At 35.3% G+C, this 72089-nt stretch overlaps 3 protein-coding genes across 4 annotated transcripts; 1 reads left to right on the top strand and 2 right to left on the bottom strand.

Annotated features, from left to right (window-relative positions):
* The first annotated feature begins 3458 nt into the window (after positions 1–3458).
* Positions 3459–6676, top strand: LOC111891678 (protein KINESIN LIGHT CHAIN-RELATED 3). 2 transcript variants are annotated; one of them, XM_023887748.3, is made up of 3 exons: positions 3459–3751; positions 4333–6143; positions 6236–6676. In XM_023887748.3, the coding sequence occupies exons 2-3, from the start codon at positions 4339–4341 to the stop codon at positions 6468–6470; spliced, it is 2040 nt and encodes a 679-aa protein (XP_023743516.1). In that variant the 5' UTR covers positions 3459–3751; positions 4333–4338; the 3' UTR covers positions 6471–6676. The 2 variants fall into 2 exon arrangements, with proteins under 2 accessions (XP_023743516.1, XP_023743515.1); XM_023887747.3 differs by having other exon boundaries at positions 4297–6143.
* Positions 6677–38026: 31350 nt separating this feature from the next.
* LOC111891669 (serine/threonine/tyrosine-protein kinase HT1) lies at positions 38027–41476 on the bottom strand. The gene is made up of 3 exons (XM_023887727.3): positions 40531–41476; positions 38761–39216; positions 38027–38476 (listed from the first exon to the last, which is right to left on the bottom strand). The coding sequence occupies exons 1-3, from the start codon at positions 40915–40917 to the stop codon at positions 38243–38245; spliced, it is 1077 nt and encodes a 358-aa protein (XP_023743495.1). The 5' UTR covers positions 40918–41476; the 3' UTR covers positions 38027–38242.
* A 23394-nt stretch (positions 41477–64870) lies between these two features.
* LOC111891676 (E3 ubiquitin-protein ligase SIS3) lies at positions 64871–67304 on the bottom strand. The gene is made up of 10 exons (XM_023887740.3): positions 66956–67304; positions 66814–66852; positions 66662–66728; positions 66491–66564; positions 66273–66411; positions 66096–66188; positions 65950–66015; positions 65706–65828; positions 65455–65568; positions 64871–65354 (listed from the first exon to the last, which is right to left on the bottom strand). The coding sequence occupies exons 1-10, from the start codon at positions 66982–66984 to the stop codon at positions 65004–65006; spliced, it is 1095 nt and encodes a 364-aa protein (XP_023743508.1). The 5' UTR covers positions 66985–67304; the 3' UTR covers positions 64871–65003.
* Positions 67305–72089: the final 4785 nt, after the last annotated feature.

The following is a 72089-nucleotide window of genomic DNA, read 5'->3' as shown; positions in this document are numbered from 1 at the left end:
ATGGAAGGTGGATGCTGGAGGTAGATGGTGTCGATAGGAGGTGGTCGGTGGTGGTGGGAACGAATGGTGTTGGCCGGAGAATATGATTTAAGGAATCAAGTTGATTTTAAGGATCGATTTTTTTTCATATCGGTATTAAAATAACTAAGAAGCAGAAGAGCGGTGAAAAAATTGATTCCATATTATGGGGATGTTATTTTAATGGTGTATCTTTTTTATTTGATGGCTGAAATTTTGATCATAAAATCTCAAATAATTAAGGAACACAATATATATATATATATATATACATATATATATATATATATATATATATATATATATATATATATATATGCTTAGATTATTTTGTTTTTAGTAACTATTGTATGCTATAATGCACCATTAGATGAATAGAATCAACAATCATGATCTGATGGTGTATGATATTACCATAGGGTAGCATGTATCATATAATCATACGAATTTCAGCAAAATGGTATTTTGGTTAGTTAACCTATTTTAAAAAAGGAAATTTTCAGATTTTAAGGGATCATTAATTCCCTTATTTTTTAAAAATCTGAATTTTTTAAATTAATTCTAATTAAATTTTAATATTATTTTTAATAATAATTGATTTTATTCTGTCAGAATGACAAAAAGTCAACAATAAACTAGTAAATATATTTGCGGTCTTATTCTTGCGAAATATTGTTTCATTCAAGATACTTTTTATATTAAACATGCTTAAAGAATCATACAACATATTATCAAGAATAACATTTTCTAAAGAATACATATTACATTTATTTTTAAAGATTAAAACTAAAAATGGTTAAAAAAGAAAAAAAAACATCAAAATCTAACAAAAACACCAATCCATTCCAAAATAATATTATTGTTAAGAAACACTTTATACATTTGAGCATAATACATTTTGCAAGAATACACTCTAGTTCTCCATGTTTTTTTCTCCTTTTCCACATCAATGACAGTCTCTTCACAACCTAAATCCAAAAAAAAAAAAAAAACATAAACAACTTTCAAATATTAAAAAATTCGGAGCATTCTAAAAGAATAACAACTATAAATTCTGATAGAGTGCAATAGACATCACACAATTGTAATTTATTCTAACAACATGCACTACTAGTTATTCTGTTAGAATGTACTATCCCTATTGTAATAACATGCATTACTCGTAATTCTGCTAGAATGCATATAAACAAATATATTTGTTTATATAAATAAATTCTGACAGAATACACACACGTTTTAACTTATATTCTATCAGAATTTACAACATCCTTTTTTATAAAATAAAAACACCAAAATAACATAACTACACATATTAACATCAATTCTAAAAAAATATTTCATTTCTATTTGTTGCTTAAACTTCAATTCCTTAAAAAGTCTAACAAAATATTATCTACTTTACTTCTAACAGAATATTTCAATACAAGTATAAACATGTTACCTTAACATATTCTGACAAAATCTTCCCAATAAGTCCAACATGTCAAACTTGCCTCTTTTACACCAAAACTTTCTCTTTTTGACAATATATCAAACACTTGGAAGACATATTTTACTATCAAACACTTGGATAAGATAGGTCCAATTCCATTATTGAATTCTCAATCAATGAAATCCAATTAATTTCAAACAAAGACAAAAAAGAGAAATCAAACTAAGGGATAATCATACCTGATAGCTTGAAGACGGTTAGTTGGAGTAAAACACCATGGCTGTTTGTGCTTATTCATGCTCCATGGTATGATCGATATGAGGGTATCGATGGAGGGATTACTGACATTACCGAAGCGAAGCAGAAGAACAAATACGAGAGTCAATGATCAATTTCCCAGAATCGACACTATAGGAGATAAAAAAGATTACATAAATCATTGAAATCAAGAAAAATCACCATGGGGGACCGGACCAATATTTGAAGGTCAAGAATAAATCAGGGGAATCTGAATCTATCAAAATACCTCAACAATTTGTGGGTTTAGATCCACAGTTCTCTCATGGCTTCTCAACAATCATCATGGCTTCTCGACCAACTTCTGAAGCTCTGCCCAATTACCAGATCCAAAGATCTTTATGTGCTCAAACAAAGATTCAAACCCACCAAGAACAACCCTAAAGGACTTTCCGATCTACCTGGGATTGATATCTTTGTTTCAACTACAGATGTAGAGAAAGAACCATCTCTCGTCACTGCAAACACCATCCTTTCAATTTTAGTAGTTGGCGGTGGTATTAGGTGGCAATGGTGGTCGACAATTGGGAAGGAGGCGTTGAAGATGGTGATCGTAACACGAGATGACGATGAGGTGCCCTTCGACCATTTTCAATAATGATGGAGTCTGACGGTGAAGAGGGAGGAAGAATAGAAAATGGTGATATGTTGTGAGGGATGATGATGAACGTGTCAGAGGGTTAATCATTGGGAATAAGGTTTCTAAGGACGAACGAATGGAAGAAATCTGAAGGTTTGATTATTAGGTCAACATATTTATTTTCGTGATTTTGAATCAAATCCCCCATTTATCTCAATTACCATAATTTTAGAGTCATAATTTACTAATTTACCCTTATTAATTTATTTGATTATTAAATTATTGCTAAATTATTATTGGTCCATAGATGCATACAATACTTGTAGGAAACATTTGAACATATATATATATATATATATATATATATATATATATATATATATATATATATATATATATATAGTTAGGTTCAAATGTTTTCACTATCTATTGTGTGCCTGTATGATTGATTCTGGACCAATCATTTTAGTTATTTTAAGAAAATAATTAATGCTTATTAAATGCTGAAGATGTAATTAATACCTATTATATCTTCAACATGTAATATGCATTAATTACTTTCTTAAAATAACTAAAATGATTGGTCCAGAATCAATCATACATGCACACAATAGATAGTGAAAACAAAATAACCTAACCACACACATATATATATATATATATATATATATATATATATATATATATATATATATATATATATAATTCACCTAAACATATAAACAATTTTATTTTGATAAGTTTTCATAACAAAAGTCTTATAAGTTTTTAACAATTAATAAAAACGATAGCTAGTAACTAGTTTCTTATTTGATAATTTGATTATAATTATAATAAACGTTTAATCATTAATTTTGAAGTTATGATTTATAACACAAAAATTAAAATGATCAAATGGGATTTACCTTTTTAAATTTTTTTAAGTTCATAGATTGCTTAGGATTCCATTTCTGGTTTTGGAGAAGCATGTCCACCAAGTGCTTGCACCATTCCAAAGTAATCTTACAAATGAATGTGACTCGGTGTCTAATTTTTTTTTTAACATTTTACCCAACCACGAACCAACATGAGTCCACTACCACAGGGGCAAATCTGTCATTTTCCTTGTCGCGTGCGTCTATATCTAGCAACTAGCAACTAGCAAACAAACAAACAACCAGAGAACAACTCTGCAGGTGCCAGAAAGCCTTCTGGATTTGAAGAATAACCTCAAGAATTCGTCGATTTTTCTTCACCCCGATAAGAAAAAATTTAAACATTCCCATTTTGTCCTTGACCCCTGCTCATAATCCCCACTCTGTCCCATCTATCTTCTTCTCCGTTGTCCCATCAACTCAATCTGTATATAACAGATATACAACATATCTATATCTGAACCCAAAAGCTTAAATTTCTACAAAGTATGTTTATGGCTTCTCGCTAAGGTATGATCTTTTCCCCAATTTTAATGTTTGTAGATGATTTTTCTTGCATATAATCGGTTAAAACAGGTCAACTGTGTATAAAGTTGCAATCTAAATGAGATATTTGACTTTGTTTCATCTGGGTTTTTCGTTTCTTGATTAATTTTAGTGTATGTTAATCCATAAGATCTGTATTATATGGTTATTTCCTATATAACAGTGTGTCTGAATATCAACTTGAAGCTTCTTTTCTTTTCAATGAGCTGTAATTTACTTTTGTAAAGATTAAACTTTACTCGGTCTATTGTTCCCACTTTAGAAGTTTTTATGCGTACTTCGATTTTAAAAACATTGGGTGCTTGTCTTTGTGATCTGTTATCCACAACTTTTGGGGAATCAAAATTTATCCTGTTACTGTTCGTTTTAAGTTTATTCCCCTTTCGGGTTAATTGCATCTTTTTTCCACCGTTCATGATTAGTCAAAGGGCCAATTACTTTTTAGTATTTGATTGTCAAATCTTTGTCCGAAACAACTGTGGATGTTTACTTTTATCTTTTACTATTAGGATTAATTTGAATCAGCACTGATTGTGGTGGCATAGTGAAAGATGCCTGGGTTAGTTTTGGATGAAATTCATGAAGATAAGGTGATCGACGAAATGCCTGACGATGGGAGTTTGTCGAAAACGAAGGATAATTTGGATTTAAGCAAGTCTCCTGATGTGGGAACTGGGAATAGTGCGACTGAAGTGGTTGAGCCTTCTATCGAACAGCTTTACGATAATGTATGTGAGATGCAGAGTTCTGATCATTCAGCATCGCGTCTCAGCTACGGATCAGATGGTGAAGAATCCAGAATCGATTCAGAGTTAAGACACTTAGTTGGAGGCGAGAGGAAAGAAGTGGAAATCATCGAACAAGATGAAGAGATTTCCAATGTAGAAGAACAACAGAAGGAAGAAAGCTCGAAATCACTAATGGAGTCTGAAGCTAATTCCGGAACAAGTTCCAAGACCAAATCCCATCAAAAGAAACCTCTGTTCGAGAAACAAACCGATAAAAACCCTAAAAAATCAGTCGTTACTGATAAAAACTCAGATCTTGGTCCATATCTGCTTAAACAAGCTCGCGATTTAATGTCTTCCGGTGAAAACCCTCGTAAAGCACTCGATTTATCTCTTCGTGCAGCAAAATTATTTGAAAAATCTTCAAACGGTAAACCCAGTTTAGACGTTGTTATGTGTTTGCATGTCACAGCCGCTATTTACTGTAACTTATCCCAATACAACGACGCCATTCCCATCCTCAACAACTCCATCAACATTCCAGCAATCGAATTAGGTCAAGATCACGCACTTGCTAAATTCGCAGGATACATGCAATTAGGCGACACATATGCGATGTTAGGTCAACTCGAAAACTCATTACACTGTTACAAATCGGGTCTTGAAGTCCAAAAATCCACTTTAGGTGAAACCGACCCACGGGTCGGTGAAACTTTCAGGTATCTTGCTGAAGCTCATGTTCAAGCTTTACAACTCGATGAAGCTGAAAAGCTATGTCAAATGGCCCTTGAAATCCACAAAAATAACGGTTTACCCGCATCTTTAGAAGAAGCAGCTGATCGAAAGCTCATGGGACTTATAATGGAAACAAAAGGAGACCATGAAGGTGCCCTTGAGCATCTTGTTTTAGCCAGCATGGCAATGGTGGCAAATGGCCATGAAAATGAAGTTTCTTCTATTGATATAAGCATAGGAGATGCGTATTTATCTCTATCAAGATTCGATGAAGCGATTCACGCGTATCAGAAAGCACTCACTGCTTTAAAATCATCAAAAGGGGAGAATCATCCGAGTGTTGCTTCCGTTTATGTTCGTTTAGCTGATTTATATAACAAAACCGGGAAATTAAAAGAATCAAAATCGTATTGTGAAAACGCGCTTTCGATATACGAAAAACCGATCCCGGGAATCCCGCAAGAGGAAATCGCGTGTGGATTTACCGATGTTTCTGCCATATATGAATCCATGAATGAGATTGATCACGCGCTTAAACTGTTGCAAAAAGCTTTGAAGATATACAACGGTGTGCCAGGTCAGCAAAATACGGTTGCAGGGATTGAAGCACAAATGGGGGTGATGTATTATGTGTTGGGGAAATATGATGAGTCTTATACGTCTTTTGAACACGCGATTTCAAAGCTGCGTGTTAGTGGGGAGAAAAAATCGGCTTTTTTTGGAATTGCACTTAACCAAATGGGGCTCACTTGTGTGCAACTTTATGCTATAAATGAAGCTTTGGATCTTTTTGAAGAAGCAAGAAATGTATTGGAACATGAATGTGGATCTTATCACCCTGATACTCTTGCTGTTTATAGCAATCTTGCTGGAACTTATGATGCGGTTGGAAGGTATATGATAAGATTTAAAAGCATGGAAATTGTTTTAGAAAAAAAAACCCTTTTTGATTTTTTGTTTTTTTGATGTGTTCTTGAATTATTAGATTGGATGATGCAATTGCAATCTTGGAAAGGATTGTTGTTATGAGGGAGGAAAAGCTGGGGACTGCTCATCCGGATGTTGATGATGAGAAGAGGAGGCTGGCCGAATTGCTAAAGGAGGCGGGAAAGGTTCGAACTAAAAAAACCAGATCGTTGGAACACCTTCTTGATTCCTCAGGTGTTGTTGGTACTGGTACTGATACTGTTACTGGTACTGTTGTTACTGGTACTAGTTAAAGTATGGGTGATCAAGATTGTATTATACACGTTTATAAACACATAATTATATATATATATTTGAAAAAAAAAGCGAAGAGAAAAAAAGAAAAGATTGAGAAAGGTTTGATGAAAATAGTTATTTTTTTTTGTTGCATTATTGGGTTCAAGAAATTGGTGTTGTACTTTTAAGTTATTTTATGTGAGTTTTTGCTAGTGGGTTTGAATTCGTTTGTACATTTATTATTACACGTTTACAGAAGGTGTTGATGTCTTGTACATCTTGTACAATCATGAGATGTTTTTCTGAGAATCTGTTCCTTATTAACTCAATCACGTCTGTCTGTTGGGACCCTTGTAGGGATGGATTATCTTATTAGGATTATTACAATTTTCGTTCTTGGTATCTTTTAAGGTTTTGATTCTTTTTTCTCATTTTCAGCCGAATCTTGGACTTGTTTCCTTATAATTGTTGTTATTATTGATTCTTGTTGAGATTGTTTTTTGTGCAAAAGAGTGGGGGGGTTTTTTATATGATATAGGAGGAACTATATTATATATATAGAAAGATTTGTTATTAGTGGTGGGCTATGCTATTTGACAATCATTGAATATGGGTGGTGGGAGTGGGAAGGTACAGGCTGATGCTAGTTGTCTGTGTGAGCATTTCTTTCTGATGTCACAAACAACTTATTGTAGATGTCCTTGTAGGTATTTTTGGCCCATTTTGTGTGGGTCTTCTTAGTTTGTTGTACTGGAAAATAAATGAATATACGATAATGGATTAATGGGTCCTGTTGAATGTCATGTAGACAGTTGGATGATGATGATGATGATGATGATGATGATGATGATGATGATGATGATGATGATGATGATGATGATGATGATGATGATGATTGAGTGTATCATTATCTGATGTAAAATCATATAATGAGATGGAGGTAGGCAAAAAACTGGTTTTTCATTTTGGATCCGGAACCGAATTCGATTTGGTTCTTATGAAATGTTGTTTTTGTAAAACCGGTTGGGTTTGACACAATCCAATTTGATCCTTGCCGGTTTTGGAAAACAGATGTTGAAATCAGATTGGAAACGATTCTTGGAAATTGGTTTGAAATACTGGACAAAAAATGGTTTTGGAAGTAGTCATCAGAAACTTGATTTTTATGGGTTTTTCTTTAATGTAATAACGGGTATACAGGACGTGTTTGACACGACCCGTTTGGAAGTTTCTAATTTATAGCGTTTGATAAAATGCTCCGTTTTAAAAAAAATAGTCTCGTCTGGTACCATAGTCTTTTAGCGTTTAGTTTAATCAAAACGGTCTAAGTCTAAAAGTTATCTCACATAGGGCATGTTTGACAAAAGTAACAGATAGTGAGTAGCTGATAGTTGAAAGTTGTAAATTTTATTTGTTATATGAGTGTTTGGCAAAAATAGCTGGAAGCTTTTGAAATATATAAAATTACATAAAAAGACAATTGTTTAAAAAAATAAATATATAAATATAATTTTAAGGGTAATTTTGGAAATTGGTTTCAAAAGCTCAGTGATATTTTGTTAAATGATACATGAAGTAACTTTTAGATTAAAAACATTTTGTTTAAACTAAAAACGAAATGCTCATATTGCCAAACGATACCTTTTTGTTTAAACTGAAGCATTTTGTTAAAAGCTAAAAGTTCTCAAACGTTCCGTTCCAAATACGCCCGTAATGTTAAACAACACACTATCCGCTTCCCGCTAACCGCTACCCATTACTTGTTACCCGTTACTCGCTGCCTACTACATACTACAAACTACTAGCTAGTTTTGCCGAACACACCTATGACCATTTTTTGTGCCTAAAATGATCTTTTTTCCCTTCAAAACTTGGTATAAATAAATGTTGGTTTTGTCAAACCATTCAAAACGCCTTCTAATATCACAATATCGCTATTTCTAAATCTTGAAATTTTATATAGTTTAATTCGATTCTCAAATCTTCTGATACATCCATTTTTTGTCTCTAATTGTCTTATATTCTCTATAATACTTCAAAATTCATGTTACCGAGCATTCAACACTTCTTTATGTATTTCAAAAATTGACATCCAATTTTGATGCGCTACAACAATCTTTTGTCACGGGGGGGGGGGGGGGGGGGGGGCATCAACGACATCGAGAAGACGAGAACCAATGTCATTTTGAAGGCATTTCCTTGAAACGAAACCTAGAAAATTCGGCTATTATGACTAGTGAATTTTCAGTTCATATTCAAGTGGCATGAGAAAAACGTGATGCAAGAAATGTGGTACTTCCTTTAAAGAACAAATACCACAATGAAAAACAAAACATGTCGGAACATTATGTAAATACATAAAATATGGCAAACACCCAAGCCACACATTAGTGACTTTCTAAGGTAGCTTTTTGATGTACCTGTCAAAATTGCTACAAGAACGAATAACGAAGGACACGATCCAAGAAATCTCATCGTTAGACCGCTATAACAACCCACAGTTAAGCGAAAATCATGTGAACTTCCCTTCAACTATACTAATGTTATGCTCATTTTTTTTGTCTCGTTACATATGTCCGGTTATTTTCGATCATAAACTTGCTTACACTAGATCTGGTTTTGGCCTAAACCAATTTTGCATGTCTAAAACTGATGTTCATCAGATCAAATCAATTTTAATATGCGGTTTTGATCCTTATGCCTAACCGATTTTTTTCGTATCACATAAGCCCGTTCAAACACACACATACATATGCATGTGCAACATTATATATACGTATGTGTGGGCTTGCATATACACATACGACACATAGTTGTGTGTATCTGTATGTATGTGTATATATACACATACACAAACATACATACATACATGCATGCATGCATACATACATACATACATACATACATACATACATACATGTATACAAACATACATCAATACATACATGCATGCATACATAGATGTACACATATATATACATACGTACGTACGCACATGTATACATACATACATACATACATACATACATACATACATATATACATATCATTAAGCTTTGTTCCTTAAGTAATTGAGCAACAATTCTTATCTATAAGCTTCAATGTGTCCTATCAACTTTGAGAACAAGTTTCCCCAGGGAGAGCTTGTCATGGGCTCATGGGCACAACCCATAAGTTTTAGGTCAATAACACTATAAATGCATCTCATGGATTGTAACCCTAATGTGAGTGTGAGGCGTTGTAAATGGAGTATATACACAAATCTTATATACCGATTATTATTAATAACAAAATCTCTCTAGTTTTCGTATGTATGTAGCTTGATTTCTCAAATCATGACCACGTTAAATCTCTTTGTGTCTTTTTTTAATATTATTAGCATCTCCATTATTGTGTTTGATTTGCATTTGAAATTGTTAAAGTGCTTAAAGTTCCCCTCATTATAATCCTAATAACCAGTTACAAAGTTATGGATGACTATGAGAGGATTAAGATCAACAAGTGTGTAGGTCACAACTTTAGATTCTGAAAGATGAAGATTGAAGATTATATCTACCAAAAGAATTTAAATCAACTTTGAATGAAAAAAAACATTTTCCATAAAGAAATATGATTGGGATTTGTTAGATCGACAAACCTTTGGAGCATTCAGATTGTCGTTGGCAAAGAACGTTGGTTAGCACGTAGATCAAGGAAGTCGGTGCAGATCACGTCAACAAGCTTAACAAAACAATATCAAGGCTGATATATGTTGATGCTAAACTTGAAGACAAATCCCATGCGCTTCTGTTATTATCTTCACTCCTAAAGAGTTGGTCTGAAACAATCACAACTATGAGTAATTTGTTTGGGATCACAAAGCTCACATTTGAAGTATCTGCTATCTAATCCTTGGTAAGGAAATCCAAAGGTGCAATGTCGAAGAGTGTTCTTGCAGTTTGTTGAGCATCGAAGACAGGGTCAAAAGCTCCAATAAACAGGGCGATGGTAAAGGAAGATCAAAGTCAAAGAGGATAGGGCAATCCAAGAACAAAAACAAATGACCTGTTGGAATTGCAAAGAAAGCAGAGACTTCAAAAATCAATGTCCAAAATCTTGGTCCAGGAAAGAAATGAAGGAAGCGAATATAACATATAATGTTGATGATAACCTTATGTAACGCCCGTAGATTCGGGCTAGTCAATTTAGAGACAGTAAACATCAAAAATGACTTTTTGATAGAAGATTATTTAGAGTAAATAATGTTAACCAAGTTATAGTATATGTCACAAGGGTTTTGTATATATAAAGAACGCCGGAATCCGAGTTATAACAAACAAGTTATGACCCGTCGAAGTTTTACGGCAAAACCGACACGACATCGGGAATCGTAAAAAGTGAGTTTGCAATAAAATACATTTCAGCCATAGTGATCTAAACGAAAGTCGTAGTATACGTTAAACCGAGAGCATGCATAAAAAGAACGTCCAAATCTGACTTCGTATGAGGAAGTTATGATTTTTTAAAGATTTCGCATAGTAGTACACAATTCAGAATTCGAATTTTATATCAATAGATTTTTAGCCGACACAATCTAAAAGATAATCGAAGATCTCGTTAATAAGGGCTCGACGATAAAAGGACAGACGAAAACGGACGTCGGATGACAAAGTTATGAATTTTTAACGAACTTTACCTCTCCAGGCCTATTAAAATATAAATTTAAAAACAATTCAAAATTATCTGACGGAGTCTAAACTAAAGTTGTAGAGTAGGTCACCACCTATATGTGGATATAAAGAACGTCAGCGGAGCTCGTATGAGAAAGTTACGGAATTCAGAAGTCGGGAGGGTGCTGATGCAAAGAGGGTGATGTGGCCGAATCTCAACCTTTGCTTGCTCCCCAAGGTCTTCGCTTCACATGTTGAAAGGTGCCCCCCCCCCCCCCCCCCCCCCCCGCATACGTGCAGCGTACCCTCGTACGCACAACGTACCTGTAATGCGCATCGTCCCTCCGAGGAATGTCATGCATACCGAGGACCAGGCTCCCTATAAATAAAATGCGAGGGCTACCATAATTTCTCACAGCTTAACCCTTCTCTCTCCCTCTCTCTAACTTCTCTATATACCTCTCCCAAGCATCAGTACTTCCCAAGTGCTAAGAGGCAAGTCCCGGAGCGCCAGAAGGCTCCAAGAAGAAATGTTTTTCGGCTCGGAAGTTCTGCCACCGCAAAGCCCGATTCCTAACCAAACCCTCGGTAAGTGAGTTATGCTTACCCTACTTTAAGTATAGTTTATGTTTAAGTTCAATATCGTTATTATGAACTTATAAAAAATACATATTATAAAGTATAATATACAAAGTGTAATTATAATATCTTTAACTACTCACAATACGGCGAATCTGGTTTGAAGGGTCGTATAGGGTTGTTGAATTTTAGAAGTGCTATATGGTCCCGCCCCCCGGTTTTTCATGTCTATCCCTTATCTGTACATAGTCATTGAAAAGTATTGTTTAACACTTATAAAACAATATCGCTCGTAAATAGTCGCTATAAATATTAGACTAAAATCTAACGGTAATGATACTTGGTTTTATCGAAGGAGAATAGAATTGTTAGAAGCGAAGCGCTGCCCGAGTTTGGAATCGTCACTTTAACAAGTGAGTGAGTAGTCCCTTTCATGAACATGATTTTAATACAAGTATTGATTAAAGTATTAAATATATGTTTGTGTGTGAAATATTTGATATTGCTTGAAATACGTGTTAAGAGCATATCTGATAATATATGATGATTTAGGATATATAGTAAACCCAAATTAATTAAGAGGAATATTGGGTAGTATCTTTGTGACACCCCAAAACCGATAACGGCGGAATACGTTTCGGGGTGGAGGACGTCATGTACAGTATCATCACAACTGCATAATAGTAAAAACAAGAAACATACAACCATTGCATTACATAGTGAATTTAATTACAAGTGTGTTTTGTAATGTTTAACAATCACCAAAAGTAAATCAAAAATAAGAGATGGATCTTGTATGCTCCACCTTCTCCAAAATACTGCACCTGTACCTGTCTATCTTTGACCTGAGGATACAAGCTATTTTGAAAACAAAAATCAGCATAAAGCTGGTGAGTTCATAAGAGTTTAGTGTGAGTTTTTGTATAAAAAGCATTAGAACCGATAGTATGAAAAGCTGTAATTTACATTCATAAGTAGTAGAAAAACCCAGAAAATCCTATATTTTCTAGAAATACTTTGTAAGTGAAAACCTTTAAGAGACATGTAATTTTCATCAATGAAGAAACACATTCATTGTAACAGTATAATAGTGGGTTTCCCATAAGTGATGCAATATAGTAGGTTATGCCTGAAGTCCATAATAGTGGTGCAGACTTTCTTTAGTAGTAGATACTTATTTACTTCGGGATATTAACTTTAACTGTTGTCTAGTATTTTAGTGTGGTTATAGTGTATTTCTTGTATGTTACCGATAGTGTGAGTAATAGAGGTCCCCATGACCTTCCCGGTCATGCACAGTGTAGTGAAGTAGCGGCATCCCTGGGCCTGTACGGCTCGAACTGAAGTTATCAGTCGGGATGTAATAGCGTCTGCCCCGTATAGATCTATACATATAGCGTCGTCTTCCTGCCAGAAGACTCTGGGCGTAGTGCGTAGCGAATAGAGTATCTCGTAGTGGGTTAGTGTGTTATCTCTTGATTAGCTTTTTCTCTTGTATTATAGCGTAGTAGTCTTTTGCATACTCTTAGTATGTTCTCGTATTAGTATATAGTATCATTATAGAGTGTATTATAGTGTGTAGCTATAGCGAGTAATAGTGGCCTTAACTATACCTATTATAGTTAACTTAGTGCGTATGATTCTTGTCAATCTAGTGGGTTAAACATTTAATGAAATTGAAGATACTCGTATCAACCACCAATATATATGATATATAAGTAAGAAATCAACGACATTCGGACGGATACCAACTACCCTAAGTCCACAATCAAACAAGAACAAGAATGAAGGCGAGCTATAGGTCCTAAGTCCTTCAAGCCTTATTTATATAAATATATTGGTGTGGTTACATTTTATAAGGAATTTATTTAATAGAAATCTTGTCAAAAGGGAATATTTAGAAAAATGATCTTTTATCCGAAATGGTTTTGAAAACGAAAATCCTTTTTATAAAGCATAGTGGTAAATCACATGTGATTTGAACTACGGATAGTGAATCACATGTGATTAATTTCCGTAACAGGAATAAATCACTTGTATGAATTTCCATAAACATGTATAATTGACTTGTATCCCCCCCCTAAAACATATAAAACATTTGAAAGGTTCATTAAAGGGGTATGAACTCACCTGAAATCACGTAAATCGGGTGAATCGGGTAAAAGTGTCGGTTGAGCGTTTGGTACCAAATAACGACTTGAGCACCTTTTTAGGACCTTAATGTCATATGAAATATGTATTTTACAAGAAGCTATTCATCTTATTCTTTTCATTATAGTATTTGGACATTCTAGCATCGTTTCGGGGTTTTAGGGCCTAGAAGGGGTTCCCGGGAGTGGTATAAGGCCAAGAAAGATTTACGGGAGGGTCCATGAGCTCACTCCCTTGGAGTTTACGGCCCAAAGGCCACTCCTTGGGAGTTTACGGCCGTAAGCCCCCTAGGCTTGGCCGTAAACTCATGTATCCCTCCAAAGTGCAAGTTTAAGGCCTTATTTCACTTCCCTAATTTACTAGCAAGTGCCTTGGACTAATTAGGAGGGTTAAAACCCTCAATTTGTGACATTTTGGGGAGTTTACGGCCAAGACTTGTGCTTGGGCCGTAAACTCCATTTAATCCCTCAAAATGGATGTTTAAATGGTACAACACACTTCCCTTCACCTTAGATAAATTCTAGAAGGCCTTAGATGGAGTTTTAGGGGCATTTTGGAATATTTCTTAGGTGTTTACGGCCCAAGACTAGTCTTGGCCGTAAACTCCTCTTTTTGTCCCCAAATGGTGTGTTTTAATGGCCTTAAACCTTTCTAAAGGTCAAAGTAAATTTACCCCATGCCCTAGATGAGTTTTTGGGACTTAAATCCAAAGTTTTTGGGTGTTTACGGCCTAAGCATAAGCTTAGGCCGTAAACTCCTTTTTAGGCCTCAATTCCTTATGTTTTAATGTCCAAACTCCCTTAGGTAAATCCCTTAATTAGTATATAAGCTTAAAGGAAGGAAAAATGAGGCTTTTGGCAAGTTTTTAGGTGTTTACGGCCTAAGGGGCTTCCTAGGCCGTAAACTCCACTTGATCCTCTAAATTATATGATTTTTGGCCTCTAAATGCTATGAACTATGATTAGAACAAGATAGGGAAGAAATCCTTACGTTTTGGAAGCCGGAAATCGCGGTTTTGGAGTCGGGTTCAGGTCTAGAGAGAGAAAGTAGTGAGAGAGAGTGAATGTGTGGTAAAGAGTGTTTAAGTGTTGTTTACACTCATTTCATGTGCCTCGGGTATTGCACCCGATACACGGCTACCCGATGCTAAAGTTTAACGGGGTTAAAACTTTTTACCCGGGTGAAGTGGTTGAAAAGTAATACAACTCTATTTAGTTAAACATGGTTAACATTTACGAGTTATAATTACTTATAATAATATCATGACATATAACTATCTAGATATTTGTTTATTGACGACTCCAAACATTACAGAAAATAGTATATAATGACGAATTCCGTTAGTGCAGACGGAATTTGTAACGGCAGTAAGTTTGGGTTGTCACATCATCCCCCCGTTAGGGGAATTTCGTCCCGAAATTTAGAATTCAAACAGGTAAGTTATTACAATACTAATAAGCAAAGAGATGAGGATATTTGAGTTTCATTTGATCCTCGCGCTCCCAAGTGAATTCTGGTCCCCGCTTGGCGTTCCACCGAACCTTCACGATTGGGATGCGGCTTTGCTTCGTTCGCTTTACTTCCCGATCCATAATCTCCGCAGGCTCTTCCACGAAGTTGAGGCTCTCATTGACTTCGATTTCGTCAAGAGGAATCACGAGAGTCTCGTCAGACAGACATTTCTTCAAGTTTGAGACGTGGAAGGTTGGGTGTATGTTGCTTAGTTCGTGGGGTAAATTGAGTTTATAAGCTACGGGGCCGATTCTGGCGAGAATCTCAAAAGGCCCTATATACCTTGGGTTTAACTTTCCACGCTTTCCAAAGCGTATCGTGCCTTTCCAGGGCGAGACCTTCAAAAGAACTCGGTCTCGCACCTGGAATTCCAAGGGTTTTCTTCGTTTGTCGGCGTAGCTTTTCTGTCGATCCCTAGCGGCTTTTAGTCGTTCACGTATCTGTACAATCTTCTCGGTCGTCTCTCGGATGATCTCCGGACCAGTGAGGGCACTGTCAGGAACTCGTCCTTTAGCTAACTGAGTGTCACCCACTTCAGCCCAGCACAGAGGGGATCTGCACTTCCGACCGTAGAGGGCTTCGAATGGAGTTGCCTTGATGCTCGTATGATAACTATTGTTGTAAGAAAATTCCACAAGAGGCAAGTGTGTATCCCACGATTTCCTGAAGTCGATCACACAAGATCGCAACATATCTTCTAAGGTTTGGATCGTCCTCTCACTTTGTCCGTCGGTCTGCGGATGGTAGGCTGTACTCATGTCCAGCCTCGTCCCTAGTGCCTTTTGCAATGATTGCCAAAATCTAGAGGTGAATCTACTATCTCTGTCTGAGATAATAGATATAGGGACACCATGCAGTCGCACTATTTCTTTTATGTATGTTCTAGTGAGCTTCTCCATCGTGTCCGTCTCCTTGATGGGTAGGAAGTGTGCGGACTTGGTCAACCTGTCAACGATGACCCAAATGGTATCTAATCCACCCGCAGTCCTTGGCAGTTTGGTTATAAAGTCCATTGTGATCCGCTCCCACTTCCATTCCGGTATTTCAGGTTGTTGGAGGAGCCCTGATGGCTTTTGATATTCAACCTTGACCTTTGCGCAAGTAAGACACTTACTCACAAAGGTAGCGATCTCTGCTTTCATGTTCGGCCACCAGTATAGCTTTTTGAGATCCAGATACATCTTATCTGAACCCGGGTGGATGGAGTAGCGAGTGTTGTGTGCTTCCCTCATGACCAAGTCTCTGAAACCTCCATGGCGTGGAGTCCAGATTCGGTCCATGAAGTAGTAGGCTCCGTCACCCTTAACCTCCAAATTTTTATCCATTCCGCGCAGGGATTCTCCCGTTACGTTTTCAGGCTTTAAGGCTTCCAGCTGAGCCTCTTTGATCTGTGTGGATAGATGTGAAAGGATGGTCATCGTCAATGACTTGGTCCTTCGACCAGAATACTCCTTTCTACTCAGGGCGTTTGCTACTACGTTGGCCTTCCCCGGGTGATATCTAATTTCACAGTCGTAATCGTTAAGTAGCTCGACCCATCGACGCTGCCTCATATTGAGTTCTTTTTGGTTCAATATGTATTGGAGGCTTTTGTGATCAGTGTACACTACGTTCTTCGTCCCATACAAGTAGTGTCTCCAGATTTTTAGTGCGAAGACGATCGCTCCTAACTCAAGGTCGTGAGTAGTGTAGTTTACTTCATGGGTCTTTAGCTACCTCGAGGCATAGGCAATAACCTTACCTCGTTGCATCAAGACGCAACCGAGCCCCTGATTGGATGCATCATAGTATACAACAAAATCTTCTGTCCCTTCGGGAAGGGATAATACTGGTGCGGTGCATAGGGCTCGCTTCAGGGTCTGAAATGCCTTCTCCTGTCTCTCTTCCCAGTCGAATGATACACCCTTCTGTGTTAGCATAGTGAGAGGCTTCGCAATCCGAGAGAAATTTTGGACGAATCTGCGGTAGTAGCCAGCGAGGCCTAGAAATTGACGAATTTCCGTAGGCGTCTTCGGTGCTGACCAGTTCTCAATAGCTTTAATTTTGGAGGGATCCACGTGGATTCCGTCTTCACTGACCACGTGCCCTAAGAATTCAAATCTTCGGATCCAAAACTCGCACTTAGAGAACTTCGCATATAACTTCTCGGATCACAGCGTTTCCAGGACTCGTCGTAAATGATCTCCGTGCTCTTCCTCGCTCCGAGAGTAGACGAGGATATCATTAATAAAGACTATGACGAACTGATCTAGATATGGACGACACACCCTATTCATCAAGTCCATGAATATTGCGGGGGCGTTAGTCAGTCCAAAGGGCATCACTACGAACTCAAAATGCCCGTAGCGGGTTCGGAAGGCTGTCTTCGGAACATCTTCCTCCAGTACTCGTAACTGGTGATACTCGGATCTAAGATCAATCTTGGAGAAGTAACTTGCTCCTTGCAGTTGGTCGAATAGATCGCCGATACGAGGGAGAGGGTAGCGATTTTTTGACCGTGAGTTTATTGAGTTCCCTATAATCGATGCACATCCGAAACGATCCGTCCTTCTTCTTCACGAACAAGACCGGAGCTCCCCAAGGTGAGAAACTCGGTCTTATAAAACCCTTGCTGAGTAGTTCGTTGAGCTGACCGGATAGTTCTTGCATTTCGGCAGGCGCTAAACGATAGGGCGACTTAGCTACAGGAGTAGCTCCTGGGACTAGGTCGATTCTGAACTCAACCTAACGTTTGGGAGGTAGGCCTGGAAGGTCTTCTGGGAAGACATCGGGGAATTCGCATACAATGAGAATGTCTTTTGGATCTTTCAATTTCTGGTTAGTGTCGACAACGTGAGCAAGAAAGGCGCGATATTCTTTACGCAGATATTTCTGAGCCTGAATACCGGAGATGATACGAAGGCTCGTACCCGGTTTATCTCCATATATCAATAGGGTTTCGCAATTTGGAAGATTCAGGCGAATGGCTTTGTCGGAGCATAGGATATCGGCGCGATGAAGACTCAACCAGTCCATACCAACAATGACGTCGAAATTTTTGATTGCGACTGGTACGAGATCGATTAAAAATGGGTGATCGTCTAACATGAGGGTACAACCTACGTAGATTTCGTTAGAGCTTTCCGTCTTTCTGTTTGCCATTTCTACGACGAATGTTTCTTTTAGTGGTTGAGGGGTTTGTTTGAGTAATTGTTTAAAGTTTTGATTTATGAAGCTTCTTTCTGCACCACTATCGAATAAGACACAGGCATAAGAGTTGTTGAGAAGAAACGTACCCGTGACTACTGTGGGATCCGCTACCGCTTCATTGTGACCGATAGCGAGTAACCTTCCGGTTCCCCCAGCATTTGCAGCCTTCGGGCAGTTCCTCTTGAAATGACCCGCTTCACCGCAGCCATAACAAGTTGGGGTCACTCCCGTACCAGGAACCTGTGTGATAGGTTTGGGAGGGGCCTTGCAAAATCGGACAGTATGGCCCTTTCGGCCGCAGTTGGAACACTACAATTCATGGCAGGGGCTGTTGTGGTGGAAAGGGCACTTGGGACACTTGGGCAAGTTTCCACTGTAAGCTTTTGGCGGGGCTGGAGCAGTTGGAGTGGTAGCAGCATGGACCGCCACGATCTGTTGGTCCTTGGAGGTGGTTTGAGTTTTCTTGCCTTTCTTCTTATCCCATCGTTTCCTTTTTCTGTCAGATGAATCGGGTGGTGCAGTGGTTGTTATGGTTGCTGTTGCTGGAGTGGAGGAGACTTCGTGGTTAATCAGACTCTGGGCCAATTCCTTGGCACTGTCAAAAGTGGTGGGGCGTGAGGCCAGAACGTTTCCTCGATACGGGGGCACTAAACCCCAGATGTACCGTTCAATCTTCTTGCTTTCGGACGGGATCATATTGGGACACATAGCCGCCAAGTCGCAAAACCTGGCAGTGTAAGCCGTTATGTCAGTCCCTTTCATCTTGAGGTTCCAGAGTTCTTCCTCAAGCTTCTGAACTTCGCCCCTAAGGCAGTACTCTCCTCTCATGAGATCTTTTAGAGTGTCCCAGCCCATGGCATTGGCTGTGACCAAGGAGAGCGCGTTGACATGGTCGTTCCACCATGACAAGGCCCTGTTAGTGAGGGTAGCAGTAGCGAACTTGATTTTGCTCTCTTCGGGGCAAGAGCACATCTCAAATACAGCTTCGGTTCTTTCGAACCATTGGGACAATGCCAGAATTCCTCCGGTACCATCGAAGAAAGCAGGTTTACAATTCATGAAGTCCTTATAAGTGCATCCCTGCACTCGTTGGTGGACTTCACCAAATCTGGAATTCCCACCGCTCGCATCACCCGAGTTCATTTGGGCCATGGCTGCTGTTACAGCCGCAGTCACAGCCGTTTGGAACAACACCGGATCGAACTGCGGAGGAGGAGGTGGTGGAGGAGGGGTTTGAGTTGCTGGTCTTCCTCGGCTTGGACGCTTTCGAGGAGGCATCTTTACTGGAAAACCATAGAAATGATAGCAATAGTAAGAGTCTATTGCGAATATGAATATGAGTGTTTCATGGATTAAATCAACATAATCCAAGATCAGAATGAGAATCATAGCAATAGAGTAATCAACTGCCAATACATTGGTATTAATGATGCAACACAAGTTCATGAAAATTGACCTAACGGTAGGTCTTACATCATACCATAGAGAAAATGTTGGCAGTTTAGAGGTTTAACTAGAGTACTTTTAAGCTGGGAATGTTTACAGATAATAGACCTACGGAACATACAGAGAGAAAAGGCTAATCCTTTAAACAAAAGAGTGAGGTAACTAGACGTCTTCTACTGGCGATGGTTACTTGTTGGGCGAATCCTCAGATCCGCTAGCTGACGCATTACTTCTTGAAGGTGTCGATCATGAGTCCTTTGGTGCGCTCGGAGTTCCCTAACTTCGGCTCGGGATGCAGCCAACTGATGCTGCAGAGCCTCGTTGGTCCTCCTTGTCCTGTCCATGGCTTCTTCGAGTTGGCGGATGCGAACAGTGTTGAGATTCGAGTTGGCATCCACTTCTACAACTCGACCAATAGCAGCTTGGCCCTGTTCGACATTCCTGGCAATCCTTCAGATCATGATGGGCAGAACCCGATCTGCTGATCCTCCTTCGCTTATGTTGTAGAAGCTTCGGTCTCCATTGTAAGGCAAGGGCTGACCCTACTCCTCGCTCCATCGGTGCAAGGATATGGCCCACATAGGAGTGGGACCCTGAAATGCCGGACGGGGGTTAGGGTTCGGGGCTTCAGGAGGTTGGTTGTTACCTTCTGGTTCGGAGCTCGAGCTATCCGAGAAGCCTTCAACATGATGATCATCCAAAGGGATCGGGTGATCATCGTCTGACTCCTCTTCGAGCCATCCTCCATTGCCCTGGTTCGGAAAGTACAGATCACCGGGATGGTGGAAGCCAGTCATGCTATCTACGCGGGAAAGGGGAAAGGAAACGTTAATAGACGTGCTATTCTAAGATACTTATAGGATGGATCGTTATTAGTCGACCCAATACTTGCGTAGTGCATACCGATTACATGTAACCGAAGCAAGATAGTCCTTCAAATAAGCAACCCTAACTTCAGACCCCCAATCAAACAAGAACAGCGAATGAAGCAAAGGCTTCAGATTCTGAGTCTATAGCGCCCTAGTCACATGTAACCGTGGTGTACCCACTTAGCAACTATTTTCCTACTAGTAACGACCCTTATTGTTATCACATACGTATGTTCTAGAGATACAGAATACTCCTATAGTATTCTTATGGTAACGTTATTGTGGTAGTATTGGTAAGTTTTAGACTTGTTGTAACATCACCACCAAACTTAGGCACATGCTAGTCACTCTCAGGAAAACGTAGTTGATCAGGCTACATCACCCTGAATGTGACTATATGCCTCTAAGCCCAATTGTGCTTCCCAACAATCTTAATACTTTTGTTCTGTTCTAGGGTGATACTGATTTCTGTGTTTTATAGTGATGTGTGTGTATATATATATATATATATATATACTTAGTTAGATCGTTTAGATACTTAACAGTATATATTCTTGGTCAGAGTGTTTTAGTCTCGAAGTGTTTATAGTTCGTATATCTTTTATAGGTTGATATACTTGATTCACTATAAACAATGCTCTGATACCAATCTGTCACACCCCAAAACCGATAACGGCGGAATACGTTTCGGGGTGGAGGACGTCATGTACAGTATCATCACAATTGCATAATAGTAAAAACAAGAAACATACAACCATTGCATTACATAGTGAATTTAATTACAAGTGTGTTTTGTAATGTTTAACAACCACCAAAAGTAAATCAAAAATAAGAGATGGATCTTGTATGCTCCACCTTCTCCAAAATACTGCACCTGTACCTGTCTATCTTTGACCTGAGGATACAAGCTATTTTGAAAACAAAAATCAGCATAAAGCTGGTGAGTTCATAAGAGTTTAGTGTGAGTTTTTGTATAAAAAGCATTAGAACCGATAGTATGAAAAGCTGTAATTTACATTCATAAGTAGTAGAAAAACCAAGAAAATCCTATATTTTCCAGAAATACTTTGTAAGTGAAAACCTTTAAGAGACATGTAATTTTCATCAATGAAGAAACACATTCATTGTAACAGTATAATAGTGGGTTTTCCATAAGTGATGCAATATAGTAGGTTATGCCTGAAGTCCATAATAGTGGTGCAGACTTTCTTTAGTAGTAGATACTTATTTACTTCGGGATATTAACTTTAACTGTTGTCTAGTATTTTAGTGTGGTTATAGTGTATTTCTTGTATGTTACCGATAGTGTGAGTAATAGAGGTCCCCATGACCTTCCCGGTCATGCACAGTGTAGTGAAGTAGCGGCATCCCTGGGCCTGTACGGCTCGGATTGAAGTTATCAGTCGGGATGTAATAGCGTCTGCCCCGTATAGATCTATACATATAGCGTCGTCTTCCTGCCAGAAGACTCTGGGTGTAGTGCGTAGCGAATAGAGTATCTCGTAGTGGGTTAGTGTGTTATCTCTTGATTAGCTTTTTCTCTTATATTATAGCGTAGTAGTCTTTTGCATACTCTTAGTATGTTCTCGTATTAGTATATAGTATCATTATAGAGTGTATTATAGTGTGTAGCTATAGCGAGTAATAGTGGCCTTAACTATACCTATTATAGTTAACTTAGTGCGTATGATTCTTGTCAATCTGGTGGGTTAAACATTTAATGAAATTGAAGATACTCGTATCCAACACCAATATATATGATATATAAGTAAGAAATCAACGACAGTCGGACGGATACCAACTACCCTAAGTCCACAATCAAACAAGAACAAGAATTAAGGCGAGCTATAGGTCCTAAGTCCTTCAAGCCTTATTTATATAAATATATTGGTGTGGTTACATTTTATAAGGAATTTATTTAATAGAAATCTTGTCAAAAGGGAATATTTAGAAAAATGATCTTTTATCCGAAATGGTTTTGAAAACGAAAATCCTTTTTATAAAGCATAGTGGTAAATCACATGTGATTTGAACTACGGATAGTGAATCACATGTGATTAATTTCCGTAACAGGAATAAATCACTTGTATGAATTTCCATAAACATGTATAATTGACTTGTATCCCCCCCCTAAAACATATAAAACATTTGAAAGGTTCATTAAAGGGGTATGAACTCACCTGAAATCACGTAAATCGGGTGAATCGGGTAAAAGTGTCGGTTGAGCGTTTGGTACCAAATAACGACTTGAGCACCTTTTTAGGACCTTAATGTCATATGAAATATGTATTTTACAAGAAGCTATTCATCTTATTCTTTTCATTATAGTATTTGGACATTCTAGCATCGTTTCGGGGTTTTAGGGCCTAGAAGGGGTTCCCGGGAGTGGTATAAGGCCAAGAAAGATTTACGGGAGGGTCCATGAGCTCACTCCCTTGGAGTTTACGGCCCAAAGGCCACTCCTTGGGAGTTTACGGCCGTAAGCCCCCTAGGCTTGGCCGTAAACTCATGTATCCCTCCAAAGTGCAAGTTTAAGGCCTTATTTCACTTCCCTAATTTACTAGCAAGTGCCTTGGACTAATTAGGAGGGTTAAAACCCTCAATTTGTGACATTTTGGGGAGTTTACGGCCAAGACTTGTGCTTGGGCCGTAAACTCCATTTAATCCCTCAAAATGGATGTTTAAATGGTACAACACACTTCCCTTCACCTTAGATAAATTCTAGAAGGCCTTAGATGGAGTTTTAGGGGCATTTTGGAATATTTCTTAGGTGTTTACGGCCCAAGACTAGTCTTGGCCGTAAACTCCTCTTTTTGTCCCCAAATGGTGTGTTTTAATGGCCTTAAACCTTTCTAAAGGTCAAAGTAAATTTACCCCATGCCCTAGATGAGTTTTTGGGACTTAAATCCAAAGTTTTTGGGTGTTTACGGCCTAAGCATAAGCTTAGGCCGTAAACTCCTTTTTAGGCCTCAATTCCTTATGTTTTAATGTCCAAACTCCCTTAGGTAAATCCCTTAATTAGTATATAAGCTTAAAGGAAGGAAAAATGAGGCTTTTGGCAAGTTTTTAGGTGTTTACGGCCTAAGGGGCTTCCTAGGCCGTAAACTCCACTTGATCCTCTAAATTATATGATTTTTGGCCTCTAAATGCTATGAACTATGATTAGAACAAGATAGGGAAGAAATCCTTACGTTTTGGAAGCCAGAAATCGCGGTTTTGGAGTCGGGTTCAGGTCTAGAGAGAGAAAGTAGTGAGAGAGAGTGAATGTGTGGTAAAGAGTGTTTAAGTGTTGTTTACACTCATTTCATGTGCCTCGGGTATTGCACCCGATACACGGCTACCCGATGCTAAAGTTTAACGGGGTTAAAACTTTTTACCCGGGTGAAGTGGTTGAAAAGTAATACAACTCTATTTAGTTAAACATGGTTAACATTTACGAGTTATAATTACTTATAATAATATCATGACATATAACTATCTAGATATTTGTTTATTGACGACTCCAAACATTACAGAAAATAGTATATAATGACGAATTCCGTTAGTGCAGACGGAATTTGTAACGGCAGTAAGTTTGGGTTGTCACAATCTTCTTATGAGTACAAGTGAAATATACATGGAGGGTAGAACTTTAAAACTTGTCGTTGATCCGAGAGCATGGATTAGACATAGTCATTTGTCCTTAGCCCAAGAGTATGGAAAAGACATAGTTAATTGTCATTAATTCAGGAGCATGGATTAGACATAGTCAATTGTCCCTAGTCCGAGAGTATGAAATGGGCATAATTATTGATCAGAGAGTATGGATTAGACATACCTGATCCGGGAGTATGGATTAGGTAAAGAGGTTAATTTTAGATCCAAGAGTATAGATCGTGGTGTTGTGAGGATCGATGGGGTGGGGTAAAAAATCTTATATGAAGTGAAATTGTATATATTGCGAGTTCTAATATATATATATATATATATATATATATATATATATATATATATATATATATATATATATATCATTGTGGGATTGAAATCCCTGTGTACTCACCAGGTTTTTCAACCTGACCCACTCAATTTATTTTTACGACAGGTATCGATACGAAGCTACATTACACTGAGAGATTAGATGAGATGTAAATCACTAGTGTAAATGAATGTATGACCTGTTTATGCTTATGTTTTTGTATTGACGGTGACATCCCACAGTTTTAATATAAATAAAATATATTTCTTCGGAAATGCTTTGATAATATGATTATCATGTTTTTCTGGGAACAAATTCCACAATACTACTTTTCAAAATGGATACTCTGATTTTTAAATAAGCATAAATATTTTTTTTAAAATGACCGTGAATTTGGGGATGTCATGCCTTATTTGTTGTGTAGAGAGTCTGATTTAACCATGGTCCATGGATGCAGACGCCTTGTTCCTTGCAAGTCACTACAAATAATTAATGCATAATTTCAAGCATTATAATGATAATGTAAAGCTTGCAAATAACAAGATCTTATATATCACTGAAGTTTAGGATGTTTTCCTAAATACTACCAGAAGTTTGAAGTGGACTTTGAAGAATGTCAAGTACATTATGGATCTAAAGAGGATGCTGATATCAATAAGACAATTGACGAAGAATGAAACCATGTTGATTTTGGCAATCACTAATGGAAGGCAACAAAGAGAATCTTGTAGTGGCCTGGACACATACAAATGTAACATTGTATATGGTTGAAGCTTTTTCAAATATGATCCACTCATCAATTGAAGATGCACAAGCTTCTACTCTTTGGCATTGAAAGTTCAGTTATATGAGTGAGAAGGGAGTACAGATGTTAGGTTCTAAAGGTATAATATTATAGTTGAGAAAGCGTAACTTTGGAATTTTGTGAGTCATGTGTACTAGGAAAACAAAATAGGTTACATTTGCCAAGATGGGGCAAGCATTGAAGGTTAAGAAGATATAAGTTGTTATTCACACGTCTATGAACCAACTTTAGTCTCTTTAACAGAAGGATCTTGGTATTATGTTACCTTCATATATAACTCCACGAGAAATGTGTGTGTCTATTTTTTCAAGAATAAATATGAAGTTTTCACCACCTTTAAGTAGAAGGTTGTTGAGAATGAGACAAATCTCAAGATCAAATGTGTGTGTGTGTGTATATATATATATATATATATATATATATATATATATATATATATATATATATATATATATATATATATATAGGGAAGGGTTATTTGGAAAACAAAAAACCCTAAAAAAACCTTTTTTTATGCATTTTAATGATTTTTAGGGTTTTTTTTGTTTTCCATAGAACCTAAACCTATACACACACACACACACATATATATATATATATATATATATATATATATATATATATATATAGAGAGAGAGAGAGAGAGAGAGAGAGAGAGGGAGAGAGAAGAACGTTCTTTTGAGAACTTAAAGATTTGTCAGAACTTGAGAACTCATAATCCGCTCGTCATTTTTCAAAATCAAAACCACCAATATTAACAAAATACAACGTCCAAGAGGAATCAATGTTCAAAAAAAATATTTGACGGACTTTTTTTTTGAAAATATGCATATATGTACATCTAAATATGCATGCATGTATATTTTTGGAATTCGAACGTACTATAGTAATATTGATAATCGATGGTTATATGGACTGCGGACGTATGATTATTCATAGCAATATGAACTGTGGACGCATGATTATCTACAGTTAAATGTGCATACATGCACATTTCACAAAAAATCATCAAATCTTTTTTTAGCCTAGATATGACTTAGACGCTGCATCGTGAAGATTGGTGGTCTTGGTTTTTAAAAATGGTATGCGGATTAGAAGTTCTCAAGTTCTCACAATAACTGACCCATATATATATATATATATATATATATATATATATATATATATATATTTATATATATATATATATATATATATATATATATATATATATATATATATATATTTATATATATATATATATATATATATATATATATATATATCATATCATAAAGGAAACATTTTTTCTTTCACCACATTCATTTGAAACTCTCACGACTTTTCAATTTCTTTCTAATAATAATTATAAGTTGGTTAATAAGGTTAAATAAGTATCAAATCTAAAGTGTAATCATATATAAACTAAATTTCAATATTAAAAGAATATTTTTACTTCTACTTATAAAGTTATGTTTTTTAACTTTTAACATATTATACTTGATTTATTAGTTTTAATATATCGTTGTATATAATTCATTATCGTTTTAAAGCTATAATTTGTATAAATACTTAGATTATTAATTTAAATATAACATTATAGGGTCAAGTTAAATAAAAAAATTTAGTTGAACTTAAACAACCCAAATAATATTTTGTAAATAGTTAAAAGTGATAAATTGTAGAGTCTTTCTAATAATTATTATAAGTTGGTTGTTAAATAAATATCAAACCTAAAGTGTAATCATAAATATACTAAATTTCAGTATTAAAATAATATTTGTACTTCTATTTATAAAGTTATGTCTTTAAATTTTAACATATTATACTTATTTATTAAATTTAATATGTTGTTGTATGTAAACCATTATCAGTTTAAAGCTACAACTTTTGAACAGTTTAGACAAAATAATTAAACTCTTAATTTAAATATAACATTACAGTGTCAACTTAAATATAAGTTTCATTCCACTTAAAAAACCCAAAGAATATTTTGTGAATAGTAAAAAGTTATAAATTGTAGTGTTAAATGCAAAAAACTAAATTATAATCTCTATTTAACTAAAATATTTTCTAAAGATATATTTGTAATTGTTAAAAGTTTTCAAATAAGTAGCTTAAAATAAATTATAATAACAACAGTTAAAAAAAACTATATATAAATGATTATATTGTTATCTTTAAAATCAAAAAACAATGTTTGATGTTTTAAATAATTATAATGATAGAAATTAAAACATTAAGAAAATAAATGTTAAAAAATTAATTAACAATAAAAACCACTATAAATAACGTTAAACCATATATTATACTTAATTTTATTAATGAGTAACTCGCGGGTAGAATTCATTCAAACGATTGAGATCATGCAGTTATAATCGATGTATATATTATCATATAATTCAAAATAATCAAAATATTATTTCAATTTAGCATACAAATTATTATATCAAATTTAACAACAACGTTATTGTTATATTTAAAAAAAACATATATTTATAAAGATTTCAACTATATAGGTGTTTCTGCGCAACGCGCAGGCATTCGTCTAGTCATACATACTTATAAAGCTAGCATTTTTTCTAGAATCTCATGCATTTGAAACCCCCTTTTTTAACTTTCTCAAACCACATTCATTTTAAACCCCCTTTTTTAACTAATGCAACTCAAAAGTTTTCTTAATTATGATTGAACACTCAAAATTTCTATAACTTATATTATGTTTAATTATCATTTAGTGAAAAGTTTACTATAAAAAGGCCAATCTTTTGTATCTTTTGTGTTATATAAAATCTTACATGTAAGAAGGATTTAAAGGCATTGTGATTCAAAAGTTTTCATATAGTTGAAGCATTCACGATCCAAATATGATGATTTGAAGAAATGGATTATGTCGCATCGATGGTAATTGTAATATGATTTTTTCTTTCAACCAAAACAAATGAAGCTTTTCTATTCTTTCTTTATATTCAGTTTCTCATTTAATCTTTATATGTGATTTGTGTGTATTACTCAATCTTGAATGTGACTCTCCAAACAACAATGTTTTGCTTGGAATATCTTTCTGATTCTTCTTTTTCAAGAAAAATATTTTGATTGCAGGTTAGTGAAGAATTGTCATCAAGCTTCTATGGTTGAATGGTGTTAAATGAAGAAAGAAGATTCATAAAATGGATATAGGTTTTTTTGTTTGAGCAAAGTTGACGAGTGTTAGTTTTTTCTTTTGATTTAAATGTATGTTTATGTAACATCTTTATTTATATATTCAGCCACCCAATGCTCTTATTTATTTGTGTAACAGCCCAGATTCCCAGGTATTATTTATTTATTTAACTATTTATTTTTGATGATTTGTGAGGAGACTCAGCGAGTTGGAGCCTAGACTCGCCGAGTATGATCGTGGATTTGGATGCGGGTTCGCGCCCGGACTCGGCAAGTCCGCACTGTTTAATGAAACCCTAATTTCTCGGGTTTGGAGCCTATTTAAAGGGCCTTATGGCCGTCATTTGTGCTCACCAGTCCCTTGAGAGAAACCCTAGTGAGCTTGAGCGTTTGGAGTAAGTCAAGGAGCCATTATTGACCTTGGAGGTGTTATCTAGCAAAGGAAAGGTAGCAATAGCCAAGGGGGAAACAAGAAGAGCCACTTCCTGAAGATTTGAGGTCCAGAAAATCACGTTTGAGATACTATTTTCGAGCCATTCTTTGTTATGTTGATGTTCATGTTGATTTAGGGCTTATTGAGCCCTTTTGTGGCTAGATCTAGTGCTTCCTTGGTCCCTTAAGCGAGTTAGGTTCTGGATCTGGACCCTTGGAGGTCCAGAGTGTCCCTTTGTCCAAGCTTTTTATGAATCCATGGGGGTTTTGGATTGGGGTCTTTGTGCTTGAGGTCAAAACACCATTTATGAGGCATGGGGTGTGTTATGAGCACCAAGACATGAACTTTACGTGATGAATGTGCTTGGGAGGGCCAGATCTATGAGTTGTTGGAGCGGATCTGACCTCAGAAGTGAGATTGAGTTGGTGCATGGCATGGACTCGCCGAGTCCGAAGAACAGACTCGGCGAGTAGCATGAAGTTTGTCCTTGACCACTCAGCGAGTGGTCTTGCTGAGTTAAGGGTCGACTCAGTGAGTCAGGGAGAGTTAGGGCGGGTTGACAGTTGGACTGAGTCGAGCTGGGACTCGCCGAGTTGTTCTTGAGACTCGGCGAGTTGAGTCGTGGTGGCCCCGCGATTCATGTCAGGTGGAACTCGTCGAGTCAGGGGAGTACTCGACGTGTCAAAAGAGAATCCTAGAAGAGTTGGTGAATACGTATAGACTCGCCGAGTCGCCCTAGTGCACTCGCCGAGTCCGGTCAAAGTTGACCGTTGACCAGAGTTGACTTGATAGGGGTAGTCAACCTTAGTGGTAAAAGTGTTAATTAGAGATGTATGATGTTATAGGAGGATTATAGCTCGGAGGATCGAGCACGAGTGATTTCCAGGATTCGTGGGTTATCGAGATATACGAGGTGAGTCTTCTCACTATACTTTACCTTGAGTAGGTAATCAGAGTTATGTGTCAGAGTATGTGTATGTTATGTGTATGCTATGTGTTGTACTGCATGATGTCTATGTGATTTATGATGTGCATGTTTATAGAGATGGAACCGGAAGGTTCCCAGAGTTAGAACCTGAGGGTTCACAGAGTTTGGGTGCACGGACCCATAGAGTTATAGCCTCGAGTGGCTAATATGTGTTTATGTGGTATTTTGGGGAACTCACTAAGCTTTGTGCTTACAATGTTAGTGTTGTTTGTTTCAGGTACTAGTGATGACCGTGGGAAGGCGTCGGCTTGATCTGTACACACGCAAGGGATTTTTATGTGATATGATCTTGGGATTTTGTATGATGTAAATTGAAGATTTAAACTTGATGTTTTATGAAAATTAAATGAAAAATGTTTTTATATTTTGCGAAAAAATATTTTACAATTCACGGTGTTACAATTTGATTGTAGTTTTTCTATTTTGATTATGTTTATTTCTATTATTTTTTTGTTGGGTTATCCTACACAATATATTTAAAAGACAATATTTAAAAGATAACATAATTTTGAACATTTGGTATATAATTATGATAGACTTATCATGATACCTTCTTCACATGAAAGTAATTTATCAATATTACTACGACAAGAATTACATATGACATTTATGAATATATATATATATATATATATATATATATATATATATATATATATATATATATATATATATATTATATGTGATTTGTTTAACATGTATATGCACCTATGTATGTTATAAATTTATAATTAAATATCTTTATGTTTAATAATTGAAGGGATTAAAATGATGCATCAAAACCAATTATTTAGACGAATATAATAATAATAATAATAATAATAATAATAATAATAATACATTTCCAAATACCACATTCATTTGAAACTCACACTACAACTCAAGAGTTTTCTAATTTATATATATTTATTAGTTACAACTCAAGAGTTTTTAACTTATGATTATTAATTAGTAATCACTAATAACTTTTTATTTTTCCTTTCTTTTATAAGGTTGTACAATTTTGCTCATTAAAAACATTAATAAATTTGAAGAGATTTATGATTTAAATATGAAGAGTTAATATAAATGTTATAATAGATGTTTTAGTATTTTTTTGTTATTAAAAGTTGTAGTGTTTATTTTTTCTATTTTTTATTATTCGTTGTATATATATCTTTTTTGATACAAATGTTATAATATGTTTTTCTATTTTTATGTTACTAAAAGTTGCAGTTCATATTTTTTTTCATACGTTTTGTTACCTGTTATATTATCATTTATTTGATATATAATTTACATAATTTTAAATGGTTTATAAAATTATCAAATAATTGTATATATCACAATGACTTAAAAATTAAACTATAATGTTTAATAAAACTAATATGTTAACTATATGTTTGCTTTACTACTAACATTTTGTTTCAAAGTAGAAATATTAAATAATAATTTGGTAAAAATTATTATTTTAACTATATAATTGTATTCCCGCTTAACGCACGGAGATTCGCCTAGTATACTTATAAAGGAAGCATTTTTCCTTTCACCACATTCATTTGAAACTCTCATTCATTTTTTTTCACCACATTCATTTGAAACTCCCATGACTTTTCAATTTCTTTCTAATAATCATTATAAGTTGGTTAATAAGGTTAAATAAATATAAAACCTAAAGTGTAATCATATAAAAACTAAGTTTTAATATTAAAAAAATATATTTTCTTATACTTATAAAGTTATGTTTTTAACTTTTAATACATTATACTTAATTTATTAGGTCTAATATGTTGTTGTATATAAACCATTATCATTTTAAAGCTACAACTTTTGAATGGTTTGTATAAAATATTTAAATTGTTAATTTAAATATATCCTTACATGATCAACTTAAATATAAATTTTAGTTGAACTTAAACAACCCAAAGAATATTTTGTAAATAGTTAAACGTGATAAATTGTAGTGTCTTTTTAATAATGATGATAAGTTGGTTAATAAGGTTAAATAAGTATCAAACCAAAAGTGTAAACTAAATTTCCATATTAAAATAATATTTTTACTTCTACATATAAAGTTATATCTTTAACTTTTAAAATATTATATTTAGTTTATTAGATTTAATATGTTGTTGTATGTAAACCATTATCAGTTTAAAGGTACAACTTATGAACAGTTTGAACAAAATACTTGAATTGTTGATTTAAATATAACATTACAGGGTCAATTTCAATATAAATTTTAGTTCCACTTAAAAAATCCAAATATTATTTTGTGAATAATTAAAAGTGATAAATTGTAGTGCTAAATGCAAAAACTAAATTATAATATTATTTTAACTAAAATATTTATTAAAGATATTTTTATAATCGTTAATAGTTTTCAAATAAGTAGCTTAAAATAACTTACAATAACAATAATTAAAAATAACTCTATATAAATGATTATATTGTTACCTTTAAAAAAAAATTTTTGATGTTTTAAATCATTACAATGATAGAAATTAAAACGTCAAGCAAATAAATTTTAAAAAATTAATTAACAATAACAACAACTATAAATAACATTAAACCACATATTATATTTAATTTTATTCATGAGTAACCCGCGAGTAGAGGTTATTCAAAAGATTGAGATTATGCAGTTTTAATAGATGTATGTATTATCATATATTTCAAAATAATCAATATATTATATCAACTTAGTATACGAATTATTATATCAAATTTAACAACATTATTGTTATACTTAAAAAAATATATATTTATAAAGATTTTAGCTATATAGATACTTCAGCGCAACGTGCGAGCATTCGCCTAGTATGTATATATAGGAGAGAGAGAGAGAGAGAGAGAGAGAGCTAAGTTCATTTGTTTTTTGTATATATTGTGTGGATATAGGGATCAATATGGACCAATCATTTCAAAAACTTAGATAAAAAAAAATTATAATCTTATCTTAATTAATTTTGGTAACTAATTAATTAAAATTATCAACCCCTTTAATTTAGACAAATTAATTTAATGATTTAAAACCCTAAACCACCACAGAAGATTTTATCCTTCTTCTTCCTCACACAAGACAACCACTTTTTCCTCCTCCCACTCCACTTTTGGTCGCCATCTTCCTCGGCTCCGCCGCAACTTCTTCCTCCTCTTCGCCACTGCTTCCTCCACCTAATACTAGTGACACCCCCCTCGAAATCGTTTGATTAAAATCGATTAATCGACAATTGTTGTGCCGACAATCACAAGTTCGAAAATGTTGTTGCCTTTTTTGTATTGTCGCATAGAGCACGATATACATCCATGAGGTAGGTGATCATTATAACTTGATATAAATTATGTATCACCCTATTTTTTAATTTGTGTATCGGTAAAAGAAAAAAGTTACAACGATGATCATGATGCACCTTGTAAATATGATTTTTTTTCACCATAACCACCACCTATCTGTTACCATGTCTTCATCTTGTACTCCAAGTTAAAAACGTGTTGGTGATAGTGCTTAAAAGCAACCATATTTTTTTAATCGAGATTATAGTGGTGTGGATAATTGTTATAAATTTTATAAAGCAGTTAATTATCATTTCTTGATCTATGAACAATATAATCCTATTTGAGAACCTACAACACTTGAAATTGGCATTTCTCTGATTTGATTTTCCACTAGCAACATAAGACATGATTTTCAAGAAAAAAATCCAACACATTCTAGGAGAACAATTAATAGCATGTTGCAGTACAAGTTGCCACAAATTTCGTTCGTATTGAATTTTCATATTATGTATGCTTATTAAACCGTTTGATGAAAATAGGATTTTGATAGTCACATTTCGGTGCTGAAATTGATTTTGATTAATATATCACGGTGCTAAAATATGAAATGTTGTTATTGTTCATAGACTTTGTTTCTTATTAATACGATATCAAGAACATATGTTTTATCACTTTATATAATATTCATATTCATGCAGAAACATGAAATATTTTTCTTAATTTTCAATTATTATGCAAGAATGTACAAAACGATTTTTAGCAATAATATTCTTTCGACATTAGTTATTGTTTTTGTTAGATTTTGATGTTATTTTTTTTTCTTTTTAAGTTTTGAAGATGTTGCAATTGATGTGGAAAATAAAGAAAATATTGAGAACGAGAGTGTATTCTAGTAGAATGTATTCTTTTTGAATGTATAAAACAATTCTTAGCAATAATTCTTTCAGAATAGATTAGTGTTTTTGTTAGATTTTAGACTAAACTGCACAAATGGTCCCTGTGGTTTGCTTAAAATTGCCACTTTGGTCCAAAAAAGTTTTGACTAGCATCACAGGTCCAAAATTTTCATTTTGTTGCGAGTTTGGTCCAATTTGATTTAAAAATATTTAAAATGACAGATTTACCCTTGTTATTTTCTTTTTCTGTTTTTTTATTTATTTAAATATTTTTTTTGATTAAAAGAAAAAAAAAAGAATTTCTTTCTCTATCTTTCTCTCTCTCTCTCTCTCTCTCTCTCTTGTTTTTCTTTCACTCGTCGAGAAACCCAAAATAGAGGCCAGAGGCTGCTGCCTCCGATCAAGCTATCCAACCTCTCCCTCGTGTGTCGACTGGCGAACCCAAACACCCTCTGATCAGGGTCGATCTCCGCTGAAACAGTCTCGATCACAAGCAGCTATGTTTCTTTATTCACCGGAGAAGAAAGGTAGTCGAGCATCTTCCGCTTTGCCTCCTGTTTCGATTCCCAAACAGCTCCCTCGTCATTTCCTGCTTCATCCATCTAGGGTTCAAATTACCCTCTCTTTGCGGTGTGATTTTACCAGATATTGAAGCTTGCCCCGACAATTTTAATTTAGGTGTGATTAGGGATTGAAAACCCTCAATTGGAGCAACAATGATAGCATACCTGCAACTCGAAATTCAAATGACATGAGTAACGTACCTCTCCTCCTAAACCTAATATTATCGGCGACTTCAACCTCTCATTGTTATTCTTACGTAGTAGCAGCAGAAGCATAACAGAGGTGGTCGATAGTGGTGACTAAGATTAGCTCTACAGTGGCAGGAGGCTGCTCGACAGTCTATCGACTGCTTCCTTTTTGCTTATGTCGGTAATGATCGTCGAAGGGGAAGAGGGAAGAGGTAAGGCAGCAGGTTGGAGGGTTGCTTGGGGTTGTTGTGTCACCGGAAGGAGGGATAATGGGTTGTGAAATGGTGGTACACGATGGCAGAAGGTGGCAGTGGGGTGACGAGTGGTGGCTGCCACGTTTTCCTTTGTGTTTCTTGGAAGAAAATAGACGAGAAGAAGGATGGAAGGGAGTGAAGAAGGTCTAAGGTATGTTGGTGGAGTGGTTTTCGATCCGGTGAGGGAGGTATAAGGGTAGTGTATGGTGTTGGAAGAGAGAGAGAGAGAGAGAGAGAGAGAGAGAGAGAGAGATTTCATTTTTATTTTTTTATTTTGTTATAAAAAATTATAAAAATAAAATAGAAAATGAAAAAAAATTATTTTAATCAAAATAAATATTTAAATAATAAAAAACTGAAAAAGAAAAATATAAGGGCAAAATAGTCATTATGAAAAGGTTTATAGAAAACTGGACCAAACTCGCAATAAAATGAAAACTTTGGACCTATGGTGCTAGTCAAAACTTTTTTGGACCAAAGCGGCAATTTTGAGCAAACTACAGGGACCATTTGTACAGTTTTGTCTAGATTTTAATGTTTTTATTTTCTTTTTTTAACCATTCCTATTTTAATTTTTAAGAATAAATACAATTCTTAGCCATTATTAGTCGTATTTTTTTTTCTAGAATGAATGTAATTATTGTTTATAGTATTATTCTTTAAGAAATAATGTAATTAGTAGTTCTTAAAAAATAAAATTCATTTATTATAAAATATGTATTTTTTAGAAAATATTATTCTTTAATTTAATAATACATGTAAATCACTTTCTTTAAATAATTAAAATCATTGTCCACATTCATCGTTACATCCACAAAATATATATAGTCCACGTTATCTTCCGGATTTCTAACTATAAAATTTATATTATTCATAAAAAAATCATTTTTTATAAAAAAAAAAAAATGAGGTGTCATGACTACACATTTTATAAAAGCTTTTCCTTAAAAAAAAAACTTTTATAAATCAATACTTGTTACATATCTAGTGAATATGAAGATATTTGTATGTGATGGTTGGAAACGGTAACACTTACTATATTTATTATTGACATCTTTTTAATTGTCATCGTACAATGAGTGAGACGACAAACGGTAACACCTATTTTACTTTTGGTTGATTAGAAATATACCTTTGAATTTGATCGTTGATTTTGATAAAGTTAATGTATGAAACAATATCTTAATGTATGAAACAATTTCTTAAATAGTTGTTATATTGTATTTGTAGTGTAAAAGTATATCTTACCATATACATCTCTTTTTTTTTCCAGATATTGAAACCATCTAAAATCAATATTTGTTGATTGTTACAAATCTAGTGAATATAAAATAAATTTTCACCAATTCAAGCATTTTTAATATATGACAAACATTAACATAATGCACATAAAATGATTTGGTCACAAAACAGAATATATTCTATCTTAAGCCCCACGTGGGTAGAGAGGAAGCCGGTAACAATCGCGAAGTACAGGTATTGTAATCATAAGAATAATCATTCAACAAAAAGGAAGAACCATATGATACGTTTTGGCATAACCCGACAATAGATGCTAAAAGTTTTTCGATAGTTAATGTTGGTGATTTTAGTGTCACCACATATTTTATATAATTTAGAACTGACATGTGAGCTAAGAGGCGTATCACTTATACTTTATATTATATGTATGAAGAATGCAGAGTGTATGTATATATAAGATCGAATTATAAGCCGGTATGAAAGAAATACGGGGGTTAAGAGGACCGCGCCCCCTTGCAGGGTCGTAGGGGCAGCGCCCCTAATGGGGTCCAAGGGGCAGAGCCCCTGTCAGCGGTTCCGCTAAATCTTATCAGTTTTGGTAACAATTTATTATGTCATTAAAGTCTTGATTCTCCTAACTAATTTAGAAGACGAAAACCCTAATTTGTCTAGTATAAATACTACTTATTGATTGAGCCATGACACATACGCTTCTCAGCTCTTCTTCTTCTACACGAACAACTTTCTGGCGATTTGATTTGTATTTTTGTGTCTAAATACACAAGTGTTATTTTGCATTATCCTAATATGGATTTCTTGTAACCCAGACATAGGGTAAAACTTTCAATTTGGAAAGTTTACATAATCCAAGAGAAATCCAATTCTCCACCATCATCCTATTCAAATATCCTCCAACTCAAATATCCTCCGACAATGAAATCAACTATGATTAATCTAAAATGTTATTGAGAATCTGTGTTTTAGGAGTTCGAGAGGTAAAATTAAGATCTCTAATGTTCGAAATCTCTCAAATTGGGTAAGCTGACTATTTCTCTATCCCTCGACTAGTTGCAACATTTTCATACCTACAATGTTATTGTGTTGGGACAAGACTTGTATCACTTGGTTTTTATTTCTACATCAATAGAAAATCTTGCTAAGGTACTTTTTGTTGTCAAATCTTCTTTGTATTGGGGTTTTTATCTTGCAAATTTTGTTCAGTTGCCATTAATCACCTTTCCGTATTGATGTTGTAATAAATCCCAATCCTATCGTGGCTCTTGTGCTGTTTGTTAGGTCGAATGAGCATTAATTTACAAACGGAACTTAACTCTTTTTTATAACAAATACATCTAACTCACGTGGCCTCTAACCAATTATGGAATCCTAAGCAAACAAGGTCAACCGATAAAACAATAGCTACCACTTCAGCAACTCAATCACTCATCACGACAAACATAAACATAAACATGTCATAAATTGGTCTTATATAAACAGAATGTATATTCTATCTAAATCCCCACACAAATTACAATAGGGGGGAAGCCAATACCAATAACAATCCCAAGATCCAAGTATTGTATTTATAATCATAATCATAATCATTGAACAACAGGGAACACAACCAGATCATACACTTTGGCATAATCCATGATTAATTCCCGTAATACTTATACAGTAGTAGTTTTACTTTTACGGGGACCCAAACACCCGAGTAAACTACCATCACCAGGTTCATATGATGTCAAGAAATCAGGATCTTTTTCCACACACGAAGCGTATCTTTCAAGAATCCTCACTATTTCATTAAATCCCGGCCTTTTCTTTGGGTTGCCTGACCAACACCGCTTAATCAATTCACCAAACGCGCTTGGACATGACTCGGGCAACGGAGGTCGTGCATTCTGCATAACCAAAACAGAATCATACAAATCAATTAAATGCGCATGTTATTTGTATATAATAACATGTACATGAAAATCAAAGGGGTTTAGGTTAAAATCCTCCATCCATGATTTTAACCTAAACCGTAAATAAAAGCGTTTAGGTTGAAATCCACGATCCAGGATTTCAACATAAACACTAAATGAAAGCTTTTAGGTTGAATCTTTCATCCATGATTTCAACCTAAAATCAAAGGGTTTAGGTTGAAATTCTCCGACCAGGATTTCAACCTAAATGAGAATACCTTCTGACAGACAGCAAATGCAGCCTGTTCAGGAGTCATGTCATCGAAGGGTGTCAATGCGGTTATAAGCTCCCACAGAACAATTGCAAAACTGTAAACATCGATTTTCTTTGTGTGTTTTTTTTCTTTAATCATTTCCGGAGCCATCCAACGGTATGTCCCAGTGAACCCTTTTGCACTCCCACATTGGGATTCTAAACAAGAGATGCCAAAATCTGCTACTTTTACAGACATATCTTCATCGAGCAATAGATTTTCAGATTTGAGATCCCTATGGAGTATGCCTTGAGAATGAAGGTATTGCATACCACATGCAATATCAAGGGCTAACTTTAGAACTAGATTTGGAGGCACTGAATATGGTTCTTGTTGATGGAGATATGCCCTTAGTGAACCACCTGATAAGTACTCCGTGATTATGCAAAATACAGGAGGCTTCTTACAAGCTGCAATCAACTGCATCAAAAACAACAAATCATGTTTCTTATTAATTTAGCTTGGAGAGATGTAATAGTTAATATTATCATCATGTGTACTTTATTATATTATATATTTTAAGTTATGATACAAATAATTAAATATTCTTGTTATCTAAAAAGGAAGATTGTAATTCCTTTTAATATTGATTCATTTTTCTACATGCCATTTATGTCATTTTACATTTTATAGCTAGTTTTTACTAAATGTCATTTTTTTATTAGCTAGCAGCTAGCCTTTCATCTAGTAAAACAAAAAGGTAACAAGAAAATTTCATGTCAACTTTATATTGATGCAAGTGGAGAACAAGATATGGCTTAATAGCAACAAGAAAAACAAAAAGGAAAAAAAAGGAATGGAAAACAAAAGGAAGTACAATATATAGCTAAAGACTTTTGGACCATTAAAGTGTACTACTTTACAACAGTGTCTCTTTCATTCACACTTTTTACAGCCTAATTTTACCCATGGTAATAAATTTAAGAGGTTGTTGAAGGACTAAGACAACAATGATTATGCTTTTTGTTGGCCAAATTAAGATAATAATTAAACAAACCCAAATCAATGTCTTTGAATTTCTTAATCATGACAAAGAAGAAAAAGTTTTTTACTATTTTTTTTCACCCAAGTAAATACCAGTTGTCAATTGAATAATCTAAGATTTTTTCTTTATAAGCTTTAATATATAAGTCGGCAGGACAAAAGATTCTTAATTCAAGTCCTCCACCAACATGATCCTAAAAGTAACAACAGATTATATAAGTAAAATCTTTGATAAAAAAAAAAAGCTAGAGAAAAAGGTGATGTGGTCCATTTTCCTGATAATATTCCGTTTGAAAAGTTATGTTGCTTTCTATTACATTTTCAGAAAATACATGTATACCCAGAATTAGATTTCATCCTGCCATTTCAGGAACTCCACATGCTTGTACGGTGTAATCAACACCTAACATGTGAAGACTTGAAAGCTGTGGCCATGAAAATGAAAACTTTCGGTGCAACATGGCAGGTCCTTGGAAATCTAGCCTGTTATGGCTATGAATGTAGACATGCACCAACAATTACACCCGAATTGAAAGCTTCCATTTATTGCTACAAGTTATGAAAACAACGTTTCAGGCCATCGATCTCAAACTAGGCTTCACATGGTTGTTGTACGGTGTAGTTACCAAGCATGGAAGGGAAAACAGAATCTAAGAAATCTAAGTGCTAAAGTTAAAAGTTATGGTGGATTCTTCATTCTTTCTTATAGGATGAGAATCAATTAATTCATGACTATTATTTGCGACTTACAGTGATGATGTTGGGATGTTGAAGACGAAAAAGCAAGACGACCTCAGAAGTGAACTGTCTTTCCAACATAGAGGCCAAATCGCCATCTTCTTCAGGCTGACTAACAAGCTTAATAGCGACATCTTTCTGTTTATAAACCCCTCTGTAAACCCTACTGTGCCTCCCTGTAGCGAATTTATTACCGATGAAGAGTTGTGACATATCAGCACTCCATTCTAATCCTTCCTCTTCTTCTTCTTCCTCTTCTTCCCCTTTTGCTTTAATCTCACCTCCAGATGATACCAAATACTTCGACCACGACACTGCTCTCTTATACTCACCGAGAGAAAGCCTCCTCTCCAGCTTCCCATTGTTCGAAATTTGCTTAAACCAGTTTAATTTCTTCATAGATTCATCAATTTTTACCTCACACTTCGCAGTAACGAAAATACGTCGAAATAATCCAACTCACCGAAGCTTCAACTAACTACATTAAACAATTATTATCCAAAAGCGATTCGAGTTCGATACAAAAACAAAAACGAAAAAGTCCGACGACGTGAAAACGCTGTCGATCCAGAGATAGGTAAAAGTGAGAGGATTAGATATGCATAGATATCTGTGCAAAAAGGAAAATCTCAAAGCCAAACCAAATCTACTCCGTCTTTTTCCGCATAGTTGAAACTACGAAATCTACATGAAACGACGACGAACTACATCGAAAACCGTGAATGTGCATACACAGAATGAAATCTGAACAGATTTGCGTTCAGAGTGAGTTAGGGTTTACCAGAAGTCTGTGTGTTAGAGATGAGAGAAGAAGGTTGAAAGAAAGAAGATAGATTGTCGGCCGGCGGCGGATGCGGTGGTGGTGGAGGTGGTGGGTTTTCTCTTCCTAGAATATTCTCTCACTAGAAAAATGGGAGAAATACAGTTGAGGTGTGGAGTCTTTCACAGTCCTTGTAACAATCATAACGTGCGAAGATCCACTTCAGAGGAGACAAGAGGGGTATTGCCGTTGATCCTGACGTTTACCCCATTTTTTACTTTCCAACTATACCCCTCGCTATCACATTGGAAATTGATATATAAAATTATAAAAAATAAAATATTAATTTAAACATTTTCTACTTCTCTCAATATGACAAGTTTCATTGTTTGAACTTTGAACACGAGGGATACAGGAAAATAATTTAGATAATAACAATATATGCTCATGAATAGTTGTAAACAATTCATTTAGAATGTTACCTGTTTAATGACCAATATAATATATAAACTAATGTCATATGTAGTTCATCAGTCCTATTTTTTTTAAATACATCATATTCCTCTTGTAACTGTAGTTTAAAAGTTCATAGTATGATTTAAATGTTTTATATGAAAAAAGAAAATAAAGTAAAGTAAACTTGTGATGTTTGTGTTAAGGGTGTAATCGTACATTCATTCAAGAGAGTGGATCAATGATCATGTTAGTAGGTGAAATGTCTCTAATTAAGGAATTGATTTCAATATTGACATTGAATACCTTTTGATTTTGTTGTTATTAGCATACAATTTGACCATATCACCCTTGACGGATTTTAAAAAATTCAAATTGTTTTTAAGAATTATATAAAGTAGTAAAAAGTTAAAAACCGTCGCACCATTGACACGGGTTTAAAAAAGTATAATAAGTTAGAAATATATATGGTTGGTCCGTGAGTATAACATAATAAATCAGAAATATATATGTTTTTATTACAATCATTTAGCCCTCATTGCAGTGGCGGAGCTAGATGGGGCGTTGGGGGTACTACAGCATCCCCAAAAAATTGTTTTATGTATATAAAAAAATTTATTTGTAAACATGATCTATGTTATTGTACCCCCAGCTTAAGATATTGTACCATGTTTTTTAATGTCCGGGATATGATAACTACATAGAATATATATTGATAATGTTTGTACCCCATATCAAAATTCCTGGCTCCGCCACTGCCTCATTGATAATACCAAACATTGTAATGGATGGTGTCTTGCGGAGATATTGCAGAAGAAGATCATAAGAATCATGCAAAGAAAAAATAAAAGAAGGCTACCATTATCATATAATATTTGAATGAATTTATAAATGTAAGGATCAAAAGGTAATCTGGCATATCTTCATATTCACTATGCTATGCCTTAGAATATGAGCAAACTCCATTTCCTGCATATTTATAACAGTTTATTTCGATATAGTGAAATAAAACTTCACATAGTTTATAAGTTTAGAGTGTTTTAGTTGTTCGTTCAAATTCCCTTATTTGGTAAGAAGACCAAATACCCTTATTTGGTTATTCCTTCAAATTCCAAGGATGGAATTTTTCGAAGGATGAAGTTTGTGATATCTCAAATTAAAATAAATATATAAATATATGGTATAAATATATTATTATAATTATGATTAAGGAATTAATTAGGAGTAAATAGAGAAATTATGGAATTTTAATTCCAAAACTCATCATTAGAATCATAAATTTGGACTTTTTGGTTAACTAGAAAGGTTACAAACTTGAGCATTATAAAAGACACGAGAAATAGAGTGGAATACCTACAAAAATTGCAAAAAAGGTTGGAGAAACAAAATAGAAATCGGGGTTGAAGTTCGTGAAGGTTTCCGGAGCTATCTAGCAAATTAAGGTATGATTCTTTGATTTTAGTTTGGTATGGTCCTTAATTAGGCTTATATGTTCTCATTACGTGTTTAGGTTCTATATAGTGTCTGAGTTCGGCCAATCATATGATCTAATCGATGGAAATTTGAAATGATAAATATTCGATAAAAAAAAAAAGCTTAAGTGTATCATGATTTGAAATGATTTCTGAAAATTATTTATTGTTATATGTTAGTGAAAGGTGGAGAAAATAAATGATGATTTTATATAATTATTCAGGTTTAATTTGTATAACATATAGAGCTCTAGCAGTTCGATAATGGCAGAAAAGAAAAACAAAAAGAAACATGTAAAGAGGAAGATGTATTCGGATTTGTTTCTTTTATAAGTATATGAATTAAAAAAACAAAAATAAAAAGAAATAGAGACTGCCACCTCAATGGGAGTAGCATTTAAGAAAATAAAGTATCCAGAGCCTTGTTTCACATCTTTTACTAGACGCTAACTGAACTTTATAAAATTAGTCCCTAAAGTTTTGATAAATTGTTGGTTATAGTTTTAACAGTTTGCTAACTTTCATTAATATTAATATTATTATTATCTTTAAAATTATAAGTGTCCATGTTTTATTGATTTCACTTTTATATGAGTATTGATTTTAAAGAGAAACTATATGTTGGAAATGTAAGGATAAAAAAGAAGAAAAGACATATATATTTACACCAATTTCGAACTTTTTAATTAATGTAAATGAATAATTATTAGTTAGCCGAACAAGACACGTAGACAGTTGAACCAAAATAACTGTAACGTCCGTAGATCCAGGCTAGTCAATTTAGAGAAGATAAGCATCAAAATGACTTTTTGATGGAATATTATTTAGAATGACTAATCTTAAATAGGTTGTATTATATGTTACAAGCATTCCGTACATATAAAGAACACCGAAATCCGAGTTATAACGAAGAAGTTATCACCTATCGAAGTTTCGCGACAGAACCGGCACAACGTTGTGTAACGTAGGGGTGCAAACGAGCCAAGCTACTCGGGATCGGATCGTTAAAAGCTCGACTTGAAACCGATTTTAAACGATTCTGAGCCGAGCTCGAGCTTAATATTAAGCTCGTTTATTAAACGAGCTCGAGCTTGAGCCTATGTCACTAAGCTCGATTATGCTCGCGAGCATAAACGAAACTTTATATAAAATAATTTATTATGTTTTTTATATATTAAAATAAAAACATATTTGGGGATTAGGGATTTAGGGTATTAGTAAACGAGCTCAAACCGAGCTTAATCTTATTTAGGCACGTCGGACAAAAAACGAGTCGAGCCCGATCCCAAGTCGAGCTTGTATAATTATTTATGAGCTCGAGCCGAGCTCAGTATAAGAAGCTCGAATCGAGCCGAGCTCGAGCTCGAACCTCATAAAACTTAAACGAGCCTGACCAGGCTCGGGCTCGACTCGACTCGTTTGCACCCCTAGTGTCACGTACAAAGTGAATTTACGATAAAATGTTTTTTAGCCTTAGCGATCTAAACGAAAGTCGTAGAATACGTTAAACCGAGAGCGTGCATAAGAAGAACGTCTAAATCTGACTTCGTATGAGGAAGTTATGATTTTTCTAATTTCGACTTAGCAGTATACAACCCAAATCTCGAAATTGAGATCGAGTGATATTTTGCCGAAACAATCTAAACGAGAATCGAATATCTCATCGATAGTAGTCAAATGGTGAAAAGACAGACGAAAACAGACGTTAGATGAAGAAGTTATGAATTTCTAACGGAGTTTTCTTGTCCCGGCCTACTAAAAATAGTATAATAAAAATAAAGTCAAAATTAGTCGTGGATATAAAGTACGTCGAAAACGGAGCTCGTATGAGGAAGATATGAATTTCTGAAGTTTTTAAAATAATTAAAGTTTATAAATAAAATATAAATTCGGATAATACCGGCATTCGTGACGCGCCGATCCTATCTACCCGGTACGCCCAGCGTACCAGGAATACGCCCAACGTACGCATTAAAGAGGCATTACGCCCTGCGTAGATGGAAGTTACGCCCAACGTAACCCGATGACCAGCAGCCTATAAATAGAAGACGAGGGTTGCCGATCTTATTTGCTAATTTTCACTTCTCTCCCCCTTTTCTTTCTTCTTCTTGGCAATTTATACCGCCGAAGCCCCGGTATCAATTCCGACACCCGAAGCAAGTCCCGAAGATCCCAAGAATTAAAGTTTCCGAGCCGAAACTCTGCCCGCGAGAGGCCCGGTTTTCAAGGAAGCATCCTGGTTTCAACAAAGAATTCTACATTTAGAGCCGTAGTGTTGTCCGATCATCGTATTATCAAGTGAGTGTGTGGTTACTTTCTTCTAACACATAAATATGAAGTATTTGCTATGGAATACGTGCTATGTGTTTATATATTGTTTGTTTATTTAAGGTGGACGTGAAATGAATGTTTTATATAGGTTTTAAATGAGTTAACCTGTATTTGTATTTTAGATCTACAAATATGTTGGGTAGAACATGGGTAGATGGAATAATTGGTGTGTAATGAAAGATGGTATGAATGAACCATGGTGACTATGGAGTTAGCGCCTGTTAAAGTGAACCTTGGTGATTATGGAGTTAGCGCCTGTTAAAGTGAACCTTGGTGACTATGGCGCCTGTTAAGTGAACCTTGGTGACTATAGAGTTAGCGCCTATTAAAGTGAACATTGGTGACTATGGAGTTAGCGCATGTTAAGTGAACCTTGGTGACTATGAAGTTAGCGCCTGTTAAGTGAACCTTGGTGACTATGGAGTTAGTGCCTGTTAAGTGAACCTTGGTGACTATGAAGTTAGCGCCTGATAGCTATGGATTTAGTACCTGATAGATAAACTTTGGCAGCAATAGACTTTGTGTCAATTCCTTAGGTCAATTGTAACATCCCGGAATATCAAGAGTAGAGTCGAAGGGTTAAAAGTGTAATTGGGAAAGGGCTACTCAGCGAGTCCATAAGTGAACTTGGCGAGTAGGGTCGCGACTCTCGTCGCGTGTCAAGTGGCCAACTCGGCGAGTCGGCAGCTGGACTCGGCGAGTTGGTGCTGAGTGGAGAAAACCCTAATTTCGGAGGATGAGCCCTATATAAAGGACATTATACCCTCTCCCCAGCCTCCTTACCCTCCCTTGAAGTCCAGAAAACCCTAGAAACGCGATTGTGAAGGATTTTAGTGCATTTGAGCCTTGGAGAAGAGATTTTGGAGGAGATCTTAGAGAGTTAGGAGGCTTGGAGCAAGGGGCTTTGCTAAGATTCGGATTTCTTTGTTGTTGGGGCTTCCTTTTGAGGTATTATCTCGTTCTTGGGCTGCTATTCATCTAGATTCATCATTTTTGGGATGTGTGGGAGGTTTAGCTTGTGGTATCTTGAGTTTGAAGGATAGATCTGAGGTTGCTACCTCAGATCTGGAATGGAGAAGGTCTAGAGTGCATTAAAGTCCTTGTCCTTGAGTGTTTGGTGAAGCCATCTTGTCCCAAACCCTAGCCCTAGAGTGTAAAATGCCTAGATCTCTTTGGATTCACGTAAAGTTTGCCACTTTACGTGATGGATGGGTTGTAGAAGGGTAGATCTACGTTTTGGATCAATTGCATGGCCTGGAAGGCTTCTATATGGGATTAGATCTAGAGGCACTCGACGAGTCACAAAGGTGTACTCGGCGAGTTGCTTGAAGATGGACTGGAACTCGGCGAGTTGGAAGAACAACTCAGCGAGTAGGTTGAAGATAGCCTTGGACTCGACGAGTCTGTTCTTGGACTCGGCGAGTCTGGTCGTGAGGTCCAAGCTTCTTCTGGTTGAGCTGTGAATCAGTGAGTCAAGGGATGACTCGGTGAGGCGAGTGTGAAAGGACTCAGAGTTGCTGGACTCGGCGAGTCTCGGGGTGACTCGGCGAGTTGAGTCGCGGATTGGGGAAGTTTTGTGTATGGGGACTCGGCGATTCATCGGGTTGACTCGGCGAGTAGAGTCAGTCAGGGGTTGACTTTGACTTTGACTTTGACCAAGGGTTGACCAGTTGATTTCCAAGGGCATTTTGGTAATTGTTGGTATTTGTTTTGAGTTCAGTGTTTTGGTGGTTGACCAGTGGTGGAAATCATATCAGTGGTTGGAGCAGCTCGGGTTTATCGGTTCAGTCAGCAGTTGCGAGGTGAGTTATCCTCACTATATCAACAGGTTCTACGGCACCAAGGTCGGCCCTTTTATCGGATTGTGAACCGGGTATCGTTGTTATGTTATTGCTTTGCCATGTTGCATCCTGGTAGTTAGGATGGTATATGTTAGAGACTTGGTTAAGGTTGGAATCCTGGTATATAGGATGATGCTATGCTAGTGACCGGTTAGGTCGGTATCCTGGTTAAGATGATGTTATGCTATGTGATCTGTTAGATTGGTTTGATTGGATGTGATATGTTATATGATTGAATGTTTATGTGCACATGGTTGTTGGACTGGGGATGGGTTGAGGCGGGACCTGCTTTGTGTTGTAGGCCAACATACCCAGGGCGGACCGGTTACCCCGAAGGCCCAGCGAGCGGTCCGAATAGGTTGTAGGCCCCAAGAGGGAGGACCAGACGTGCCGAGGCTCGGAGAGTGGACCAGGCCGACTGAAGGCCCAGTGCGAGCGGACCAGTCATATTGTAGATTCAGAGAGTGGACCAGGTAGATTGAAGGCCCGGTGTGGGCGGACCAATCACACTGTAGACTCGATGTATGTGACTAGACTCGGAGGGTGGACCAGGTGAACTGTTGGCCGGTGCAGCGGACCAGTCACACAGTAGACCCGGAGTGCATGGCTGTTCTGTGTTCTGTTATGATATAGCATGTTATGCGTGTATGGTATATGTGGTTGGTATTTTGGGGATATCTCACTAAGCTTTCGGGCTTACAGTTGTGGTTTAATGTTTTTCAGGTTCTTCAGGAGACCGTGGCAAGGCAAAGGCGTGATCGTACCGCTCCTCATGATTATGTTTTGTGATGTGATTCTGGGAATACTCTAAATTAATTGTATTGAAAACCTTTTTGTAATAATTTAATGAAATCGGGTTGTTTTTGAAAAGTTTAAATTGGTTGGAATTTTTCGGTCGTTACATCAATCCTTAGGAACGAATGAAGGAAGGATAGTCGATTCTTAGGGTAAAACCTTAAGAAATAAAGAAGATAAAGGGGATGGGTAATTGGGTTGATTGTTTGAGGATTGAATATAATAAATATATTATTATGGGTTGAAAACCCTATATGCTCACCAGGCTCCCAAGCCTGACCCACTCAGTTTTCTTTGCATTACAGGTAATGGCACAAGACTATAAGTTGGTGGACTTGACGAGAGATTTTAGATTATAGATCAATAGTTATAAATAACTGTTGTAAGGTCTATTTTATATTGTTTATGCTTTTGGTCTGTATCGGAACATGACATCCCGAGATTTTGTTATTTAATGAAAATACATTTCTTTAAAGAAATGCTTTGATAAATTCTTATCATATTTTGTTTTGAGAACGAATTCTGCAACTCTTTTAATCAAAGGATTACTCTGATTTTATAAAACAAAGCATAAACAAATCGGTCTTTTCTGGCCGTGAAAATAGGGATATCACAGTTGGTATCAGAACATTAGTTTAAGCGAACTAGGAATTTGTAAGATTTTTGGACTTAAACTTAGGATGCTAAGCAATGATTGTGAGTTAAGTGTGTCTTTTATATTTTAATTAGTACACCTAAATTGACACAAGCACTAGTATATTTTAGGAATGATGCCTAAAATGCTATATGTTTGCCATATATGATATTATTTGTTCGGATCTATGGTTTGTTGCCAACCAGATCTGGAAACCTTATGTGTGTAGGATTCTAAGCGTATGACTATGATATTAGATCTAGCATGTAAACGTTTCGGAGTGATAAGGAGAATTTAAATGTCAAATCGTGAATGAGGATCTAAATTCACCATATTCGGCATGTAGATAAAAAATGTCGAGAACCCGCAGTGGAGTCGAGAATGCAAATGGGAACAGAAATCAACCACCAGGGATTGAACAGGTACCTATTGTAGCAGCTGCACCTGAGCCAATGACGATGGCTGGGGTACAAGAAATGATGCAGATGATGTTGGATCGTCAAATGGAGGAGACAAGACGATTACTCCAACATAATCAAGAGGAAGCTACAATACCGATTGAACAGCCCGAATTGAGCGAAAGGGCAGTCGGAAGGAAGAAAATTCAGTGGGATTATTGGTCAACAAAACCCGCCGTTAGTTAGTCAGAACAACCAGAATGGAGGAAACGATGGACGCGGATGCAAGTATAAAGATATCATGGCATCCAAACCACCGTGTCTATCTGGAAGCCCAACACCAGTAGAAGTTATGGATTGGAACTCCAAGATGGAGACAATGTTTGAAAGTTGCGAGTGTAGCAACAGGCAGAAAACCGCTCTTACATTTCCTCTGTTAAAATCTGGAGTGCTGAGCTGGTGGAAGCTGCTTGCCGGTTCACTACCTAAGGGAGAAGCTAGCAAGATGCTTTGGGAAGAGTTCGTGGTGCAACTGAAAATGCAATACTGCTCTGAGTAGGATCTTCTGGAAATCAACAATGAGTTCCAGAATCTGAAGAAGGGGAGATTGAGCATCACTGAATATGCTATAAGCTTTACGGAGAAGATGAAGCTTATTCCATACCTAATTCCAACTGAACTTTCCAATGTCAAAAAGTTTGCCAATGGATTACCAGCGGGCTTTGGTCCGATAGTCAAACAAGCAACCACTCTGAAAGTCGCCATCTGGGCAGCCAAGAATGTTAAGACCCAAATAAAAGAAAAGGGTCTGGAGAGAGCTGAAGTTGGAGAGAAAAGGAAACGTGAAGGATCTTCAATAATCAACAAAGAAAGCAAATTCTCGAAATTCGGGGGAAGATACGAAGCTAAGTGGTGTGAGAAGTGTAAAAAGAAATACTTCGGGAAATGTAGCGAGGATATGACTTGCTACAAATGTAGGAAGACAAGGCATTACGCCAACAAGTGCACACCTATCAAGAAGACGTGCTACAGATGTAACGAAGAAGGGCATATTTCTAAAGACTGCCCAAAGAAGAACACACCGCCACAGCCAAGGGCATTCCACATGATCCTCGACGAAGCAGAAAACAACGCGAAGAATCGTGGATGAAGACTTCATATTGATATATATAGTCTATATTAGGAAGTGTAGCCTATTAAGGGCGTAGTATAGGGTGAACTTGAACCTCTGTGTAATAGTTTCAAGAATTAATATAAACCCTGGTTTTGTTATTTGATGTGGTGAATGATTGTATGATTTATGAATGATGACTTGGTTGACTGCGAGACAATACTTGGGACGAGTATGAGTAGGTGTGAATGGTAGTAGAGGCCTATACTATCAGAAGCACAGGACTCGCACTTGGATCGAGGAAAGTCACAAGGTTACCAAGAAGCTAGTAATTGATTCCGTTTTATTCAAGTATGTCGTTACTATTGTTTCGGTAATGACTAGTAAGATGGTTGTTATTTCGACCCTAGTGATCATATCAAATTGAGTCCGACTACGATGAGTTTGTTACATGGTTCGGAGAACCAAGTTCGATGTAGCATTTGACTTAAGTCAGAAGATTGAAATCAATGCAACCAATTGTATCACGCTCGTTGTTAAAGAAGTTAGTAGCTAGAAATGCTACATGAAAAAATGTGATTATATCACATTAGAATATGAAGGAAGGTATATTCCATTCTGGAAATTTGACTCTAAGGGACTTGATTCTAAGCGTTGCATTATACGATGAGAAGTCATTAGAACACGACCCATCGGTCTATTACAATAGATAAAGGAAAGTATTTATCCTAAGAAGAAGAAGGAGTCCAGAATAAGGAATTATTTTGTAACTTGAAGGTTATGATTGAAAGTCCAACATAGTTCGACAAGAAGATGCAAGATTGAGCATCGCCTGCAATCAAGAAGCCCTAGAGTTAGATACTCTTTCGAAGAAACATAGAAGTTACGGTTATTACTTAGGATGGAAAGATAACGTATGGAATCATTATACAATCCCTATTTTTGTTGATGATTCCAGGACGTAATCATCCTGAGGGGGAGATAATTGTAACGCACGTAGATCCGGGCTAGTCAATTTAGAGAATATAAGCATCAAAATGACTTTTTGATGGAAGATTATTTAGAAGGACTAATCTTAACTAGGTTGTAGTATATGTTACAAGGATTCCGTACATATAAAGAACGCCGAAATTCGAGTTATAACAAAGAAATTATGACCTGTCGAAGTTTCGCGACAGAACCGGCACGACGTTGTGTAACGTAAAAAGTGAATTTACGATCAAATGCTTTTTAGCCTTAGCGATCTAAACGAAAGTCGTAGAGTACGTTAAACCGAGAGTGTGCATAAGAAGAACGTCTAAATCTGACTTCGTATGAGGAAGTTATGATTTTTCTAATTTCGACTTAGCGGTATACAACCCAAATCTCGAAATTGAGATCGAGTGATATTTTGCCGAAACAATCTAAACGAGAATCGAAGATCTCGTCGATAGTAGTCAAATGGTGAAAAGATAGACGAAAACGGACGTCGGATGAAGAAGTTATGAATTTCTAACGGAGTTTTCTTGTCCCAACCTACTAAAAATAATATAATAAACATAAAGTTGAAATTAGCCGACGGAGTCTAAAAGAAAGTTGTAGAGCATAGTCTCACCTACGCGTGGATATAAAGTACGTCGAAAACGGAGCTCGTATGAGGAAGATATGAATTTCTGAAGTTTTTAAAATAATTAAAGTTTATAAATAAAATATAAATTCGGATAATACCGGAATTCATGACGTGCCGATCCTATCTACCCGGTACGCCCAACGTACTAGGAGTATGCCCAAGGTACGCATTAAAGAGGCATTACGCCCCGTGTAGATGAAAGTTACGCCCAACGTAACCCTATGACCACCAGCCCATAAATATAAGACGAGGGTTGCCGATCTTATTTGCTAATTTTCACTTCTCTCCCCCTTTTCTTTCTTCTCCTTGGCAATTTATACCCCTGAAGCCCCGGTATCAATTCTGACACCCGAAGCAAGTCCCGAAGCCCCGAAAATCCCGAGAATTAAAGTTTCCGAGCTGAAACTCTGCCCGCGAGAGACCCGATTTTCAAGGAAGCATCCCAGTTTCAACAAAGAATTCTACTTTTAGAGCCGTAGTGCTGTCCGATCATCGTATTATCAAGTGAGTGTGTGGTTACTTTCTTCTAACACATAAATATGAAGTATTTGCTATGGAATACGTGCTATGTGTTTATATATTGTTTGTTTATTTAAGGTGGACGTGAAATGAATGTTTTATATAGGTTCTAAATGAGTTAACTTGTATTTGTATTTTAGATCTACAAATATGTTGGGTAGAAATGGGTAGATGGAATAATTGGTGTGTAATGAAAGATGGTATGAATGAACCATGGTGACTATGGAGTTAGCGCCTGTTAAAGTGAACCTTGGTGACTATGGAGTTAGTGCCTGTTTAGTGAACCCTGGTGACTATGGAGTTAGCGCCTGTTAAAGTGAACCTTGGTGACTATGGAGTTAGCGCATGTTAAGTGAACCTTGGTGACTATGTAGTTAGCGCCTGTTAACTGAACCTTGGTGACTATAGAGTTAGCGCCTGATAGCTATGGATTTAGTACCTGATAGATAAACTTTGGCAGCAATGAACTTTGTTTCAATCCTTAGGAACGAATGAAGGAAGGATAGTCGATTCTTAGGGTAAAACCTTAAGAAATAAAGAAGATAAAGGGGATGGGTAATTGGGTTGATTGTTTGAGGATTGAATATACTAAATATATTATTGTGGGTTGAAAACCCTATATGCTCACAAGGCTCCTAAGTCTGACCCACTCAGTTTTCTTTGCATTACAGGTAATGACACAAGGCTATAAGTTGGTGGACTTGACGAGAGATTTTGGATTATAGGTCAGTAGTTATAAATAACTGTTGTAAGGTCTATTTTATATTGTTTATGCTTTTGGTCCGTATCGGAACATGATATCCCGAGATTTTGTTATTTAATGAAAATACATTTCTTTAAAGAAATGCTTTGATAAATTCTTATCATATTTTGTCTTGGGAACAAATTCTGCAACTCTTTTAATCAAATGATTACTTTGATTTTATTAAATAAAGCATAAACAAATTGATATTTTTTGACCGTGAAAATGGGGATGTCACAATAACTCATATGATGTTTTTTAGGATTACAACCTTAGAAAATTTGTTGGTTGAATATAGGGTGCAGGTTAGTAACAAAGCTTCGGTTAGGACTTATCGGTTGCAAGAGAGGTTTTTGTGTTCTGTGGTTGCTCGCACATAAAAGTTTATCATGTGGTTTATATGCGTTTTTTTCATTATTTATTAACAATATGTTTTATGATAAGTATGGTTGTGTGCAAATGTTATTTTAAGTTGTTTATCGATGCTGCGTTTTTTTTGGGCGACATGTTTAGTGGGAACGGGTGGGTGTTTAATCGTCGTGAGCATGACGGATGTGTGTGATCGGCGGGGATGAGAATTGAGAATCATACTCATTTCCTTGGATATTTAAAATACTTGAGTACAATGGATAATGAGTTGTCTCAAGAAGAAGGGAAATTAACATTCAGTTCTTTCTCTGGATAATTAGTCATTCCCTTAAATTATGTTATCGAGTGATATGTTTTGTTATACAGTATGATTTATTGAACATATATGATAAAACTATTTTTTTAAGTGATGGACATATATGTGCAACACGAATTCACTAGGCCCTAGACTTACTTATTTAGAAACTTTAAATGTACGTAACTCAGGAAACTATTTAGCTAGTGGCAGAGGAAAGGACAAGGATGAGGATTAATTAAGAAGGCAACAAAGGAATTCCAAGAAGACGTAACACCCGAATTTGACTAGATATGTGCCCGTACAAAGCAGCGACGATAAATAGTTTTTTTGGCGGATATTTTTCTTACGGGAAAATAATTATTAGATTTTGTTATTAGTTATTATGTAATAAGAAAAATTATAATTTTTAATTAAAATATTTATGTTTAGAACTTATATTTATATTATATATTTATACATTTGATGTAAATTAATTATTATTTGTATGTAGTTTAAGAAATATAAATTAATTTATATTGATGGATTTAATATTTTAAATTTGTTATTTTGCTCTCAATTAATTTTTTAATAATCTTCCTTAATTCAAGTCTTCAAAATTTTGGTAAGTATTAATAGTTTTTTTTTTATGCATAATTGATTTGTACCAAAAAGTTTGTATTTTGTACATCTTAAAATTCAAGACTAATATGTTTTATATATAACATATGATATGATATGATATAGGAAAAGAAGTTGACAATTACAATTGTTTTTATGGTTTTCAAGTTAAAACTAACAACCAATTCTATTTCAAATTAAATTGCTTCAATTATTTTTATATCATGCTCAAAGTTATCATAATAATACTTATTTGTTATTTCTTGCATAACTATTACAAGATATTTGTGATATTAATATTCATTTACAAAATGATTATATTTTGTTTGTATTAAGACATACAGAACAAATTTTACATATAGTCAAACATATAATCTTCTTTCCTTAAAAGTTAAAACCATATTATTGACAATTTATAGGTATTGAAAATTAATTATCATATACTATCATTTACAGCTCTTTCTCAACTTTAGATTTAGATAATATAACATTCTTCTGCTTTTCATAAATTAAAGCATTCCTAAACTTAATTTTTAATATATTCTATAGTAAACATTTAAAAATATACACTTTCAAAAAATAAATTTTGTCTGTATATTTGGTAGGAAACATTCCACAGGAGGGGGGGGGGGGGGGGGGGGGGGGGGGGGGGTACACCATTTTTACTCTCAAAAATAGTTATTTAACTATAGTTTTGTAATGACTCCCACATACCTAAATTTACAACATAGTAAAAACAAAAAACAAAAGTATGAAACTTAAAATGCTATAAAATTAAACTTTTAATCTCAATATATATGAATTACAAAAGCTAGAAGTAGATTCAAACTGTGTCATTATTATATAAATTATAATTTGTCTAGTTGGGTTCAACGGTTGAAGGATAATAAAAACAAAAGGAGGATAGAATAGTCATATAAAGGGTGGGGACAGAAAAGGGAGGTTAACAAGAACACCAAAACAGAAGCATGGGGACCCATGGCGTGTGTCCGGTAGTCGTGGGTGTGTCGGACTACTTCCGTATACGGCCTAAGCCTTGCCCGCTCTTTCTTTCGGAACCAAGGGGCCGCCGTGGCAATCGGTTTTCGACCGCTGCAATTTTTTTGGTCAATGGGAATAATTACCATGTGAAATAATTTAAAAAAAAAAAAAAAAACTAGAAAATAAAGTTATTTATAAATCTACAGGAGTAAAATATAACGTTTTTGATATACTAAATAAGTTTGATATTATTTGACAAAATAAAAATGTTACTATACCAAAGTTATATCTAATTTGTTGTTTGTTGGACATGAATTAAGCTAAAAAATCACATTAACGTCTTCATAGTAACTTCTTCGTTGTTAACACTAGGTATGATTTTTTGGGCAAATTACTAATTTTAGTTGATTTCTTATTCTGGAAAATTACGATTTATTATTATTATAAGACGAATGCTAGCATGTATCATGTCAAAATAATAAAATTATTTAATTCAGATTTTGGTAAAAATATTTTGTTGAAATTATTATGTCGCTAATATTAACTATTAAATAATGTTATTTACCCTAAATTAATATATAAAAATGAAATTATTTGACAATTACTTGGCTTTCATTTGAATTGTTTTTTTAAAATAACTTTAGGAATGGAAAAAGAGTACATATTATGCTTGATTAATATTATTTTTAACGTTATTTAATTAATTTAGAAATTACTTAATTTCGACCATAATGATTATTTACAATATAAAACATTGTTTGTAAGATATAAGATAAGATAATGTAATTTATAATTTTGTATTATTTTTAACTATTGTTATTAATTAATTTAAAAATTATTTATTTGTAAAAAAATTAATTATTATAAAAATAAGGCTTTAGACATTTTTAGTTAATTACACAATTTAATTTTGGTTTTATATTTAAAACATTTAAACCCCTTTAACTCTTTAAAAACAAATTGTCATTGAATATTTTTTAAGTTTATTAAAAAAATAGTTTTAGGAATTTTAATTATTATGTTTGTTTTTTTTCCCGTAGGTCAAAACTATAATAATATGTTTTATTTTGTGATTAAAATGGGTTTCGAAGATTTTTGATAACAAAAAAACTATAAAATAGATATATACGATATATCTAGTACAATAATAGATATTATTATTATTATTATTATTATTATTATTATTATTATTATATGATAAGTTTTTTCTAATTTCATTTTCTCAAAAGATTAATTTTTTTTATTTCGTTTTCTCAAAGGATTTCGAAGTACATGATCGTTGTAATAATCAAGATTCTTATTACCTAAACTGGATTTACTTGTCGATTATTTATTAATTATTTAAGTATGAACGTATATCATTTACTATTATAACACGTTTTTAAAATCATGTTATCAAAATCTATTATTTAAGTACTTTATTATTTAAGTATGAATGTATAAGTATGAATATAAATTAATTGAAATACGTTCACTTTATATATAAGTATATAACCCACTCAAATACCTTGAACAACCAACTGACTTTTCTTAATCAAACTATCAAAAACTAGAATGAAATTAAAAAAAAATTAAAAATAAAAAAAATAATAAATAAAAAAAGATTATGGTGAACGTGGATTTTTAACCCAATCCCATCAAGAAATCTTAAAATTACTAATGTCTACACTTAGTCCCTAAACAAGAAAACGCCATAGCGCCATCCGGATAAAAACCAGAATCCTTCTTGATTTGCTTCTCTTTAAAAATATGATTATTCTCATACAATTTCGTTTTGGCCGAAATCAAATAAAAAGTAAAAACTATCTGCCCGATCAAGCCTAGTCCTCAAATCATCATGACTCCGTAATGACTCCCCGACCATAAGGCAACCTTTGATCAAATTTCTTTGGCTACTTCGCATTCAATAAACTGATTTCACCTCTCCACATCGTACTCACAAATAGGGCATAATGAATATTGTAAATCAATAACCATCATTTTATTCAGATTAATTCGAGTAGTGTGGACAATTTTGGTGATCAAGTTATGATAATGCAATTGGTGCCGGAGAAGTGAAATTATGTAAATCAGAGAATATCATTTATCTTCCACGTCTTCAAGATTAACATTATCAATAATTGCCATTAATTAATTCAAGTACCCTCCATTAAAAATCAATTGCATTAATCAATTCCACAAGATTAGAGACAATTGTAAGCTCCTTCTCCGTGCTTATCTAAATGATGGGACTATCATTGGGGATTCAAAGGAGGTGGCTAGAGTGTTGAACATAATTCGGTTGCATGGTCCAGGTTTGGGTCTTGAGTTAAACATCAAGAAAACGAAGATTTTTTGGCCCTCAGGTGGTGGTAGGAAGCTTCGTGCCGATTTATTCCCAACGGATATAGGGAGGCCTTCTTTGGGGGTGAAGCTCCTTGGGGGGGGGGGGGGGGGGGGGGGCTGTTAGTAGAGACGCGGGGTTTATTAGCTGGCTGACCATGAAGAGAGCGGTCAATGTTGTTGATTTGATGGGCCTTCTTCCACAACTATGTGACCAGTAGAGTGAGCTCCTTTTGCTTCGATCATGTATGAGTATTGCAAAACTTTTCTTTGGTTTAAGGACATGCCAACCGGTACACATAGAATAGGCAGCGTTATTCTTTGACAAAGGATTGCGCAGGTCTATCGAGGATATGGTGGTATGTGGAGGCCCCTTCTTTGGAGACATTCAGTGGCGCTTGGCTTCCTTACCTATTCGTTTCGATGGTTTGGGTTTGTATTCGGCCTATGAGGTTTCCTCCTACGCATTTGTAGCCTCGAGGGCCCAATCTTGGGCATTACAAGACCACATCTTACGTGACAGTGACATATGTGGTATGGACTCGGATTACCTATGTGCTATGACTCGTTTTCGCGATACGATTCCGAGATTTGAATGTAGCGGTTTCACTAATAAGGACACCGCCCCCTGAAACCCAATAAGCTTTGGCGTGTGCCCTGTTTAGCAAAATCGTCCAAGATATGGAAGTCGACTTCGACATGACTGTGAGACAGGAAATAGTCTTTCAGTGTCTGCGGGCGCCTCATGCTCAGGATTTTCTGCTAACTATCCCTATTGATGGTCTTGGGCAGCATATGTCTCCTGTGGAGTACCGAACTATCCTTCGTTACCGCTTCATGATTCTCATATTCCCAATTGACGAGATATGCCCAGTTTGTGGCAAGGCATGTTTGGATACCTTTGGGGAACACACGATTAATTGTAGAGAGCTCCCTGGTTTCAAGTATAGACATGATGTGGTTCAGGATGTTCTCTTTGATGCTTGTCGACGTGCTGGTATTTCTGTGAAGAAAGAAGCGTCAGTGAACTTTTTGACGGACCCGCATGATGACAGGTCCACACTTAGACCGACTGACATTTTGGTATTTGGATGGATAGGAGGGAAGCATGCGTGTGTGGATCTTACTGAGGTCTTTCCTTTCATTGGTTTGGGGAGCATGAGTTTCACAGCTGGGCATGCCGCTTTGAAAGCCACTGCGTGCAAAGTGGTAAAGCACGAGAATGCATGTAGAGAAAATCAACATGTGTTTGTTCTTTTTGCATTCGATACATTTGGTTTTCTCGCACCAGAGGCGGTGGAGCTCCTTAATAGAGTCCAACGGGTCATGCATTCTAATGTCATATCTCCTAGATCCATAAATGTTGTTTTCAAAAAAATTGATTTTGTCATTCAGAAAGGGCTAACGGCGCAGCTTGTTGTCTGTTTGCCTTCAATCGATATGTATTGAACTATAATATATATATTATTTCTTATTATATCAAAAAAAAAATCTTTTGTTTTCTAATAAAAACTTACTTCAATCTCCTCGGCGAGTCCTCCTAACAATAAATCATTCCATATTAAGATTGTGATAACCCATATTGTCTATAGCTTTGACCAAATTCACCCACAAAAAGAACTAAAGCGAATTTGGCAAAAAATACGAAAATCACCCAAAGATCAACGGACAGCGTGAATAACCTATACACAAACATACTCAATTTCATCTAGATTTCCAAATCATTTTGATTTGATAATATGCATGATAAAATCTAGTTTAAGATTGTTTTTTACTAGTTGCAATTTTCATTTCCTTGTTATCTTGATTTTAAAATTGCGGTTGAAAATTGAGATATTCAATTCCATTTAGAAATTAATAATTTTATAATAAATTATAGAATTACTCATTTTATAGTCCATATATTATCTAAAACGCACCATTTTACCCTTGATCAAGAAAATATACACTGCGTATAAATGAACTCGTGATTTTGTGAGCGGGCATGGGCCCACAAAACTCCTTTCATCTTTTCTATTCGTCATTTAACCTACCACTTCTCTTCACCAAATAGATTATAGTTCACAATGAAACAAATATTGCAAATCGATTATATCATTCAATTCTCATATCCACCAAGTCGATTCTATAAGAACTACAATAAGAATCTTTCGCTTTCAATTTTAATACTGTTATAATTTATTTTACAAAACTAATCTATAACTAAAAAATGGATGTATTGCATCATTTTCAAGATCATCCAAGTTAAAGAAAACCGTAGGACATATGACTTTTATAGAAACAAAAATCTCTCAAAAACATACTCTGCGAAAAAGAAGTCACTCTGAGAAAAAAATCAAAAGTTTAATATATTTACGTAGGTCAAAATTAGCGAGTCTTTTTGTAACAAAACAATTTTTATGTTGGAAAAATTAACGTATGAACTTAAAGACTTTTTTAGTAATTTAGATATCCATTTTATTATTAAAAACAATCACATAATTGAAACAGTTCAAAATTATAATATAAATATAATATAACGTATTTTTTTTTTATTTTTTTGTGATAGCGAAAGATGGGGAATGGGATCAAGAGGGGTAACTGTCAAAGCCATAATTGAAACACATGCAGCCACGTGATGTACGATATGGTACAACTCTATCCTTTTTATTTTGTATTAATTTAATATTTTTAATTCTTATTATTGTCTTAAAAAGAAAGCTAGAGCCTAGTGGGAGAACCTCACGAATCGAATACCACATGTATATGTTAGAGCTTTTAATTATTTTTTAGTTTTTGAAATAATGGTTCTTTAGTCATTATCTGAAAATAATTATCCAATATAATAATCAAGATACGTAGATGTATTTACGAGTGTTTGAATGTGACAATGTGTAGTTTGAGGATTGTTGTGTGATATTGAATAATGAAAATAAGAGCAAACTGTAAAATAGCCAATGTAGTTGTTTTTTTTTTTTTTTTTTTTGGTTTCAATTATTATTGTTATTATTTTTCTAAAATACGTGTACAGATTTGTTGCGATTTTTACGACTTTGAATAATCTTTTTATTATTAACGAAAATGGCGATATATATTTGATAATTATTTTTAACGACTTAATCCTTTTTTAAGAAATTGCCAAAATAACCACTTGATTCGAAACTTTGAAAGTTTGGAAGTAATTATTATTATGGATTTAATTTAATATCATTCTGATTACCTCTCGATCAAGATTATATACATATATAAACACAAATATAGGCATGAGCCTTAGTCTAAATACAAGAGTGGGCTAATGTACAAATATACATACTAATAATACCACATCCCCGCAGTTTTATCGATAATAGTTTGTAGACGATCAAACCGGTTCGGAAGTCTAAAAATAATGAGTGGCCACACGTCGACATATTGCGAGTGGAAGCTAGTGTGAATTTTCTCACGTTTCATTATGTTGTAACAAGAACGCAACTTACCACAAAGGGGGGGGGGGGGGGGGGGGGAAATGCCACATCGGCCCTCCACACTGTTTACCTACCCATACCGACGAGTCAAACAAAAATAAATGACAAAGTAGAAACACCAATAACATTATTGTTACAGCAACTTTTTCATATTATTTATTATGTATAAATTGTTAATTTGTAAAGTTACAACAGTTATAAGTAGGGATGTCAAAAAAACTTGAACCCGATTAACCCGACTCGACCCGAATCCGAATAAGGTACTTAGGGTCGGATTTAATAGGGTCAAAATTCTAAATCGGGTCATTCGGGTTAACCCGCCATACCCGAATTGCATTTAGGGTCGGGTTTATGGTTGATTTTTTTTTAAAAATCGGGTTGCGGGTTAACCCGATTAACCCGAATAAGGGGCATACTATAATTTTTTTACATATTATATCCCCAGATATGAAGTACGAACACATCTTCTTTGAAATAAGAAAATTATTATGCATATATGTTTGGCTTATTTGACATTTACTAATCTTAGGTTATATTTTCTAGAACGATACATATCGGATCTTTTCATATTAAGGTGTATTAAAAGGTAAATTATATTGGTTTAATAAAATAAACATATATAAGGAATTAATTGATAGTTATACTAAAGGTAACAAAAATTTGTATACGTAAGTTAAGCAAGTTTATGAACCCAAGGTTTTGTAGTTTTTAAATTCATTGCATTGCATGTACAAAGAGTTTACTTTTTAAAACGTTATATTTTAGGTCCTTATATTTATAAGTTATTTATTAAAATAAACAAATATTATTTTATTTCTATTTAAACCCGATTAACCCGACTAACTCAACCCGATTAACCCGAACCTTAATAGGGTCGGGTTTAGGGTCAAATTTTTTTAAAGAAAAAACCAGTTTAACCCGACCCGTTTAACCCGAAACCCGATCGGGTTGACCCGATTAACAACCCTAGTTATAAGAGTAGTCAACTATTATGTTTCGACCTTTTTTTGACACATCATATATACAAACCAAATATCATCACACCTCTATCAAAAGTACCATTTTTTAAATTGTATAAGTACGTAAAAAACCGATATATTATATTTAATATTTACTCATATAATAATATTTTATCATATTTATAGAGGATTTTGGACAACTGCTGCAATCAAAACATCACATTTGTGTATTAAATTTGCAAGAGGACTAAACTAATGAATAAAGGTTTCACACGGATTCGAGCAATAATTTCAAATAATTTGGATGATAACAAATCACATATGAAAGAAAAGATTCTATATAGTTACAATTTGTAGTTAAATAATATATCAATAATTAAAACAAAATCCACGTTTTTGTAAACCACTTCACAAATTCGAAAAAAAAAACTCTTATTGCTTAAAACATCACATATGTGTATTTTAAATTTGCAAGAGGACTAAACAAATCAACAAAGGTTTCACACGGACTCGAACAATAATTTCAACAGGGCCGGTCCAGACGGTGGGCAACCCGAGCGACCGTCCAGGACCCACGTCTCCAGGGGCCCAAAATTTGTGGGCTATGTAGTGTATACATATAAAAAAATTATTACCTAAATGATTTTGAGGGTCGTTTCAAACTCAAACGATAAACAATTTGACTTGCTTATTATTGCTAATTGAACATGTGTAAATGATATTTTTTTAATCTATATTATATTTGCCTTTGAGGGGCCATTTTTTTATTTTCGCCCTGGGCCCCATACATGTTTGGACCGGCCCTAAATTTCAAATAATTTGGATGATAACAAATCAAATACGAAAGAAAAGATTCTATATAGTTACGATTTGTAATTGAATAATATATCAATAATTAAAAAAAATCCACGTTTTTGTAGACCACTTCACAAATTCGAAAAAAAAAACCTCTTATTGCATAAAACCAAGTAAACTTTGGGTTATATTTTATTTAACAAATAAAACTAAAAAAAAAAGGTAATTGTTCAAATAATGATTTTTATAAGTAAACTTTGGGTTATAGTTTGAACATATGCTAGAAATATAAATTTTTTATTCATTATTTATCCGATATTTTATTTTCACATATTTAGAAAAGAGGATGATAAAATGTAAAAATAATGAATAATGATGGTGTGGTCCAAAAAAATATTAGAGAATATTTGTCCCTGCAACGTTCAATCCATTCAAATATATATTTTTTTCTTATCTCAAATATGTCAAGTCATGTTCATTGCTAGAACATGGCCGATGAGGGGATCACCATGTGCATGATAATATGTTATTTGGTTGGTGTGGAAATATAAATGTTAATTGGTTAGTGTAGGAATATAATAATATAAAAAATGGACATAAGTATTTAATTTGATTTTCAGATTTTAGTTATCATGATCCACAAGTTACTAACAGTTAAAACTTCTACAACTGTATCAAAAGTGGCAGGATTACAATTCAAGACCGCTACGACAACCGACAAGATTCACCAAACCTAATGAAGACGGCGACAATTAAGCTTCATAAAGTCCAACGAAGACACAGTCGATTATAACACGTCAATAAATATCGTGTTTCTAAAGAAAATTGAGTTTCATAATTTTTTTTTTCTTTTTGTATTTTAAAATCATATAATTTTTTTTTCTTTTTGTATTTTAAAATCAAATAAAATTGTTCCACAATAACTTTTTATACAAGAATTAGTCGAGGACCGATTAGGTCAGTTACCAATTTTTGAGAGAATCTTTAGGCTCGAGACTGGTTTTGCCTGGACCGGTTAAAGCCTGATTTTGTATATCTCTAACTCAAATGGGTTCAACCTCTCATCAGGCCCATATTGAGGCCCATAATGATGCTTTCATGGTGTTAAACCTAGAGGTAGAGATGCACAAACCCAGGATCCGATCCGGTCAACAATCCGATCCGGTAAAATCCGATCCAAATCCGGTCAAAATCCGATCCGAATCTGGTCAATAGTCCGAATCCAATTTGAAACCGGTTTGATCCGGATTTTTTAAGCTTTTACCAGATTTTTCAACGGCTTAAGAACCGGGTTTTGTAGAATCCGGTTTGTGATCCGGGGGTAAATCCGATTTTGAGTCCGTAAAGTCAAACCGGTTTGAATCCGGTCACCGGTTTAATCCGATCCGGTTTGGTCAAAACGGTTTTGACCGAAACCGGTTTTCGGATCGGATCGGTTTAATTTCGTGGATCCGGTTTGGCCACCTCTAATATTTAATTCGATCCGAACTTTGAAAATCGATTCGGTTTATCCTCATGGAAAACAAACCGGTTTTTGACAAAACTGGATCAGTATGAAACCGATTTTTAATATAAAAAGATTCGATAATTTCTATCCGATTTATGACAGTTATTGGAGCTTAGTTTTTGCAAAACCAGTTTGGACAACTCATAGCTTCACCACTTTACCGGATTTGATTGTGTTTTCATAATTTCTCTTTTAACAAAATTCGCAAAATTCACACTGTAGTTCAAATATGGGCCAATAAGGAAACACATCATAAAGTGTTTTTCGGCCATTCAATCTTGTTAAAAAGGTCAAAACAATATTTTTCTACTTTTAATTAAAAAATACATACATTCATTATTTTTTTTGGCTATTTGTGATCAATTAAGTTTTCTAGGTAACCAGTTTTTTGCCCACTTCTAGTAAAAAAAAAGATGTTTACAAACAAGTCTATTCATTTCAAACAAGTTTCCTCCAAAAGTGATTTCTTGTTAATACATATATGTAATATATATTTGCAGTTTCTAACCACCTACATTGTTAATGACCCAATCTTTAAGAATCAACTTATTAGCAAGAGTTATCATTCCGATTCCGATTCCGACTATCATCAGACGACACACCTCCATTTTCTGCTGTTTCCAACGCGCTATCGGAACCGGAATCCGCGTTTCCCATGCGAATCGGTCTCAAAAAACCCTGCATTCGCAACAAATAACTCTGGCTAGACGGCTCACTCCTCCTCATGTAACGGGTGGTTGCAACAGTTGAGCCATCGGGGTCAGCAGGGATGGTGGGAAGGGCATTTAGGTCAAGATTTGGAAATACAGAAGATCTGCATCGAGGGCATTTCACATTTAATCTAAGCCATTCATCAATGCATCCCACATGGAAGTTATGAGCACACGGAAGCCCACGCACCTGATAATCCCATTGTTACATATTATTATCATTAGTAAAAATAATAATAATAATAAAGAAATCGTACGTTCCTATTATGGTTGAAGAAATGTAAGATTACCTCGTTGCCTACATGGAACTCTTCCAAACAAATTGGACACTCGCTACAATCGGTTGGAACGGCTTTCAGCATGAACTTTGGAAGTTCTTGGATTAGTGCTTCCACTGCTTCTCTCTAATTTCCCAAATTACAAAGTTTTCAGACCCAGTAAGAGACATATCAGAGGCTATAGTACATATTCAAAGACTTCTGATTGTGGTATCAAACAGTCTGAATCAGACCCAATAAGAGGCATATCAATTTATTATTACCTGGGGTTCAGTCAAGTAAAGTCCCGGATGATATGAAGTTGCATCTTGACCCATACCTCTCATTTCTTGGCCAGCAGCAGTTTCAAATGCCCAATCAGGTACACGTATCATATCAACCAAAACCTACAACACAGAGTCGGTGAAATTTTTCTTTCTTTTATCTTCATAAATCTTGAGTGAGCTTAAAAAATGAAGTGAAAATGATTGATATATAAAGGGTACATGTACATGTACATGTACGTACCCCGTATTCTGAAAGAGGAATCCCTTGTTGAGCACGTAGAGAATGAGCTTGTCTTCTTCTTAACCACTGAAGAATAGATGGATTTTAAAGGATTATCAAACTAAAAGGCTAAAATCAAAGTCTTTGAATTATTTTATAAATCATACTGTTTTCATAGATATTCCAGCAAGGCAGATGAGTCCACAGTAGCTGAAAAGCAACCATATAAGGAAACCCCATTTCTGACCTTCTTCAGGCAACTGTAATGATGATTTGCACAATATCTTTTCATCAAAGCTTTTCACTTAAAGTAATAGTTGAAGAAAATAAAAGATTATACATACACAGTCCCTTGCACTGCTGAACCATAGAGATCCAATAATGGTCCATGCCCAGAGGAAAGGATAAAGCAATACACAAAGAATGGAGAGAACCACCACTCTTCCACAAAAACGAGCATCTCTCTGTTGTCGCCCAAAATCCCTATGTCATTTGATTTGAAATAGAAACTATGAGCTATGAAGCTATTAGCAATTTGAAGATATGATCAAGAACAACTTACAATCCCAATCCTGAAGCAAGTCCATTGTCTACAAACATCAACAGACGGAATACAAAAACAGTAGAGTAATCGACCTATTTCAAACAAGGACAGCATGAATGAATTGGGCTAAGATAGAATTAATTCGAAAAAGGGGGAAGATCGAGAGTTTTTAATTTGGTAATCACGTACCACAATCCATATGTGCAATGGGTGCGTACAGAGATGGTAATGGTTCCAATTGATCGCAATGATAATTCTAATAGTTACAATCGTCAAGGATCAACAAATGAAAACGAAAACGAGTATAAAAAAGGAAAAGGTTATATGTCGCGAAAGGATACATGCTAGTGGCAAGCATCGCTAGGAAAAACCCATCATACCTGCAAATTTCGGAGTTAGAACTCATAGAAATCAGGAATTTTACAAAAAAAAAATGATGAATTTTGAAAGTAAAGTATGCGAAGATAGGTTATGAAAACGAACCACTTAAAATCTGCGCCCCTGAGAGTCATTCTGAAGACGAATCAAGTTACAAAACCCTAGCTTTTACTTCAGTACTAACTGAACTATAATTTGTTGACGTAAAAGCTTCAAATCCGAGGATGAAAAAGGCACGATTTCACCCGATTTTGGAAGAATGGAGACTGAGAAAGGAGTAAAGCAAAAGCCGTAGATGCCAGTGCCACGATGTTTGAGAGAAATGTTGAGATGAAATTGCGAAGAAGTTAACGGATTTTGGATGACATAAAGTAACGGAGGGTTATGAGCAACACCTCGAAGGCAATTTCTGGGAAGATGTTAAGGGCTAAAAGCAAGAAAGTAAAGTTCGGTGGCTAATAGGAAAAGAAATAATTTTGAGAGATAGTTGGTTTTTTATTCTTAAAGTAAAGTTCAAGAGCAATTTATATTAAAAAAACAAAACGTAAATTTGTTTTGGACTTTGGAATTTAAAAAGCCTTTTTGGTTAAAACTTAAAAGTCAAAACCTAAATGTCAAAACCTAAATCTGTCTCAGATTTTTAAAATTAAAAAAAAAAAAAAAAAAGACTCTCGTAATATGGAAATCAATTTTATTTTTTATTTTTGCAGTTTATATTTAATCATTAATTTATTTTTGTAGTTTATGTATTATTGAATTTGTTAAAATTGTTAAAAAAAAAAGAGTAAATATGACTAGATATATTGGGTTTTGCAAGTTTTCAACGTATTTTTCAGCCAAATATGAGTTCTTTAATCATCTTTGAATTTTCCGATTATCTTCTTCAGTCATCTTTAAGTGTTCTTCATCATCTTCATCATGGTCATTGTGTTGATGTCCTAGAAACGAGAAACATTATTGTGTTCTTTTCTTCTTAGGTCGTGTTTGTCTCCTTAAAAAACTCATTATATTCATAAGTCATGCTTGTTTAACCAAAAAAAAAAAACATTCTTCTTCAAGCTTCAGATTAAAAAATCGAGCCCTTTAAATTCATTTATGTTTAAGGTTTCAAAACTCAAAGAAGATTTGTTCGAGCTTCAAACCCTAAAATTGAACCCATATTTAAACCTTAAAATCAAGTTCAAGGTTTCAGATTTCAGATTTCGAAATCCAACTATAAAATTGATATTATTCAAGCTTCAAACTCGTATCTATGTAAACTTTAAACTCAGAGTAAACCCTTCAAACCCAATCAAACACGGATTCAAACCCTAAAATCATGTTGGAGTTCTTGACTTTTGGAAAGGTTTTTAGAGTTCTTGAGTTCGATTTTTGGAACTAAGAACAAAATGAAAACCCATATCGATTTTTGGAGTTCTTGAGTTTGATTTCTATGTGTTTCAGGTGAGAGAAAAGAGAAGAAAATGAGAGAATGTAACGACAAAAGTTTGAGTATTTGACTATACTCTATTTTGATATGTAAATGTTAAAGTAGGTTGATATTCCAAAAATGACAACTTACTTTAAATTGAATGTGAAAACAAAAGGAACGCGATGTGACCGTGAAAGGACGCGTGATAATAACATGTAACGACCAAAAGTTTGAGTATTTGACTATACTTTATTTTGATATGTAAATGTTAAAGTAGGTTGTAGTTATAAAAATGTCAACTTACTTAAGGTTGAATATGAAAAAAAAAATGAAAACGACACAATCATGCAAAGACACGGCAAGAATGGTCAAAGGACAAAGAGTGGGCCAGAAAGACGAAGTCGCGATGTGGACATTGTTATTGTCGTACCATGAAAGTGAATGTGAGTCATTGGGCTATGTGGCGAAAGAGATGATACCTGCTTAGGTGGTGACACGTATTGGCAGGTATCGACACGAAGCAAGATCATGACGCTGCCAGGAATATTTCACGACGTGAAAGCATGAGGATAAAGTGAAACGTCCCAAAAATATGACCAAAAAATTTCATTTTTAGTTAAAACAAAACAGTATTCCAAAAACATCATCAATACAATCCAAGTGAAAATAAGTGTATCACACATCATATCAATCAGAGTAAATCACAAAACCGAAACTACATGTTGTGCGTTGCATTCATCCCGAGCTCTTCCCTCTAGAACCAGAAGTACCTGAAACATAAGCTGAAAACCGTAAGCACAAAGCTTACTGATTTTCCCAAACTACCCCATACCATACATATTAAATCATACACTAGGCCCCCGCCCTCCTTCGGGCCCCTCCTAACATCATGTCCTGTTAGGTATACATATCTCTTATTCTTAGGCCCCGCCTGACATCGGGCCCCACCCACTATACACATACAATATATATCACATAATCATGCTAACATATGTAATGATCATAAGACAATAACATACGATTCAATCATCAGGCCTCGCCCGACATCGAGACCCACCCGGTCTACATATCAGCACATAACACATGCAAGGGCCACGCAGACTCTTAGCATCCTAACATAAATGATAAGGGACGACATAGGTGCCTTATACTCGCTAAACCCAGTGAGTAAACTCTCCTCGACTGCTGAATCTCACTAAAAATCCTTGGTTGCTGGTCCGACGAATCCCCGAGCTATCCATATAAAATAACACCTAATTAACATTTGGGTTCCAATCCATATCCAACAATCCATACTTGGGGTAAAAGGACTATTTTACCCTTCACCCAGTTTGGTCCAAGACTAAGACCCAAACTCACAATCTAAAGGCCCAAAACCCAACTAATCATCCAAGGCCCATTTATGGCCCGATTTTCCAAATTGCGCCCAAACCCTTACATGGACCTTACCCTAAATCCCACTCCTTTCTTAGTCCAAACAATTGTCTTCAGATGGCCCAACAAGGCCCAATCACTTTAGCCCTAAAGGAAAGCCCAACCTCGAAGCCCAAAAACGCACAGCCCCTTAGACTGAGTACGCATGTCGTACTCAGATGTATTGTAATGTCTGGGACTTATATGGTATTATTTATATTTATGTAAGATTAATGAATTAAATTGGTTTGGGTCCTTGTGATTGGGCTGAGAAGTGTCGTACTCGGGGTGTACCATGCCATGTACGCTCAACGTAATCAAGAGATTAGGACGCATATGGCAAGTACGTATGTCCAACGTACCAAAAGGAGGCATGCAACCTCTAAAACCATAAAATTTAAGGTTTGATACCTATATAAAGAACATTATGCCCTTAGTCCAACCTCCCTCTCACCTTTAAGTATCTCTCACGAAAACCTTAATATATATTTGTGTGTTCTTGTGATTTGGTAGCCATTTGAGAGCATTTTGGTGTTGTTTTGGAGATTTTGAAGAGAAAGAAGTTTGAAGAAGGATCAAGGACTTGAAGATCGCTTGTAAATCAAGGGGATTAGCACCATTTATGACTCATTTGAGGTATCAAGCTTCAAACTTGACCATTACATTCTTAGTTGTAGTGTTGGGGTGTTTTATGGGTTATTTTGTCTCCATTGTTGAGGTTGCTTGTGTATTGGTAGTTCCATACCATAAGAGTTGTCCTTTTGAGCTCTTGGAAGCATTTAGAATTATAAAAATCGGACCTTGATGGTTAAGCCACAACCATGAAAGTATGTGATGGTCATAAAGTTTGTTTAAGGACTTAAATCATGTTTTAAACCCCATCTATGCATGCAAAGACATAAAGTTGTGACTTTATGGATTAGAATGTCTTAAAGGACCTGAATCTATGTTGTGGACGTTAGGAATTAATGGATTAAGTCACAAAAGGGGTCTTAAGGAAGTTGGCTAGTACGTTGGGCGTACACCCTAGTACGACGCGCGTACTGGGTCAACTTCCCGCTTCTGGTCAAGGCCAGCGTACGTTGGGTGTACGTGTCAAGTACGTTGTGCGTACGCATGCAGAGTAACAAAGATGGGTTTTTGGGCCTTAGAAGTTTAGGCTTGGATTGTTGGGCCTCATGTCCCACTATGGAGTAAGGCCCCTAGGCCTAGAACTGAGATTTATGGAATTGGAGCTTTGGGGCCATAATGGGCCATTCAAAATTATTTACTTTTGGGCTAAGAGTATGTTGGGCTTACGATAAGGCCCATTTGAGGAATTGGGTCCAATTTAGAAAATTGGGCCATTGGTGGGCCATTAGGGGGTTTGGGAAGATTATTTAGATTTAGGCCTTTCATGTTATGGTGTTGGGCCTTAGGCATTGGCCAAATTAGACCAGGGGTAAAATGGTCATTTTACCCTAAGATGGATTATTAGTTTTTGATTAAGTGTTATTGTGGTAATGATAGCTCGGGGAGTCGTCAGAGCTACCGCTAGAGATTTCCTACCGTGAGATTTTGCTTTCAGCTTTACGAGGTGAGTTGCCTTCCTCTAGGAGTCGGTCGAAGGCACCAATGTCAGCTCGCTAGTAGTTGTTTATGTTAGATATGATTGTCTTTGTGATAATTGTTTGGTATGTCATTACATGTTATGATTTATGTGCTTATTGTTATGTTATTATGTGGTAGTGGTAGGGGAAATAGTCCCCGTAACTGGTTGAAATAAACCGGAGGGTAGGTCAGGCACCTAGACATGCTTGATAGGGTAGGTCGGGCACCCATATATGCCTGGCAGGGTAAGTTGAGCACCCATATATGCTTGACAGGGTAGGTCGGGCACCCAGATATGTCTGATAGGGTAGGTCGGGTACCCAGATATGTCTGACAATGTATGATTGTGTGGTATGATGGGGGAACTTACTAATGGATTTTAGTTTTGGTTTCAGGTATCTCTTCTTCGAAGGGGAAGGAGCCGGCATGATTGCAGCGCATCACACCATTATTTCCGCACATGGAATTCTTGGGAGATATACTCTGAGGATGTTTTATTGTAACACGTTTTGATTATTGACATTTGGTTTTGCTATGGAATGACACAATGAATGTTTTTAATACTAATGGTCCCTTTATTACTTATTTTAAATTGAAAATTTTGGCCTTAATTTTTGGGATGTTACTGGTATCAGAGCCTTGGTTTGAGGGATTCAGACACACCTACAGGGGTGTCTGGACTCAAATTGAGGGTTTGAGAATTTTTTACAATGAAAACAATTTTCTTAAAATTAAAATTAAGGATTTTGAGAAAGAACAAGGAGTGTGATGCGTGCAACGGTCGGGCTTAAGTAAGTTTTCCCCAAGATACCCATACAAGTTTGC

The sequence above is a fragment of the Lactuca sativa genome, chromosome 4 (assembly GCF_002870075.4).
Source record: "Lactuca sativa cultivar Salinas chromosome 4, Lsat_Salinas_v11, whole genome shotgun sequence".
NCBI lineage: Eukaryota > Viridiplantae > Streptophyta > Magnoliopsida > Asterales > Asteraceae > Lactuca > Lactuca sativa.
The sequence above is the reverse complement of the archived record's forward strand: the minus strand, read 5'-3'. Positions and strand labels throughout refer to the sequence as shown.

What these genes read in the sequence shown, in the direction of transcription:
- LOC111891678 (XM_023887748.3), top strand. Translation starts at nt 4,339, where the DNA reads ATGCCTGGGTTAGTTTTGGATGAAATTCATGAAGATAAGGTGATCGAC. An exon ending in ACTTATGATGCGGTTGGAAG is followed by an intron (nt 6,144 to 6,235) that starts GTATATGATAAG and finishes TTGAATTATTAG; the next exon opens with ATTGGATGATGCAATTGCAA.
- LOC111891669 (XM_023887727.3), bottom strand. Translation starts at nt 40,917, where the DNA reads ATGAAGAAATTAAACTGGTTTAAGCAAATTTCGAACAATGGGAAGCTG. An exon ending in AACATCCCAACATCATCACT is followed by an intron (nt 39,217 to 40,530) that starts GTAAGTCGCAAA and finishes TTTTTGATGCAG; the next exon opens with TTGATTGCAGCTTGTAAGAA. An exon ending in CATTTGCTGTCTGTCAGAAG is followed by an intron (nt 38,477 to 38,760) that starts GTATTCTCATTT and finishes TTGGTTATGCAG; the next exon opens with AATGCACGACCTCCGTTGCC.
- LOC111891676 (XM_023887740.3), bottom strand. Translation starts at nt 66,984, where the DNA reads ATGACTCTCAGGGGCGCAGATTTTAAGTG. An exon ending in CATTGCACATATGGATTGTG is followed by an intron (nt 66,565 to 66,661) that starts GTACGTGATTAC and finishes TGTTTGAAATAG; the next exon opens with GTCGATTACTCTACTGTTTT. An exon ending in TTCCTCTTTCAGAATACGGG is followed by an intron (nt 65,829 to 65,949) that starts GTACGTACATGT and finishes TCTGTGTTGTAG; the next exon opens with GTTTTGGTTGATATGATACG.